We start from the raw sequence: 72089 nt of genomic DNA on the forward strand, positions 1-72089 counted from the left end.
CGACCATTGACATTCTGACTGAGAGAGTTTACTTGAACAAATCCCTCCCATCCAAGCTCTGAACACTCTGGCAGTCCCAGTCTAGATTTGGAAAGTTAAAATCCCTGACCATTACAACCCTATCCTTACAGATATCTGAGATCTCCCGACATATTTGCTGCTCAATTTCCTGCTGACTGTTGCGGGCCTGTAGTGCAGTCATATCAAACTGATGACCCATTCTCATATCTCAATTTCACTATTATAGCTTCACTGTTGTTTGCACAGCAATAGCCTCTCTAAATGGTGCAGTGATATTTCACTGCCCAAAAACTACACTCTCCCTCCTCTCTCACCTCCTGTTCTCTTCGTCCTCTAGAATATGTGCCCTGGAACATTGAGCTGCCAGTCCTGTACCTCCCTCAGGTGGTTCTGGCATACCTGTGGTGTCTCAGTCTCATGTTCCTGTCCATGCACCAAGCTCATCTGCCTTACCTGTTAGGTCTGTTGTGTTGAAATAAAGTAGTTTAATTGATGAGGTTTCGCTCACTGCCTACTGTGCTCTTGCCTGCCTTGTCTATTTAAATTACTCTCTTGAAATTCTGTCCCAGCCTCAACATTCAGACTGTAGCCTGAGACCATCCCCCTCACTGTGGACAACACTGTCACTTTTCATGTCATCTGCAAACCTAATAATGATACCTTCTGCTTTCACATTCAACTCATTAATGTACATAATAACTAGCGATGGTTCCTGCACAGATCCCTGTGGTACACCAGCTGGACGAAGGCTTCCAATCATGAAAGCAACCCTCCACCAATTTTGGATCCAATTTGCCAACTTGCCTTGGATCCCATGGGCTCTTCCCTTTTGGAACAGCTTCCATGTGGGCCCTTGTCAAAGGCCTTATTCGATTCCATGTAAACCACATTATCTGCACTGCCCTCATCAACATTTTCAGACACCATTTCAAAAAACTCAACTGAATTCGTAAGGCAGGATATTCGTCTACTAAATCGATGCTGACTATCCCCAATTTATCCCTGCGTTTTCAATTATTGATTCATTATGTCCCCCAGAATAGTTTCCAATAATTTCCCTATCTCTGCTATCAGACTATCTGCTCTGTAATTACCTGGACTATCCCTGCTGTCCTTCCTGAACAAAGGAACCACATTGGCGATCTTCCAGTCATTCGGCCCTTCACCTGCGGCCAGCAAAGTATTAAATATATCCAGCAGCGCCCCAGCATCTCCTCCCTTTCCTCCCATAGCAGCCTGGGATACATTTCATTGGGCACTTGAGATTTCTCGACCTTTATGCCTGTGAAAACATTAAATAGCTCCTCCTTATTGATCTTACCATGATCCAAAATCTCATCATTCCGACTGAAATCCCCGGCTACAATGCCTTGCTCCTGTGTGAATACAGATGGGAAGTATTCATGAAGACCTCACCTGCTTCCCCTGGTTCCATGCACAGATTGTCCCTTTGGTTGCTAACAGCCCCCATTCTTTTGCTGGGAATCATTTTTACTCTGAATATAGCCATCAAATAGCTTGTGACATTTCCTTAATAGTGTCTGCCAAGGAGGTTTCATGGCCATTGCTTGCTCCTCATTTTTAAGGACCCGCTTGCACTCTATATAATTGTGAAGGGCTTCACCTGATTTTATTGCACTGTATTTTCTTTATCAAACTCACGATATCACTTGATCAGCATTCGCTAGACTTGCTGTCTGTGTCATTTCCTCTTCATGAACACACTGGCCATGAATTCTCACTGTATCTTTAAAATACTCCACTTTCCAAATATAGCCTAACTGCAGGTAGTTCATGCCAGTCTCTGTTTGCCATATCCTGTCTAATTATCGGAGACTCAGTAGTGAGGGGGACAGACATGAGACTGTGTAGCTGCAGAAGTGACACCAGGATGGTGTGCTGCCTGCTGGGTACCAGGGTCAAGGGTTTCTCTGAGTCGTTACAGAACATTCTGAAGGTGGAGGGTGAATAGCCAGAGGTTATTGTGCACATCAATCCACAAGGCAGAGGTACACAATGGGATAGTATCCTGTGAAATGAGTATCGGGCGTTAGGGTAGTGATCTTCACATTACTCCCAGCGCCACATGCCAGTGAGGATTAAAATAGAAAGATAGGCCGGACTGATGTGTGGCTGAGGAACAGGCGTAGGGGGGCAGGGTTTTCAGTTCTTGGGTCATTGGGATCTCTTCTGGGGTAGAGGTGACCTGAACAAGCGGGAACGGGTTGGACTTGAACCAGAGGGGCACCAGTATCCCCAGTATCCCTTGGGGGGCTTGGGTGGGAGGGGTTGCGTAGTGGGCTGACTGACAATGCACGAGGCCTGACTGGTAAGGCAAATGAGCTCAGACCATGGATTCGCTCTGAAACATGGCTGAGATAAGGGCAGAGCTGAAAATGTGTTGCTGGAAAAGCGCAGCAGGTCAGGCAGCATCCAATGAGCAGGAGAATCGACGTTTCGCGCATGAGCCCTTCTTCAGGAATCTTTCTTCAGGATAAGGGCAGGACCGGCAGCTTAGTGTTCCAGGATACAGAAACTACAGGTGGGAGAGAAGGACAAGTAAGTGAGGGGGGTGGAGTTGTCCTTTTGATATGTGAGGACAAGACAACAGTGTTTAGTGAGGATACACTTAAAGGATAATCAAAAGCGGCCATATATTTAGACGTTAGAAACAAAAAGGGGGATGGTAAGTCTGCTGGAATGGAGTTTTTGCCCCCCAAATAGCCAGCAGATATGTGCAGAGCAGATATGTAGAGAGGTTGCAGTGACCGATAGGAATATTTAATAGAGTTGTATTGGTTTGAGTTTAATTTCCCCTGGATTTACTGGGCCACCCATAGTATAAAAAGGCCTGGATGGGGTGTAATTTGTCAAATGTGGCCAAGAACGTTTCCCAAATCAATATGTCGAGGGTTGATCTCAACTCAGGCGGGTCGAGGTCTTGCAAGTGACTGAAGTGTCAGTCAGAAAGCACTTTGGGTCCAGTGACCACAACTGTCTGCGTTTTAACATAGCTATGGAAAAATATCAGACAGGTCGATAGATTAAAGTGTTTAACTGGAGCAGGGCCAGTTTTGGGATAATTAGGCAGGATCGAGCAGTTGTTGATTGGGTGAATTAAAAATTACACAACACCAGGTTATAGTAAAACAGGTTTATTTCGAAGCACTAGCTTTCGAAGGGCAGGTGATCATTCTAAAAGATGAAAGGCTTAAACTAAATTTGTTGATATTACATTCCATTACATTGCTTTCCTGTTTCAATAAATTCTGTGTGTTATGATTGTGCTGCACAACCACCTGATGAAGGAGCAGCGCTCTGAAACCTAGTGCCTCCAAATGAACCTGCTGGACTGCAAGCTGGTGTTGTGTCTTTTAACTTTGTGCACCCCAGTTCAACACAGGCTCGTCTACATCATTACTGTCGTCGATTGGGTGAGTCTGTTTGAAGAAAAAGCAACAACTGGCAAAAGCGTGATCTCAAAGTTCTAGGGCCAATATGTCACTGTTAGAGTGAAGGGAAAAGCGGGCAGGTTTAGGGATGCCTCGCTGATGAGGGACATTGCGGCTTTGTCCGGAAAATGAAGAAGCATACAGTGGATCTAAGCTATCCGTATCTTCTTCCAGCCCAAAAGACACGATCAATATGTGGAGATCTTATAATCTCTCAGGTCCTTGCAGCACTCCTGATCTGCAGAACTCACTCCAATGCCTGTTACTCTCCTGCTCCAGTTCTGAAAAGACTCGCTATCTGTGTAACATCCTCCCGTGGCTATCTCCCGCCCTGTCAATGTAAACTCCTCCAGTTTCTCCATCTATCTCCTCATTTCAATAACATTCTCCAGCTCTTACACTCCATCTGTGTAAACGTCACACTCCCTACAACCCTTCCCACTTTGACCAAACTGGAGGAGGTTACAAATGCTCCCTTACCTGTGAAACCGTCTTCACCTAAATTGCTGTGCTTATATCCTGAAATATCTGCCCAATTCCACACCCACCATATGTAAATCATCTCCAGAACCTAAGCCTTTCTATATCTATAAACATCTTCAGTCACAACTGCTCTTCATATATCTATTTTTCTTCCAATCTATCTAACCGTCTTGATCGCCATAATCGGCTTCATTCACCTAGAACACGGCTGTCTGTGTAAACCGCTCCATCCTACCAACATCCCTATCTATGCAAACAACTCCATCCCTCCCAACCTCCCCATCTCCACAAACTCCTGAAGGCCCTACAGCTCTCTGCATTTCTGTAACACCCGGTGGCTCTCTGGTCCTCCCTTTCTGTGAAACCATCTCCAGTCCCCACATCCCACCCAATCTGGGTCCTCTGCTCCAGATCAGACCATTGCTGTCTCTGTTACCTCCGACAATCCTCGCAAACCCTTCCTATTTGTATATCTTCATTCGTATCCCATCCTCTCCAATTTTCTGTAACCCTTCCTATTTGGAACATAGAACAGTTCAACACAGTAAAGGCCCTTCGGCCCTCAAATTTGTGCTGACCTTTTATCATACTATAAGATCAAACTAACCAACATACCCTACATTTAACTATCATCCAGGTGCCTATCCAAGACTGACTGAAATGTCCCTAATGCATCTGACTGGATTACTACTGTTGACAGTGCATTCCACGCACCCACCACCCTCTGTGTACAGCACTACCTCTGACATTTCCATGAAACTTCCTCCAATCACCTTCAATTTATTCCCCGCATTATAGCCATTTTTCACAATGGGAAAAGTCTCTGTCTATCCACTCTATCTATGCCTCTCATCATCTCGTGCACCTCCAACAAGTCACCTCTCATCCTTTTTCATTCCAATGAGAAAAGCCTGATCTCGCACACTCTTTCTTCAAAAGACATGCCCTCCAGTACAGGCAGCATCCTGATAAATCTCCTCTGCAACCTCACTAAAGCTTCCACAACTTTCTGATAATGAGGCAACCAGAACTGAACACAGTATACCAAGTGTTGTCTAACTAGGACTCGATAGAGCTGCAGCATAACCTCATGGCTCTTAAACTCAATCACCCTGCTAATGAAAGCCAATACATCATATATATTCTGAACAAGGCTATCAAATTAAATGGCAACTTTGAGAGATCTATGGTCTTTGAACTCAATATTCTTCTGTTCCTCCACACTGTCAAGAATCCTGATGTTTTCCTGTAAAGTTTGCCTGTGGAATCCTTCAATCTTAAACCCTCCCTATCTTGGCAACATCCTCCAAACCCTACAGCACTCATAAACTGTGAAACCTTTTCAAGTCCTGACAATCCACCTCAGCTCTGAAATTTCTTATATTAGCATGCAACCCTCAGAATTACTGAAGTTTCTTTTTGCTATTGCAATATTCCTAATATCTACAAAATTCTTCTGTCCTGATATCCCTCACTATCTCTGTAACTGCCACCGTCCTTCAGTATCCTTCTGGGGAACATTGCAGAGGAAGGAAGGGTTCTAGAGTCCGGGTCATGTTACAGAGGTAGGAAGGGCTGTAGAACCTGTAGGATGGTACAAATGTAGGAATGGATGTCAATCCTACAGGAGGTTAGAGGGAACGGGATTCTTAGAGCCTGCAGGACTAACCGGGAATGGGTTGTTGAACCTGCAGGATGTTTAAATTTGGATGTCTTACTGTTTTTGATCGGACTATTGGGCTGATCTCGCTGTCCTATTTATACAAATATTGGCCAGAATGGCTAAGCACAGCTTTAGGTTCCCAGGCTGGGAGATGTGATCTCAGATGTGAATCTATTTGCTGTTCTGACTGTGTCCCTGACAGTGACCTAGTGCTGCTCTGGTACAAAGCACTCTCCGTGCATGTGGTAACCTCCAGGTCTATGTGACTGAGCAGAGTTCACCTCATCAAAGTCTTCATTTGGAATGTTCTTTTTCCCCCATTCTTTTCAAGTGGCAGTTTTGCGAGATGCAGGAATCGGGGATTTTCCATTTTGAGAGAATGAAAGCTTTATCATTGGGAATTGAGAAGCCTTCCGAAATAGGATAGCTGCAGTCCCAAGACAGGAGACGTATGCCTGTTAGGGAAAAAGGAAAGGTTGGTAGGTGTGGAGAACGCTGAATGATTAGAGGAACTGAGGTTTTAGTTAGTAAAAGGAGCATATGTCAGGTATAGACAGGAGAGATAGTGTGAATCCTTGGAGTGGAAAGGCAGTAGGAGTATAATAAAGAGGGAAATCAGGACGGCAAAAAAGGGACATAAAATAGCTTTGGCAAATAGAGTTAAGGAGAATCCAAAGGGTTTTTATAAATACATAAAGGAATAAATGGTAACTAGGGAGAGAATAGGGTCCTCGTCGTTCAGTAAGGCACGCAGAGCTGCAGGAGATGGGGAAATACTAAACAAGTATTTTACATCAATATTTACTGCAGAGAAGGACATGGAAGATATAGAATGTTGGGAAATAAATGGTGACATCTTGAAAAGTGTCCACATTACAGAGGAGTAGGTACTGGATGTCTTGAAGTGTAGAAAGGTTGATAAATCCCCAGGACCTTATCAGGTGTACCATAGAACTCTGTGGGAAGCGAGGGAAGTGATTGCTGGGCCTCTTGCTGAGATATTTGTGTCATCGATAATCACAGGTGAGATGCCAGAAGGCTGGAAGTTGGCTAACGTGGAGCGACTATTTAAGAAAGGTGGTAAGGAAAAGCCAGAGAACGGCAGGCCGGCTCGCCTAACGTCAGTGTTGGGCAAGTTGAAGGAGGGAATCCTGAGGGATAGGATTTGCATGTGTTTGGAAAGGCAGTGGAAAGGCAGTAGGAGTATAATAAAGAGGGAAATCAGGACGGCAAAAAAGGGACATAGCTTTGTGCGCGGGAAATCATGTCTCAAGAAATTGATTGTTTTTTTGAAGAAGTAACAAAAAGGATTGATGGGGGCAAAGCGGTGGATGTGACCGATATGGACTTCACGAAGGTGTTCGAAAAGCTTCCCCATGGGAGATTGGGGAGCAAGCTTACATCGCATGGAATAAAGGGAGAACTGGCTATTTGGATACAGAATGGCTCGAAGATGGTGGTGGAGGGTTGCTTTTCAGACTGGAGATCTGTGAAGTGGTGTGCCACAACGATCAATGCTGGAGCTACTATTTTCATTATATATACAAATTATTTGGATGTGAACATAGGAGGTATAGTTAGTAAGTTTACAGTTGCCACCAAAATTGAAGGTGTTGTGCACAGTGAAAAACGTTACCTCAGATTACATTGGGTTCGTGATCAGATGGGCCAATTGGCTGAGGAGTGGCAGATAGAGTTTACTTTAGATAAATGTGAGATGCTGCATTTTGGAAAAATACATCTTAATGGTAAGGTCCTCGGAACAAAGGGACCTTGGAGTGCAGGTTCATAGTTGCTTGAAAGGAGAACCGCAGGTAGATAGGATAGTGAGAAGGTGTTTGATATGCTTACATTTACTGATTAGAGCATTGAGTAGTGGAGTTGGGAGGTCATCTTGTGGCTGTCCAGGACATTGGATAAGCCACTTTTGGAATATTGCGTGCAATTCTTGGCTCCTCCCTATCGGAAGGATGTTGTGTAAATTGAAAGGGTTCAGAAAAGATCTACAAGGATTTTGCCAGGATTGGAAGATTTGAGCTACAGGGAGAGGTTGAATGGGCTGGGGCTATTTTCCCTCTGATGTCTGACGCTGAGGGGTGGCCATGTAAAGGTTTATAAAATCAAGCGAGGTAGATACAACAAGGGCTTTTCCCTGACGTACTAGAATCCAGAACTGGAGGGCCTAGGTTCAGGGTGAGAGGGGAAAGATATAAAAGGAACCTAAGGGACAACTTTTTCAGGCAGAAGGTGGTGCATGTATGGAATGAACTGCCAGAGAAAGTGGTGGAGGCTGGTACAATTACTGCATTTAAAAGGCATGTGGATGGGTATGCGAACAGGAAGGACTGAGAGGGATTTGGGCCAAGTGCTGACAAATGAGATGAGATTGTGTTAGGATATGTGAGTGGCACGGACAGTTGGATCGAAGGCTCTGTTTCTGTGCAGTCCATCTCTATTACTGTAAATGCTTTCCACTGTCCATTTCCAGCCATACACTTCCCTGTTTCCCCTCTTTACCTTGGTCAGTCGTCCTCTCAAACACGCGTAAATGCCTTTGGTTGTGATTGTAGGGTGTGCTTTATGGTCACTTTAAAAATCCATCATCTCACTGAATTCCACTACACTACAATTTCCCAGAGGATATCTCAGTGTGACATTACTCCTTCACTCAGCGTCATCACCCAATGGTCGATCTGAGATAGTCGCATCCCTGGCCATTTACACAATGTGTTCTACAAAGAAACACTGACACAAACATTCAAACAGGATTTTGGAGAACATCACTTTTGCCAATGTGACTGTCCCAGATTACACAAAGACTGAAGTCTCACAAAATTATTACAGTGCCTTTGCATTACAGAGGAAATCTGTCGACAACAGATTTCCTTTCTTAAAGGATATTGAGCAGTCAGATGAGTATATCGGACACTGACATTAAATTCTGGGTGAACAGTCTGGTGAGAATAACACGAGGCCATCACCTCTCCCACTCGTAGCTCAACCATCACTGAGTACTGATCCATTAATCAAAGCCCTTTCATCATGACCATTGATTGATTCTGAAACTTTCCAGCACTCTGATGATATCACTCAGTCTCTCTCCATGTGGTATCCCTCACTGTGTGGGTCTAATTGCTGCCTCTGTCAGCGCCTCTCGCTGTTGCAGCTACTCCAGATCCTGAGCCAACAGAATTCTCCACTGCAGAGAGACGAGGCAGCACAGGCCAGGCATGGAGACTGGGGTTTTCCAGATAACTGTGGGACTCCATGCCATTCTCCATGTGTATCCCTCACGGCATCAAACTAATTTCCCATTTTGTCTATTTCTCGGTCTCCTGTAGGCAATCAGGATGTTCTTGTCTTAGCCGAATTCCTAACTCCTGTCTCATTTATGACCACATCAAACATGGTTGGTCAGCCAGAGACAGATACAGAGGGAGACCTGGAGCCGTCAGTAAATCCTGCAGCCAGTAAGATCACTCACAGTAAACAGCACAGGGAGGAGTTAGTGGCCTACTGTATTTACAGCTGGTAGACAGGACATAGGTACAAAGCTGGGCAAGTTGCATCTACATTCTAGGTGTCATTTCCGCCATCTTGTGAGCATCCTACTCTCACCTCTGCTGTACTGGTCCTCCCTGAGACATCTCTCACTCACTCTCTCTCACTCTCTGTCACTTTGTCTCTGTCTCTCTCCGTCTCTCTATCTTTGTCTCTCTATCTCTGTCTCTCTATCTGTTTCTCTATCTCTTTCTCAGTCTCTCTCTGTCTCTCCGTCTCTCTCTCTCTCTGTCTCTCTCTCTCTACACCCCTTCTATTACACCCTCACTTTCATTTTCTTCCTCTCACCCCCTCACTCTCATTCACTATCTCTCCCACTCACTCTCATTCTCTCTCACACCCCACACTCTCTCTTTCCCTCACTCATTCTCTCACACCCCCCACTCACTCTCAACATCATCCCTTTATCTCACCGGACTCTCACTCTGTCTCGCTTACATCTTTCACAACTCTGTCTACGGCTCGCCCTCTATCTTTCCCTATCTTGCTCTCCCTCCTCTCTATCTATCTATTTTTCTCACTCTCACTCTCTCTTTCGTCCCTTTCTGGCACTCTCTCTTGCTCTCTCAGTCTCTCTCTCTCTCTCATTTCCATATCCTTTCCCTCACTCTCACTTGCACCTCTCTCTCTCTCTCACCCCCCTCTCGCTCTCTCATCCCTCTCTCTTGCTCGCAACTCTCTCCACTCTCTCTCATCCCCATTGTCTCTCATTCCCATTCTCTCTCTCCCCTCTCTCACTCTCACCCCCTCTCTCTCTCCCCTTTGTCTCTCTCACCCTTTCTCTCTCTCCCCCTTTCCCTCTCTCTCTCCACTTTCTCTTCCCTCTCCCTTCCCCAATCTCACCACCATCTCTCTACCCTCCCTCTCGCCCATATCACTACACCCACTTGCTCGCCCCACTCTGTCTGTCTCTCTCTCTCTAGACACCTCTCTCTCACGCGCCCCTGTCTCTCGACCCGCTCTCTCCCGCCTCTACCTCTCTCCCGCCTCTACCTCTCTCTCGTCCCGACTCTTTCGCCCTCTCTCTTGCCTCCTCTCTCTTACCCCCCTCTCTTGCCCCTTTTTTCTTGCCCCACTCTTGCCCCCTCACTCTTGCCTCCTCTCTCTCGCCTCCTCTCTCTCGCCCCCTCTCTCCTGCCCCCTCACTCGCATACCCGCACTCTTGCCCTCTCACTTTTGCCCCCTCACTCTCGCCCCCTCACTCTCACCCCCTGTCTCCCGCGACTCTCTCTCGCCCCATCTCTCTCGCCCCTATCTCTCTCACCCCTAACTCTCGCGTCTTTATCTCTTGCGTCCCGATCTCTCGCGGCCCTCTCTCTTGTGCCCCTGTTTCGCTTGCACCCCTCTCTCTCACGCCTCTCTCTCTCGCGCGCCCCTCTCTCTCACGCCGCTCTCTCTCACCCGACTCTCTCTCGCCCCCTCTCTCTCGCCCCTCTCTCTCTCGCCCCTCTCTCTCTCACCCTTCTCTCTCACCCATCTCTCTCTCGCCCGTCTCTCTCACCCGACTCTCCCCGTCTCACCCCCGTCTCTCCCCGTCTCTCCCCGTCTCTCCCCTCTGTCTCTCACCCTATCTCTCACCCCCGTCTCTCACCCCCGTTCCTCAGCCCCGTCTCTCACCCTCTCTCCCGTCTCTCCCCTCTCTCTCCCCCGTGTCACCCTGTCTCTCTCCCCCGTCTCTCCCCCGCCTCTCCCCCCGGCTATCCCCTCGTCTGTCCCCCTGTCTCTCCCCTTTCTTTCCCCCTCTCTCTAAGCCCCTCACTCTACCCCCTCTCTCTACCCCCTCTCTTTACCCCCTGTCTCTACACCCCTCTCTCAACCCCCTCTCTCTTCATCCATCTCTCTTCCTCCCTCTCTCTTCCTCTTCCCGCTTTCCACTCCTCCCGCTCTCCTCTCGCCCCTCTCCCCCTCTCCCCTTTCCCTGCTCTCCCCTCTCCCATCTCCCCCCTCTTCCCTCTCTCCGCCCTCCCCTCCCCCCGCTCTCCCCTCTCCCTCTCTCCCCCTCTCTCCCCCTCTCTCTCTCACCTCACTCTCCCCCATCTCTCCCCCCTCTCTCTCGCTCCCTCTCTCTCGCCCCCTCTCTCTCGTCACCCTCTCTCTCTGCCCCCTCTGTCTCTCGCCTCCTTCTCTCTCCCTCCCCTCTCTCTCACCCTCCCCTCTCTCTCACCCTCCTCTCTGTCTCACCGTCCCCTCTCTCTCACCCTCCCCTCTCTCTTTCCCTCCCCTCTCCCTCCCTTCCCCTCTCAATCCCCTCTCTCTTTCCTCTCTCTCACTCCCCTCTCTCTCTCCCTCCCCTCTCTCTCCCTCCTCTCTCCCTCTCTACCTCGCCTCTTTCTCTCCCTCACGCCTCGCTCTCCCTCCACATTATATCTCCCTCCCCTCTCTCTTCACCCTCTCTCTCCCACCTTTCTCTCTCGCCACCCTCTCTCTCCCTCCCCTCTCTCTCCCCGTTCCCTCTCCCTCTCCTCTCTCTCCCTCCCCTCTCTCTCCCTCCCCTCTCTCTCACCCTCCCCTCTCTCTCTCTCTCTCCCCTCTCTCTCCCTCCCCTCTCACTCCCTCCCCTCTCTCTCACCCTCCCCTCTCTCTCTCTCCCCCTCTCTCTCCCTCCTCTCTCCCTCTCTACCTCGCCTCTTTCTCTCCCTCACGCCTTGCTCTCCCTCCACATTATATCTCCCTCCCCTCTCTCTCCCCCCCTCTCTCCCACCTCTCTCTCTCGCCACCCTCTCTCTCCCTCCCCTCTCTCTCCCCGTTCCCTCTCCCTCTCCTCTCTCTCCCTCCCTTCTCTCTCCCTCCCCTCTCTCTCACCCTCCCTCTCTCTCTCTCTCTCCCCCCTCTCTCCCCCTCCCCTCTCTCTCCCTTCCCTCTCTCTTTCCACCCTCTCTCTCCCTCCCTCTCTCTCCCTCACCACTCTCACTCCCGAACCTCTCTCTCCCTCCACTCTCTCGCCATCCACTCTCTTCCCTTTACTTTCATCTCACCCTACCCTCCCTCGCCCTCCCCTCTCTCCCTCACCTCCATCGCCTTTCTTCGTCTCTCACCCTTCCCCTCTCACCGTCCCCTTTCTCTCGCCCTCATCACTCTCTCGCCCTCCCTTCTTTCCCCTGTTCTCTCCCTGCGCTCTCTCCCTGCTCTCTCCATCCGTCTCCCCCTGCTCTCCCCCTATCTCTCTCCCCGCGCTCTGTCCCCGCTCTCTCTAGCAGTTCTCTACCCCCGCGCTCCCCTCCGCTCTCTACCCCCACTGTCTCTTCCCCCACTGTCTCTTCACCCCGCTCTCTCTTCGTCCCGCTCTCTCTTCGTCCCGCTTTCTCTTCGCCCCGCTCTCTCTTCGTCCCGCTTTCTCTTCACTCCTCTCTTTCTTCCCTCGCTCCCTCTTCCCCCCGCTCTCTCTTTCTGCCGCTCCCTGCCCCGCTCTCCCTTCCCCGCTCTCTGTTCCCCATGCTCTCTCTTCACCCAGCCGTCTTCATCGCTCTTCCCCCCGCACTCTCTTACCCACGCTCTCTCTTCCCCCGCTCTCTCTCCCGCCCGCTCTCTCTTTCCCCCGCGCTCTCTTCTCCCCGCTTCTCTTCCCCCGATCTCTCTTCCCCCCGCGCTCTCTTCCCCCCGCTTCTCTTCCCCCAATCTCTCTTCCCCTGCGCTCTCTTCCCCCCGATCATTCTTCCCCAATCTATGTTCCCCCCGACCTATCTTCCCCGCTCTCTCTTCACTCCGCGCTCTCTTCCCCGATCTCTTCCCACCACACTCTTCCCCCGCTGTCTTACCCCCGCTGTCTTACCCCCGCTCTCTTCCCTCGCTCTCTCCCCCTCGCTCTGTTCCCCGCGCTCTCTTCCCCGCGCTCTTCCTCCCGCTCTCTCTTCCCCCGTTCTCTCTTCCCCGATCTCTCTTCCCCCACTCTCTCTTCCCACCTCTTTCTCTTCCCCTCGATCTCTCTTCTCCGATCTCTCTTCCCCCGCTCTCTCTTCCGCCGCTTTCTTCCCCCCGCTCCCCTGCTCTCTTCTCCCCATTGTTCCTTCCCCACCCTCTCTTCCCCCACTCTCTCTTCCCCATGTGAGAAACAAAGCCCACTCACATCAATAATTTCAGTCCGAGACCAAGTATCTGAAACAGCAGCGTCGTTTTATTTGTACATCTGCAGGTGGGTGTAATGTCTGACGCCTCGAAAGGCATTGACAAAATTCACACCAAACCCCAATCAACTCTGCAATTTATACATTTTAAATTCCCATATTTTTGTCTCATTTTTCTATTTGTCTCTGCTTCACTTACGTCACTCATTTCCTTAAGACTTATCCCACAACTTCTGTTTATCCTGTCTTGTCCGTGACAAACTCTTATCTCTGACTCCCATAAGGGTGTTTGACGTCAGTCTACCGTAGGTTATTGATTAGGCATATCTTTTCTTCTATCAGCATCTATTTCCTTCCAGAGGCCACTTTGACCTCTTTGATTAGGGTTTGTTCCTGTGTCTCCGTGTAAGTGGGGAAACAGATGTCTTCCTGTTTGCCCATACATCCACCATTGTTCTGTAATCACGTCTCATGTTAACATCTCCTTTCTTTTTGCTGAATATATATTTTTTCATTCCTGTTCTGTATCAGAATTTATAGTTGCAGAAATAACATTAGTTCATTTATATCCCACACCCACGTTCTCTCTTGCCCCCGCTCTCTCTTCACCCCGCTCTCTTTTGCCTCCGGCCTCTTTTCTCTCCACTCTCTCTTCCACGCGCTCTCTTCCCCACGCTCTCTCTTCCCCACGTTATCCCTTATCTCCGCTCTCCCTTCCCCCGCTCTCTCTTCCGCCCGCACTCTCTTCTCCCGCTCTCTCTTTCCCGCCCTCTCTTCCCCGCTCTCTGTTCACCCAGCTCTCTTCCCCCTCCTCTCTTCCCCCGCTCTATTCTCCCCGCTCTCTTTTCCTCGCTGTCTTACGCCGCTCTCTTCCCCACGCTCTCTTCTCCCACTCTCTTCCCCGCTTAATCTTCCCTCCACGCTCTCTTCTCCCCGTTCTCTCTTCTCCTCGCGCTCTCTTCTCCCTGCTCTCTCTTCCCCCGCTCTTTTCCCCGCGCTCTCTCCCCCCCCCTTTCCCCCGCTCTCTCTTCCTCCCGCTCGCTCTTCACCCCGCTCTCTCTTCCCCCTGCGCTCTCTCGTCCCCGCTCTCTACGCCCCCCGGTCTCTTCCCCCACTTTCCTCCCCCCGCTCTCCTGCCTCCACTCTTCCCCACCTGCTCTCACCCCAGGTCTCTCTCCCCGTCTCTCTCTCTCTCTCTCACCTCTCTTTCTCCCTTTCCTCTTGCCTCCCATCTTTCGTGTCCCTCTCTGTTGCTTCCTCTCATGCTCCCCTCTGTACTTTTCGTCCTTTCTCTCTCTCTTCTCTCTCACCATCTCTTCTCTCTCGCCCACGCGACCCCCAACCTCTCTCTGTCTCCCCTCTCTCTTGTGGGAAGTGAGAAATATAGTTTCTGCAGGCGATATAGAAGTGTAGTTGTTGTAGGTGGTAGTGGAATGTAGTTTCTATAGATGGGGGTGGGGTGTTGCGGGGGTGAGCGGGATTCTTGTAACATGTAACATACTTAAGGCTAAGACTTTAGTCTGATTTGTAAGTGAGTTCTGTTTCTCACAATTGGGAGCTCGTCCTGGATCCAAAACTCCGACCGCCCAACATTCATTGGACGACGGGAAAGGTACACCTCGCCGATTTCGGCCATCTCCAACTTCCTTGTTTGCCGTTCGCGTTTTGGGCGAGTATGATCCGGACTGGGAGACCCCGGGTTCGGTCGGGCAACTCTTGTGTGGTATTTGCTGCAGGAATTGCCGCGGGATGGGGCCCGCCGAAACGACCAGGTAACTCGGTGCACAGACCAAGGTAAGAAAAGAGACCTTTAAGTATCGCCTTAGTGGTCGGGACGTACAAAAGTACAGGGAATTGGCGATATTAAATTAAGCATATATCAATGTCAGAAGGGCTAGTAGCTGAAGGGCTACTGAGGGTGCACTTCGTAACTAACTTATGGCCAGACGTCCAGAAAAACATTCAAAAGCTAGAGGAGTCGTTGTGGGAAGCTCAAAGTGTCTGTGAGACACAGTGTCTGTGTGTGTGTGAGAGAGAGAGCGAGAGCGAAAAGAGCTGTGAAGCTAGTAGAAAGTTTAACCCTTTGTGATTTGGTTTGAATGCACATTTGTTTGTTGGTGATTGAATGTAAACAGTTTAAGTCTCAAAAAGCATATAATTGGCCAGATTAATTAAATTTGCAATAATGGGAGGCAAGAGGAGTTGCCTGTGTAATGATCGATCTACAAATAACGATAAATGGGGATATATCCCGCCCGACAGTCCTTTGGAGAAAATGTTGGGTAATTGGGAACTCAACTCCCAGACACGGGAGAAAGATAAGGCTACAATGATAAACTGTTGTTGTTTCGTTTGGACTCGAGAAAGTATTAAGGCGCCTGTTTTTTTTTTGGCCCAAATATGGGTCCGATTAGGATTGGCTGTGTCAAGATCTTAATATATGTATCAATCGAAAAGAACTGTACAGTCTTAAAAGAGTCCGATTATGCGGCTTGTTGGATAGGGAGCGCGGGAGTAAAATTATGTTCCATGAATACGGAGGAATCAGGGAAAGAACAGAAAAAGAATGAACAAGGGAAGCCACAATGGGATCCCTCAACGTTTTTGCCGCCCCCATACACTACACCCTGGAACGAGCCTACAGCTCCCGAAGTAGAACCGAGTCCAGACACAGAAAGGGGAACGAACTTTGAACTAAAAGATGCAGAATCTAGGGGGCTCAGAGTCACTCGAGCCACCACACGTAAAGGAGGGGCAGAGATATTGGAAAATGCAAAATTATGTCCCTTATGAGAGGTTCCGATTGGTGAAGGTACAATCGGATATGTAATTGCTCTCTTAACGAGCAGTGAAGTTAAGGTCTTTAAAAAGGAAATGAAAAGTTTAATAGAGGATCCAGTTGGACTAGCCGAACAATTAGATCAATTCCTAGGGCCTAATTTATATACCTGGGGAGAACTGATGGCAATTTTAGGAAGGTTATTTTCAGGGGAAGAACGAGGTATGATTAGGAGAGCGGCTTTAGAGGAATGGGAAAAGAAGCACCCAGTTGGGGAAGAAGGGGCCCCAGCAGAACAGAAATTCCCAAATGTTCACCCTCATTGCGAAAATAATGACAGAGAAGACAGGGAGTCAATGCGGGATCTATGAGAAATGGTAATATTAGGAATTAAAGAGGCGGCACCTCGATCACAAAACTTTGTTAAGGCCTTTGCAGTACGACAAGAGAAGAATGAAACCCCTTCTGCATTTCTTAAAAGGCTCAAGAAAGTATTCGGGAATGGACCGCAATAATCCGGTAGCACAAAGACTCTTAAATGTCCAGTTTGTAACTAACTCATGGTCGGACATATAAAAGAAATTACAGAAATTAGATGGATGGAGTAAAAGACAGATGGAAGAACTGTTACGTGAGGCACAGAAAGTGTATGTGAAAAGGGAAGACAAGAAGCAGAAACAGAAAGCCAAAATGATGGTAGCGGCAGTAGAAGAAATAACAAAGAGAATGGGATCAAGGGATAACAGGAATGGTAGGGGGGGACACAAAAGACAAGGGTCGGATACCTGGGAAAGGAGGCAACAGGCAGGGTTGTTACCATTGCGGCAAAGTGGGGCATTTTAAACGGGAATACCCGGAATTAGCACGAGAAAGGGAAGCTGTTTCCTTAATGACTTTAGAGAAGATTAGGGGAGTCAGGGGTTCCTTCCTCCTGAGACCCACCGGGAAACCTTGATAAATTTAAAGGGGAGGAGGCAGTATTTATGATGGACACGGGAACGGCACGGTCATCCCTAAGTTTTAGACCTACCGGTGTAAAGTTGACTAAGGAGTATCTTAAGGTTTCTGGAGTAAAAGGCGAAGAATTCTTGGTTTAAAAATTTGTTGCTGGAAAAGCGCAGCAGGTCAGGCAGCATCAAAGGAGAAGGAGAATCGACCTTTCGGGCATAAGCCCTTCTTCAGGAATGAGGAGGGTATGCCAAGCAGACTAAAATAAAAGGTAGGGAGGAGGGACTTGGGGGAGAGGCGTTGGGAATGCGATAGGTGGAAGGTTAAGGTGAGGGTGATAGGCCGGAGAGGGGGGGGGGGGGGCGGAGAGGTCGGGAAAAAGATTGCAGGTCAAGAAGGCGGTGCTTAGGCTGAGGGTTGGGACTGAGAAAAGGTGGAGGGAGGGGAAATTAGGAAATCAACACGGACGTATATTATAAACAGACTGACTCCCACAGCTACCTAGATTACAACTCTTCCTACCCTGCCCCCTTTAAAAACGCCATCCCATATTCCCAATTCCTTCGCCTTCGCGGCATCTGCTCCCAGGAGCACCAATTCCAATACCGAACAACCCAGATGGCCTCCTTCTTCAAAGACCGCAATTTTCTCTCAGACGTGGTTGACGATGCTCTCCATCTCATCTCCTCCACTTCCCGCTCCTCCGCCCTTGAACCCCGCCCCTCCAATCGCCACCAGAACAGAACCCGACTACTCCTCACCTACCACCCCACCAACCTCCAGATACATCAGATCATCCTTCGTCATTTCCGTCACTTCCAAACGGACCCCACCACCAAGGATATATTTCCCTTCCTATCCCTATCAGCGTTCCGGAAAGACCACTCCCTCCGCGACTCCCTTGTCAGATCCACATCCCCCAACAACCCAACCTCCACTCCCAGTACCTTTCCCTGCAACCGCAAAAAATGCAAAACTTGCGCCCACACCTCCCCACTCACTTCCCTCCAAGGCCTCAAGTGATCCTTCATATCGATCAGAAATTCACCTGCACCTCCACACACATCATTTACTGAATCCACTGGACTCGATGTGGCCTCCTATGCATTGGGGAGACAGGCCATCTACTTCCAGAACGTTTCAGAGAACACCTCTGGGACACCCGCACCAACCAACTTTACCGCCCCGTGGCTGAACACTTTAATTCCCCCTCCCACTCCCATGCAGGTCCTTGGCCTCCTCCATCGCCAGGCCATGGCAACATGACGCCAGGAGGAAGAGCGACTCATCTTCCGCCTAGGAACGCTCCAACCACAAGGGATGAATACAGATTTCTCCAACTTCCTAATTTCCCCTCCCTCCACCTGTTCTCAGTCCCAACCCTCAGCCTAAGCACCGCCTTCTTGACCTGCAATCTTCTTCCCGACCTCTCCGCCCCCACCCTCTCTCGGCCTATCACCCTCACCTTAACCTCCTTCCATCTATAGCATTCCCAACGCCCCGCCCCCAAGTCCCTCCTCCCTACCTTTTATCTTAGCCTGATTGGCATACCCTCCTCATTCCTGAAGAAGGGCTTATGCCCGAAAGGTCGATTCTCCTTCTCCTTTGATGCTGGCTAACCTTCTGCGCTTTTCCAGCAACACATTTTAAGCTCTGATCCCCAGCATCTGCAGTCCTCACTTTCTCCTAGAAGAATTCTTGGTGCCTATTTTTGAACCAACCGTAATCAAAAGAAATGATGAGGAAGTGACAGGACAATTCCCGAAATAGGAAGTATTCTATAAGGTAGGGATTTGATTATATCGTTAGAGAAAGATTTGAAATATTTCGGACACCTTATTAATGAGGGCTCTAGGTGCATTAACCCCGAGAAAATTAAAGGGATAGTATAACTGCCCCTTCCGATCACCAAACGAGAATTACGGAAGTTCTTGGCGCTGGTGGGCTATTGTAGATTATGGATAGAAGCATACGCCCAGAAAACGAAAGGGTTAAATTACAAATTGACAGAATCTGAACATGAAAGACTGTGCTGGACAGAAAAGGGAAAGGAAGGGTTATATGAGTTGAAGCGTAGTTTACTACAAGCTCCGGTGTTGGCCCTTCCCTCCCTAGATAAACCATTCCACCTTTTTGTGACAGTAAATGATGGAGCAGCCTTAGGAGTGTTAACCCTGAAAGGAGGGGGGAAGAGACAGCCATAGCCTTCCTGTCTCGAGAGGATGGCCTGAATGTATACAGGCAGTAGCAGCCACTTCCATACTGGTACAGGAAAGCTGTAAACTTACTTTTGGAGGGCCGCTAATCGTTGGTACCCCCCATCAAGTTAGAATTGTGTTAAACCAAAAGGCAGGGAGATGGTTGACATATTCACGAATCCTAAAATACAAAACCATCCTGATGGAGAGAGATGACCTTATGTGAGCAACAGACAGCTGTTTAAATCCAGCTACATTCCTATGAAAGGGAAAACCTCTGGACAAACGAGAATGAGCACATGACTGTCTGGATATCATGGAGTATCAAACCAAAGTTAGACAGGACCTAAAGGATATCCCCTTACATGGTGGGGTCAGACTGTTTATAGACGGGCCATCAAAAGTAGTAAATGGAAAAAGATAAATGAATATGGAGTGGTGGAAAGTATAGATTCAGACCACGGTAGCCAATTTTCATCTAAGATCCTACAAGAAGTAATGGCGGGATTAGAAATTCCTTGGGAATTCCACACTGCCTTCCTCTGGACGGGTGGAACGAATGAATCAAACCTTAAAGAATCAATTGTCTAAGCTAGTCCTACAGACTCGATTACCATGGACAAAATGTTTAACTATCGCGTTGCTACGCATTAGGACTGCGCCTAGACGTGATATAGGCCTCGCTCCTTATAAGGTGATGTTTGGATTACCTTTCTTGGGTGGAAGAGGGGAATTACCCACTGTAGAGTTCAATGATAAGTTTTTAAAGAACTATATTGTGGCGCTTGGCTCTTCGTTGTCTGTTCTTAGGAAGAAGGGTCTGTTGACCCAGACACCTCCACTTGAGATCGCCGTACATCGAATACAGCCGGGTGATTGGGTCCTGATCATTTCTTGGAAAGATACCAAACTGCACCCAAGCTGGTAATGCAGACTGCTCCTAACCGTCCTGACTAGTGAAACAACCGTCCGAACTGCTGAAAAATGGTGGAGTCATCACACTTGTGTTAAGGGCCCGGTGGACGCTCCTTCCCCTTCAGCAGAGTGGCAAGCTCATCCTACAGACAACCCTCTGAAAATCAAGCTGATGAAGAAGAATAGACTGAGATAAGAGACTATTGATATTGGTTAAAAAACCGTATCCCAATACAATTGTAAATGTTGCATGGACTCACTCCTCCCTGGTAGTTAAAGCATTAGGGAATAGACAGATAGGGGTTGTGAGCTAAAATGAGTGGTCAGCTTTATATTGTCACGATAAAACTGGCGTTAGCTGCAAAGTGGGGGGGGGGGGGGGCGGCGGGAAAAAATCATTTTACCGCTTTATGTCAGAATTATGCTAAATTAAAGGGACATGTCGACTGTTGGGTATATGCGGAGTTCCCACACCGTGGGAAATCCGGAATTCCTCTCACGGTAATATCACTTACCAAAGAAGAAGTGTACGATGCACAACAATTTGACTCAGGCTCAAATGATACAAAATGGGAATTTGAGAGGGGTAATTATAACTTTGAGGGATAGTTCCCTCGACCAGCCCCGAAAACTCCGGGTTCTATTGATGGACTTAAAGTCTCCCCACCGAAAGGAGCAGTAAATACCATTTGTTTCTGTATTCAGAATGATACCGCACCCTTCCGATTGGGAAAATCATCTTGTGTCTATACCAGTCAAGTCACTGCCACAACCATTCCCCGAATATTAAACAGAACATATTGGGAATGAGGCCTGGACGCCTATCTATTTATTCCCGGGGAAAAATACATTCGCGTGACTGAATGTACAGGAATGCATGCATGTTATGATGTTGATGAAACACTGCCTCAAAGCCAGAAAGGCTGGAATGGCTGTTGCTACCTCGCGTATATAATTCCCCACTTGAGGCTGTTAAAAGGAGCCCCAAAAATACCTCGGAATAAATAGGGAAGAAGGCGGGAAACCCGGGAAGTAACCAATGGGATCGGCTCCTCTGGGCTTTGATACCTTTGTATGGGACTGCTCGAGCAGGAGTAGAAATACAAAAGTTGGCAGCTTCCCTGGAAGAGTTAGCCAACAATACTGCTGATGCGTTAACCGAACCCCAATCACAAATAGCAGCCATAACGACTGAAATGATTGCCACCAGACTAACGACCCTTCAGAACAGGATGGCTCTTGATTATATTCGAGCAGAGAAGGGTGGTACCTGTGCAGTAATTGGAGAGGAATGTTGTACGTACATACCTGAGGTCTCCTCTAACATTACTTATATCTCCAAACATGTGCGAGACAAAATCGCCAAAATAAGGCAGGCTGGCAATTGGTACCAGAACGAAAAAGGATGGGAATGGGGCAATTGGGGATTGACTGGTTGGGGAAGGTGGTTAGTCAATCTCGCTATCTATGGAATATTGATATTAGTGGGTCTGGTAGTAGGGTTCAATGTCCTAAAATGGTGAATGAGCCGACTGATGACATCCCTTGGGGAAAGATCTCAAATAAATCATCAGATGCTTGTACAATCAGCAGGTGATATGCAACAAAGAGAAAGCCAAATAATGCTTCTAGAGTTCAAGGGACGAACAACACAAATGTAAAATGTAAGATTGTGAACCTCATAGCCAAAAGGCTACGAGGGCAGACCTTAAGAAATGAATTAAAGGAGACTTAATAAGCCCAGAAACAACAGATTTTAAAAAAGAAAAGGGGAAATTGTGGGAAGTGAGAAATTTAGTTTCTGCAGGCGATATAGAAATGTAGTTGCTGAGGCTGGTGATGGAATGTAGTTTCTATAGATGGGGGGTGTTGCGGGGGTGAGTGGAATTCTTACAACATGTAGCATACTTAAGGCTAAGACTTTAATAAATATAGAGGGTCTTTTAAAGAATTAATTTTAAAGAAATAGTTTGAAGCTAGGAAATAACTATGGAGTGTTGTAGCTGACAACAAAAGAAGCAGTAGGGGTATTTCACTTATCGTATGATAAGGAAACTGGACAAAAGTAACAAGGAACAGAGAATGCAGACATACAAGGACAGCCGGATAGCCAGATAAGACAAACTGAAGAAAAACAAGTGAGGTAACCGACTTATGATAGGATGAAGTTAGAAAAGGGAGTCGTGATTCAGAAACTTGCAAACTGAACAAAGAAAGTACACATGTTCTGTGACGTACGCATTTCTGCTGGACTGCAGAGGCGTCCGGTACTTGTAAGACCGTAATAAATTGTTCTTGTTTCCAAGGCTTTGTCTCAGGCTGATTTATGAGTGAGTTCTGTTTCTCACATTCTCTCCCTCCCTCTCTCTCTCCCTCCCTCTCTCTCTACCACCCTCTCTCTCCCCTTTATCTCTCTCCCCCCTCTCTTTCTCACACCTGTCTCTCTCCCCTCTCTCTCACCACGCGTTCTCACCCTGCGCTCTCACCCCGCCCTCTCTCCCTCCGTCTCTCTCCCTCTCTCTCACCCTCCCCTCTCTCGCCCTCCCCTCTCTCGTGCTCCCCTCTCTCTCGCCCTCCCTCTCTCCCACCCTCCCCTCTCTCCCGCCCTCCCTCTCTCGTCGTCTTCTCTCTCTCTCTCGCAGCCCTGTCTCTCTCTCGCCGCCCTCACTCTCTCTTGCCGCCCTTTCTCTCTCACCACCCTCTCTCTCTCTCGCCACCCTCACTATCGTTCCTCCTCTCTCTATCGTCCCTTCTCTCTCTGTTACTCTCTCGCACCCCACTCTTTATCTCTTGCTCCCTCACCCTCTCTTGCCCCCTCCCTCACTCACCACCTATTCTCTCTCTCTCTGTCCTCTCTCTCTTTCTGTCACTCTCTCCTCCCGATCTCTCTTGCCCCCTTCCTCTCTCTCTCTCTCTCCTCTCTCTCTCTCTCGAGGTCTTGCCCCCTTTCTCACTCTCACTTGCTCTGTCTCTGTCTCTCTCTCTCTCTCCGTCTCTTTCTCTCTCTTGCCCCCTCCCTCGCCCCTCTCTCAGTCTCACTCTTTCTCTTGCCCACTCTCTCCCGACCCTCCCTCTCATTATCTCCTCCCACGTCTTTCTCTCTCTCTCCCTTACCCTATCTGTCTCTTGTTCCCCCCCCCCACCCCACCCCCCGCTCCTTCACTCTCTCTCCACCTTCTCTCACTCTCAATCCCGCTCCCTCAGTATTTCTCTCTCTCTCTGCCCACTTCCGTCCATTTCTCTTTGGCTCAATCTCTCTCCCTCCCTCCCTCTCTATCTGACACACTCTGTCTCGCTGGTCCTTCCCTCTCCCTCTGAACGAGAGACTGGGTGTGTGTGTGTTGGTGGTGAAGCTGCGTGTGGGATGGTGGGGCTGGGATGTGGGAGATGGGAGGAATGGGAAAACGGAGTAGAGACAGAATTACGGGCGGGAGACAGAGCCGGCAGGAGAGTAAGTGAGGGGGAAAGGGAAAAGTGAAGAAAGTGGGGTTGAGGGTGTGTGTGAAAGAGAGAGGGGGACGAGGGAGATGTGGTGAGAAGGAGAGAGTGTGCAGAGATAGAGAGGGAGATCAATAAGGAGAAAGGGTGGGGGGAGGAAATGGGGAGGCCAGGATGGAGTGGTGGGGATAGAGGGAGTTGAACCCAGCTCCTGAGCTCAGGGCGCGATGCCCTCCCCTTCCCTGAGGACCAAGACGTGGGGCTGAGTCTGTCTCTCCCCAGCTAAGCTTCTCCAACACAAAAACACACAACAATGTTGGTCACTCTGCTGCTCGGCACGCTTTAATCAACATTTTTCTTTTTTACAAATGGAAGTGATGGATAGTGGGATGGTGTCTTTTCTCACTGGCCCATGAGTTGTGAGGAACATTGAAATGTGCCCCTGTAATCCCCTGTGGGATAAGGATGTACAAACCAGCGCTGCCCTCAGTCTGTTACCATAGCGACAGGCTGCTCCATCACTGAAACACTGAACTGAAATGAGAAAATCCCGGATGGATTGATTAATGCGGGAATTTGATGGATGGATGGATCTGGGTGAAGGGATATTTCAGCACATTCTTCAGCTGCTGCCTAAACTTAGTCTGAGTCACGGCATAAATCGCGGTGTTTGTGCAGCAACTGAGGAGCTGCAGCATGAAGCCCAATTCCTGCACAAACCAATCGAGATACACAGACTGATACCCAAAATCATACAACCGTCTCCATATCGAATACAGCATGAATGTTGACCATAACAGGATGAAATTGGCCGAGATCACAAACAGTAAAATGATGGATTTTTTTCGGTTTCTCATTTCAGTGTCAGACTGAGCGTCCCCATTGGTGGGAGCGCGGACTCTCCTGTGGGCTCTGCTGGTCACTACAATGTGTCTGACGGTGAGAACATTGAGCAGCAGAATCAGGAGAAATGGGACACACGGGGTTAGAATGTGGTGGAGGGACTCGATTGTGACCCAGACAATGGAGACTCGAACAGCGACTGTTACATCACAAAACCAGGGGGCGTTCCACATCTGATACCGAGCCGTGTACATAAAATACCAGAAAATGTTCTTTAAACAGCTCAGCACAGTCACTGCTCCCAGAACCACAGCCGCCGTTTTCTCACTGCAATATTTACTTTTCAGCTTCTGGCAACAAATGGCCACAAACCGATCAAAGGTGAAAGTGACGGTGAACCAGACAGAGCAGTCAGTGGCTGCATAAAGCAGGACGGCGTGGATATTACACACGGGGACGGAGTCCCTCAGGAAATAAAACTGTTCCTGATAAACAATGGGAATGTGTCTCAGGATCAGGTCGAGGATAATGACCAGGAGATCCGCCGCTGCCATGGCCCCCAGGTAACGTCTGACACATGGAGACAATCCACAATCTTTATAAAGCAGGACGTAGATGGTCACTACGTTAACTGTGAGGAAGGAAAACAAACCCATTATTCATCAGCCTGGAGGCAAAGGGACCCGTTTGATCGGGGACCCAGTGAGATTTTCAAACGTGTCCCTGTATTCAGGGATTTATTAAAATAATTGGAGCTGGAATAACAAATGGGAAGATCTGAATTACTGACAAAAATGTGACACAAACCACAAGAAACCCACCCTCCCCAAACACACAGAGACACATCCATAAGGACAGATGGTTTCTAGAACATTCCCACACACTCGATCACTCGAGAGCAGACACAGGTCACTCCTTCCCAGTTCCTAATACGGAGGGTGGGAACGTTGCTGTCCTGAAGGATTCTATCCCAGTTTCCTGAAGACACACGGAATTTGTGAATTCCTGTATTTTGAACTAAATTGTGGTCGATCCTGTGTCGGGAAGAAATGTAAACGCAGGGAAAACATATTCACCCATTTAACTGCCTGAGGGGCCTTCGGAACAGTGTCTCCTTCTCCCTGGAACGGGATCTCTTCCCTCGGGATCTTATCATTTGTTCAATTCACTGACGTCCGGCCATTCACAAACAACGTCAGGGACAGAACGTTCCGGGGAATGTCAGTTATAGAATGTTGGGACAGAACGTTCCGGGGAATGGCAGTTATAGAATGTCAGGGACAGAACGTTCCGGGGACTGGCAGTTATAGAATGTTGGGGACAGAGCGTTCCGGGGAATGTCAGTTATAGAATGTCAGGGACAGAACGTTCCGGGGAATGTCAGTTATAGAATGTCAGGGACAGAGCGTTCCGGGGAATGTCAGTTATAGAATGTCAGAGACAGAACGTTCCGGGGAATGTCAGTTATAGAATGTGAGGGACAGAACGTTCCGGGGAACGTCAATTATAGAATGTCGGGGACAGAACGTTCCGGGGAATGTCGGTTATAGAATGTCGGGGACAGAACGTTCCGGGGAATGTCAGTTATAGAATGTTGGGACAGAACGTTCCGGGGAATGGCAGTTATAGAATGTCAGAGACAGAACGTTCCGGGGAATGTCAGTTATAGAATGTGAGGGACAGAACATTCCGGGGAACGTCAATTATAGAATGTCGGGGACAGAACGTTCCGGGGAATGTCGGTTATAGAATGTCGGGGACAGAACGTTCCGGGGAATGTCAGTTATAGAATGTTGGGACAGAACGTTCCGGGGAATGGCAGTTATAGAATGTCAGGGACAGAACGTTCCGGGGAATGGCAGTTATAGAATGTCAGGGACAGAACGTTCCGGGGAATGGCAGTTATAGAATGTCAGGGACAGAACGTTCCGGGGACTGGCAGTTATATAATGTCGGGGACAGAGCGTTCCGGGGAATGTCAGTTATAGAATGTGAGGGACAGAACGTTCCGGGGAATGTCAGTTATAGAATGTGAGGGACAGAACGTTCCGGGGAATGTCAGTTATAGAATGTCGGGGACAGAACGTTCCGGGGAATGTCAGTTATAGAATGTCGGGGACAGAACGATCCGGGGAATGTCAGTTATAGAATGTCGGGGACAGAACGTTCCGGGGAATGTCAGTTATAGAATGTCGGGGACAGAACGTTCCGGGGAATGTCAGTTATAGAATGTTGGGGACAGAACGTTCCGGGGAATGTCGGTTATAGAATGTCGGGGACAGAACGTTCCGGGGAACCCCTTGACCTGTCCATCACCTTTCCCCCTACCCATCCCACCAACATGATGTACTGTCCCTGGGAACACTGTAACATTAATGGGATGAGAGACTGAGGGTCCAATCACAGGAATGGGAACTAAAGGCATTGCCAGATCAGCTGAAAGGGTTAGATATACCACATTCTCAACCCACCGCATAGAACCAGCCCAGACACCATACACCCAGAGGGGATATCTGTTCACCGTGGAACACTGTGCAGACCAGGCCAGTGTCCTGCTCAGTACAACCCAGCAATCTGTCCAGATTCATCCATTGCACTGGTCAATACAACGCAGCAATCTGTCCAGAGTGGAACACTGCGCAGATCAGATCAGGGCATTGGTCTATAAACCCAGACCACATATCTGTCCAGGGCAGTGAGCTGTGCAGATCACAGCAGTGCATTATCTATAAACCTCAACCAGATTCTCTGACCAGCACAGTGATCTGTGCAGTGGTCACCCGTGAATTAATCTGTAAAGCAGGAGCAGTTACCCTCCCAATATGTAGGACTGTGTGCACCACCCCAGTACATTGATCTGTAACCCAGGAGCAGTTACCCTCCCAGCATGTAAAGCTGTGTACATCACCCCAGTGCATTGCTCAGTAACACTGTGATAAATCACTGCCCAGCGTGGGGAAACTTGCAGCCCATGCTGGAAGTGATGGGATGGGTAGCTCCCATCCATTTCCAGCTCCATCTCTCCATCGTGCCCTGACAAGGGGGTGCTATGGGTGTGAACATCACTGCCAGAGAGAGATGGCGGGCGAATCACTTTAAATATCACCACATGGGAGGGGTTTGTGGTATAGACAGAGAGGGGGAGACTGAGAGAAAGTGTCATGGAAGGATGTGTTTCCAGGTTTCAGAATGCTGAAATTAGACACTTCGATAACATCCTGTAACATGAGCCTGTCTTCCCAGGAAAGATGGGAAAAAGGGATATTGGTGTGAGGTCAGATGAGCATTTGTTCTGCATCTTTGTAACTGGAATTAGTTTCAACCGAATCTATGACTCATTGGGCAGATTCTAACAATAATTGATCTTTGTTTGATTTTCCTTGAGTGTGACAGAGGGATTGTCCACATGAGGCTGAGCTATTTTCCTAGTGCTATCGTATCGTACTCACCTCAATAACTGCCCAGCCCACCCCATGGTGTACCTCTCATTCAATACCAGCCCGATTCTCCCACCCATTATGGCCGCAGTAACTCACCATCGCCCGGGTGCCCCTGGATATTCTCTGATCCCTGGCATTGGTGCCATCTTTAAAAGGCCAATGGGCACATATGACCTTTCTCCGTTTGGAGTTGCCCTGCACAGTTTACTCCGAGCATGGCAGGTATTGGGCAATTACACCACGGTTTGTCTACATGGACACGGAGTTCCTGGCGGAGGGCCTAGTACAGAGGGGGCCATTCTCTTCCTAGAGTGGGGGGCACACCACCAGACCCACCGAGCATGGTCTGAGCTCCCCACCCACCTGAGTGCACTATCTGCGGTCTGAGGAAATGTCCAGCAATACAGGACAAGCATCAATAACCTTCTCTGCTCTATCAGGAAAAGGGTGACCGTATTCTCTCTGCTCCCTCACACTCACTTTATACTTGTTATGCCACCAACCCTCGAACTAGGTTCCTGCTCCACCACTCTCACTGCTGCATGCAGCACCTTCTCTCTCTCTCTCTGTCTCCATCCACTTTACCCCCTGCATAGATAAAACACTGTGGACTGACTCCCTCCGGACACCCCACCATACCTCCCCCAACCCCAACCAACACCAGCACTAACAGCAGGGCCTCCCACTCCCTCCCTCCCTTCCTCCATTCGAAGAGAAACAGCCTGGAATAGCACAGGAAGGGCCAAGCCGGGCGGTGGAGTGCCCGATATCCATTCCCTCACCCCCCTCCCCCCGCCATGTGGGGAGGACCCTGGTACGAGCCGGAGAGCACTGGGATGCCTCACGTGGAGATTCTGAAACATCCACGTCCCACCGACCGAGTAAGGAGCAATGTTCAGTGAAGGGCAATTCTCACTTTAAACCCACTGGCAGCTCCGTTTCCCCCCGGCACAACTTAGAAGACGTGGCCCTGATGCCATCTCCCTTTTGTGTTGAGCTGGTACAAATGGAATCCCCATGGTCTCGGTGGGCAGGAGGGTGGGCTCACAACGCATCGTCACCACCACCTCCCAGGAAGGGAGCATGGAGACTCCCTCCTACACCTCCCCCTGTAAACAGCTCAGATACTGAAACTAATCTGTGATAGTTACTGCTCTCCCCACTTGTCCTGACATCTTCAACAATCTGTGCTCATATACACGCAGCGCTCTCTGCTCCTGCAGCTCCATTGTAATGGCACAGCCTGTTTTAAATTGTCTTTCGTTGTCGTTCCTACCGAAGTGTATCACCTCACACTGCTCTGCACTGATCCCCATCTGCCTTAAACCTGAACACTACACCAACGTGTCACTGTCCTGTTAGAGTTCCACACTCTCCTCCATAGACTTCAGAGTTCTTCCAGGTTCGGTGCCATCTACAAACATTGAGATTGTCATAGCGTCACAGTCCCCATGTAACAACTGAAATTCTGCCCCACACACACGAGTGTGAGCAAGTGAAATACTGATATATTCCTATGGACAGAGTCGACATGCTGTCAATGGAGCAACAAAAATCCTGCACACACCAGACGGAGCAAATGAAATATTGACAAACCACAGAGCAAAAGAAATCCGGATAGGTTCCGCTTACCGATATTCATCAGGGTATAATGTGATGAAGTTGAAAGCGTGTACTGTACCTTGAAGCGAGGGTGAATGCTGTTCTGAACTGACAGCTTACAAGCACCTGTGATATGAGAGGATGGCAGACCCAGAAACAGTATATTGCTATCGAGCTGGAGTCGGGTAATAAGTAGTTAAGAGAAAGAGGGTCCCAGAGTTGTGAATAGTTAATGTAAAATGTTCACTTTCAGAGTCAAAAAATAAATTGATGTTTTTATTTAAACAGTAGAATTTGGCAGACCTGTCCCTCATATTTTAACAGTTTACAAAGCAAATTGAGCATTTCTTTATGTTTAGTTTAAATTACCAGATGAGCTCAATGTTGTGTCCTAACAATTGCTGTGCGTGTATCTGTGTGTCTCTGGGTGGGGCAGGTCTGGCAGTCTCTGTGGTGCTTAAAGTGATGCAATGTCACCCTCTGCTGGCCTCGTCACGCCACTGCACAGGCATTGGCAGAGGGTGAAAACTAACAGGGATTCATTCAGAGATGGGGAGGGAGAGGGCAGCTGCTCACAGCACCATCCAAACTGACGTCTTATCCATGTACTGATCGAAATGTCCTTTAAACGTTGTAGCTGTCCCTGCTTTCACCACTTCCTCTGGAAGTTCATTCCACACACATGCCAGCTTCTGTCTAAAATATTTACCTCTCGTGACTTTTGTAAATCTTTTTCCTCGCACCTTAAAATATCCCTCAGTTTTGAATCCCCAACTCTAGGGAAAAGACATCAGCCCTTCAGCTTATCTGTACCCCTCATTATTTTATAAACCTCTGTAAAGTTACCCCTTAGTCTCATACTCTCCAGTGAAACGAGTCCCAGCCGACCCAGACTCTCCTTATAGCTCACTCCCTCCTTTCCCAGCAACATACAGATTAATCTGTTCTCAACCCTCTCCAGCTTAATAATATCAACGTCAGTAATATCAAAGTGAACAGTCAAGGTGTTTTCTAAGGGTACGGGAAGTCCAAAACTAGAGGGCATAGGCTTAAGGTGAGAGGGGAAACATTTAAGAGTGACCTAATGGGCAGCTTTTTCACCCAGAGGGTGGTGTGCCTTTGGAATGAGTGGGCAGGGTGACCAGACTGGACACAGTATTCCAGAAGAGGTCTCAACAATATCCTGTACAACCACAACATGACGTCCCAATTCTGATACTCAAAGGTCTGACCAATGAAGACAAGTGTGTTAAACACCTTCTTAACCACACTATCTATATGAGATGCAAATTTTAAAGAATTATACCTGACAGCTAGGTCTCTGTCCTACAACACTGCCAAAGGCTCTGCTTTTAATTGTATAGGTCCTGCTGTTGTTTGATTTACCAAATCCAATACCTCGCATTAATCCAAACTACACTCCATCTGCCACCCCTCAGCCCAGTGAGTGATATTACTGCCACCTCACCCTCCCTCTTCAATTTTAAAATGCCCATCCCTCTCCAGGATGCCTGCACACTCCGGCCTTGATTTTCACAAAGACCCTGAGCTTGGTTTGCCTTGTGTGGTTAGGGCGAGGAGAGAGAGATTGCTGGCACAGTCAGTGGGGAGGAGAGGCTGGACAGTAATAAGCGGCCTGGTGTCATTTCATTTTAGGAAGAGGGCAGTCGCACGTTAGAGGTGGGTAAGGGTGATCGGTGTGTTGTGACCAGAAGTAAAGCTCTTCCTTCGTCTCTGGTGTTCAGTAATAAATATCTATTTGAGACGCTTCATTGGGCAGATTGTGTCAGCAGGATTTCTTTTTCTCATATTGCAGACCACAGATAATAGCAATTAAAGATGTTTATCGTTAATTTCGATGGCACAGCACGTACACTCAATATCCTACAGTTGAGACAAATATCTTGCATTTGTTTAACAATACAAAGTGTTGTTTGTAATTCAGTAATGGTAACCTGATTATAATAAATCCACACCAAGCTGAAAGTGGCCACTAAAATATGAACCAAAATCTGGATATGGTAGTGTAGTGGGTAGTGTCCCTGTCTCTGAGCCAGAGCTCTGGATTTGATTCCAATTCCTGAAATTGTGTGGTAGTGTTCCTAGGTCTGGAATAGAAGGCCTGGATTCAAGTCCTGCCTGTTGCAGAGGTATGTCCCAGCATGTCTGAACAGACTGATGAACAAACCACAGAGGAGAATACTGTTACAGCTTTATGGGTATTGCAGAGTGATGCTAGTATCCCAACCTCATTGCACAAAGGTCTAGGTGTAAAGCTCACAGAAGTGCCTCAGGATACATCTGAACAAACTGAATAAAATGGACTTATAATTGTGACTTGATGGAGAAGGAAGAGGTGTCAGTATTGAATTTCAGAATTTAGGCCCAGGGTAACTGAAAGTACAGCCATTCGTGTTGATTGGGGCCATATTTCGCAGCAGTAACGGTTTATAAAATCAGAATGGTCATGGATAGGGTGAGTAGTCAGGGTTTTTCCCAGATTAGGGGCGTCTAAAACTAGAGGGCATTGGTTGACAGTGAAAGGGGAACGTTTTTGAAAAGGCCTAAGGGGCACCTTTTCACGCAGAGGTTGGTGTGTGTATGGAATGAACTGCCAGAGGAAGTGGTGGAGGCTGGTACAAATACAGCATGTAAAAGGCATCTGGATGCTGACAGACCTGCAAAGCTTTTCCAGCAATTTATGCATTTCTTAAAAAATGCATGCATTTTAACTTAGGGATTCTGAATAAATTAAACATTTCAGTTTTTTAATGACGCGGGGCTATGTAAACATATTTCAAATCGGCAAAGACCATTTTCTGCGAAGGGTATGGCTCTGTGTATGACAGCAGCAATGATGCAACAACATGGAATAGGGAATGTGATGGAGACATAGTTTGGACCATGTACAAGGAGACCTCACATGGTCCAGTTTGGGAGAGGATGACATTATTGTGTGACTCAGCTGAGAAAGGGAGAAAATGTAATCTGTCCGAGAAGGAACGGCCTATTGTACTCTCTCTCCTTCATTGTTCCTCATCACAGCAATGTGTGCGAGCTAAAAAGAACTCTACAGTCATCGTTACCATTCTTATTGGAACAGAATCCCTGCAGTGTTGAAACAAGCCCTTCGGCCCAACAAATCCATACCAACCTTCCCAACACATTCCCCTATAGTTATCCCAGAGTAATACACCTAACCTAGAAACCCTTGAAAACTACAGACAATTTGGCATGATCAATCCATCTAACCTACACAGTTTGAGCTGTGGTAGGAAACGGGATCACCCATTAGAAGCTCACACAGACAGGGGGAGAATGTGTAAACTTCACACAGACAGTCACCCAAGGTTGGAATCGAACCCAAGCCCCTGGTGCTGTGAGGCAGCAATGCTAACCACCATGCTACCCTTTGGGTGATCCCTGACCAGCATCCATTGGAATCTGCTCACTGTCTAAAGCAAATGTAATTCAGCCAAATCCAACTCTCCCAGGATGGAATCCCATTGCTAGCAGCTGTGTGAGAACAATATCTTCAGAAGCAGAATGATGTTTTGGAAAATCTTGCAATTTTTCCTTTTGTCATGAGTTACAATAATATCTGGACAAAGTTCTTTCAAGTTAAAGTTGCAGAGATTTTGTTTATTTGTGTGTGTGTGTATGTGTGTGTGTGTATGTGTGTGTGTGTGTGTGTGTGTGTGTGTGTGTGTCAGTGTTTTTAGAAAAGGAAATATTGATTATATATTTTCAACACCCAAACATCCATCTTTCCATCAGAGTTTGAGTAACATTGCTCTGGATCAAAAACGTGCTATTTGAGCAGATTACAGAAACTAGCCTGACTTGTTCCTAAAACTGACCCTGGCCCAGTCTGAGACCGATATGATCGGCATGACACCAACCTGGTTACATTTAACATCTGTTTTGAGCAGTGCAGGAGTGGGACGAGAAAAGCAAACAGTGACCCAAAAAGCCGGGGAACTACAGACCGGTGAGCCTGATGTCAGTGGTGGGTAAATTGTTGGAGGGGATTCTGAGGGATAGAATTTACATACATTTGGGAAGGCAAGGGCTGATCGGAGTAGACAACGTGGCTTTCTGCATGGGAAATCATGTCTCATTAATTTGGTTAAGAGTTAACAAAGAAGATTGATGAAGGCAGTTTGGGTGACATTGTCTATATAGACCTCAGCAAGTTGTTCATTTAAAGAACAAAAAGCAAAGAAAATTTACAGCCCAGAAACAGGCCCTTCGCCCTCCAAGCCTGAGCCGATCCAAATGTACTGTCTAAATCTGTTGGACAATTCCTAAGGATCTGATCCCTCTGCTCACTACTTACTCATGCATCTGTCCAGACGCATCTTAAATGAATCGTTCCAAATGCCCACCACCCTCTGTGTGAAGTGCTTACCGCGTGTATCCCCCTTAAACATTCCACCTCTCACTTTGAAAGCACGACCTCTCGTGACTGAATCCTTCAACCTGGGAAACAGTTTGTCTCTATCCACCCTGGCTATACACTTCATGATTTTGTAAACCTCAATCAGGTCCCCCCTCAATCTCCTTTTTCTCGTGAAAATAAGCCTAGCCTACTCAATCTGTCTTCATAGCTAGTATTTCATTCTGATTGGTAGACAAATGAGTAAGGTTCGGTCACTTGGGATACAGAAGAAGCTAGTTACAATTGGCTTGAAGGAAGAGGGATATTTTTCAGACTAGAGGCTTGTGAGCAGCAGTGTGCTGTAAGAATCCGTACTGAGTTCACTGCATTTCATCATTTATGTAAAGGATTTAGTTGTGAATATTGAGGACAGAGTAAGTTTGCAGATTATATCAGAATGGTGGTTTAGTAGATTATCTCAGAGTACAACAATATCATAAATAGATGGGAAAAAGGTGCAAGGAGTGACAGATGAAGTTTAATTTAGATAAATACGAGGTTTTGCATTTTTAGAAGGCAAATCAGGGCAGACATTATATACTTCATGGGCAGGTCCTGGTGCATGTTGTGAAACAAAGGGGCATAGGGCTGCAGGTGCATTGTTCCTTGAAAGTGGAGTCGCAGGTAGACAGTGTGGTGCTAAACACATTTGGCACATTTGCCTTAATCAGTCAGAGCATTGAGTATAGGGGTTGTGGTGGCATATTGTATCTGTACAGGATGTTGGTGAGGCCACTTTAAGAATATTGTGTACAACTCGGTTTTCTGCAGAAATGACTTACACATATGTTCCAGGACTGGAGGTTTGACTGCAGGGAGAGGCTGATTCCGTTGAGGTGTTTCCCCCCGGAGTGTCAGAGGTTGAGGGGTAACATTACAGATGTTTATAAAACCAGCAGGGGCATGGATATTCTGAACAGCCACGTTCTGCTCCCCAGGGTAGGGGAGTCCAGAACAAGAGGGCATAGGCTGAAGGCAAGGGGGATTGATTTAGAAGAGACCTGAAGATAAATGTTTCACACAGAGAGTGGTGTGTGTACAGAAAGTGCTGTTCGGGGAAGTGCTGAAGGCGGTTACAATCGCACATTTAAAAAGTATCTGAAAGAGGAGGGATATTGGCCAATTGCTGGCAAATGGGACTGGATCAGATTTGATATCTGATCGGAGTGAACAGTTTGGACTAACGGGTCTGTTTCCGTTCTGCCTGACTCTCTTATTCTATAAGAGGGATGGTGCAAATTTCTGAAAGGACCTTTCAAGTAGGAATTCTCTTCACTGGAAGTTTATCGTGCCTCTATGTTCACATTGATTGAAAGATGCGTTAGGTAAATATTTGGTAGAGAAGTGAATAACGGATAATGGGATATAGACAAAAAAGTAGGCACAATTTTAGTGCCTGGTGGAGAAGGGTCAAAATGTCTAATGACCCTCTCCTGCTCCTCAGTCCCATATTCTCGTGTTCCATCCAGCCCCTCATACCTGCTGGACAGGAACAGTTGGAGGCCACTTACTCCTATAACCTGGTGCACGGAAACAGAGGAGACCATTTGGCCCTTGAAGACTGCCCCACATGTTTCGAGGTGATTTGGGAAATATAATTGGAAAACCCAGGCACGGGTATGAAAGAGGCCCCTCATCTCTCTTTACAGAGCTTCCCCTCTCTGCAACTTGTGCTTCATTTGTTGGTCATGTTGTAGACCCAGATTCACTGTGAATACAGCCCCCATACCTCACTCAGCTCTGGCTCACAAAATCCTCTGGTCTCCCTGTCTGCAATATTCAAAACCATAACATTCAGGAAAATAACACCCACTAACTTTCCAATAACAGAATGGGCGAAGATCAGATACAGGGGCAGGTCGTTCACTCCCCAAGCCTGCCTTGTCCTTCACTAAGATCATGACTGATCTGCTCTTGGTCTCAAATCCTCTTCCATACCCAATACTTCATAGCCCTCACCTCTCTGACAGGTCAATATCCAGTACCTCCTCTTCAAATATTTTCAGTCATCTAACTCCCTGAACACTCTTGAGACGAGAAATCCTGGCATTCAATCCCATCTGTTTGAAGAAAACACTTGCTGCGCCTATACCATGGCCTATTGATATGAACAAAAGAGGTTGAGACAAGGGTTCAGGTACAAATGACTGGCCCTGATATCAAGGCAGTGGTTGGCTTCTGTTGACATCAAGGAGCTTAACAAAACTGGACTTAATGGGAATCAGAGTAAACTCTCCAGTGTTTGGAGTCAAACATGGCACAAAGGAAGATGTTCATCATCTCCGTCCTGTGTCAGCTCTGCGGGAGATCCTCAGGGTAGCTTCCTCTTCACAAACAGCTTCAGCTGCTTCATCAGTGTCTACCCAGCCCCACCCTCCCCACCATAAGATCAGAAGTGGGGATGGTCACTGAAGATTCCACAATGTTCAGAACATTTTGTTGCCCGTCAGCTCCTGAACTGGTCTGTGTCCATGAGCAGCAAGACCTAGACTCCATTGAGACTTGTGCTGTTAACGTGTCTGTAACATTCGTGTAACAGCACTGCCTGACACTGCACATTGCTACAGTGAAATAGAGTTCATTCAGCAACACACGCTGGTTTCACAGGAATATGAGGAAGCCATTCAGCCCATTGACATTATTGGAGAAGAACAGGGACAGCCTGTTCAGTACCTCCAACCTATTACTCAGGAAGAGAAGGAGTCTAGTGTGATGGACCACACAAGAGCCCCTCGACAATATTTGAAAGCGGTAGCGTAGATTCTAATGTTTTCTTAATTTAAAGGGAATGTAAAGGGTCTGTTCCAGATGCAATGTGACAGGTCAAACTACTCGGTGTGAAGCTAAACACTATTTATTGAAACACGAAAGATAAAATGAAAGCAAAGAAAGAGGAAATTAGAATAACTTAATTCTATTGGACAAGTTAACAGAATAATTGATCGTGGAGCTATTACTAATGAACTGGCCCGATACACGAAAATCCCATAAACACAGCCCTTGGCAAAACTGAGTATTCAGTCACAGATTGCCACAGACTCAAAGATCCTAATCTGTGAGAGCTGGCCACATCCATTCAGGCTGCACTAAAATAAACCCAAGGCCTCCCTCGCTGTTTACTCAGTGGTCTTAACTAACCAGCTTGTTAATGATCATTCAATCTCTCTCTTCAAAGAAACCAGAACAAAATAATTCTTAAAGCTGCAGCATCATCACACTTGTCAGTACATCGACCTATTAAACAGGAACCAGGGGGAACCAGTCAGGCCCTTGGCCCTGTCCAATTGAACAAGGAATAAGTCATTCAGTCCCTTGAGTCAATTACACAGAAACAGAACGAGGCCATTCAGCCCCTTGAGTTACTTACACATGAACAAGAGGAGGCCATTCAGCCCGTTGAGCCACTTATACAGGAACAGTAGGAGGCCATTCCCACCTCAATGCACTTACACGGGGGCAGAATGAGTTAATTGATGCTGATTCTGATGAATGGCTTATGCCCAAAACGTCGTTTGCCCTGCTGTGCTTTTCCAGCAATTGATGCTCCACTCTGATCTCCAGCATGTGTAGTCCTCACTGTCTCCTAATAGATGCTCTAACATGATGAACAACTGGAGCTGAGGTTGCACAGACAGGCTGCTCCATGTTGTTCCTCCTGGCTCCATTGCTCATGACACACACGTGGGACTTTAACATGGTTTTCTCGCAGTGAGGAGGGAAGCCATATGTCTTGTGTGAAGTCTTAAGAAGGCACCTTTCATTTCCGAGAAGACAGCCTGCTGTTCATTATGCAGGACGGAAGCTGTTGGGAATGGCTACCTGTTTCAGATGGAAGGTATTGTGGCTGCTGTTGGGGATTGTGAGCAACCTGACTTTCAGTACGGGCTCACCCGCCGACTGCACAATAACATGGGGAGAGTTAGTAAAAGCATATAGGCTATTAGGAAAGTCACATTAGACTGATGAATGGACTCACTAAGTTCAAATAATGCTGATATTACTCATGTTGATCTTGTCTAGTGCACGTCAGTTCCGTGTAACTTGTGTGCCTTACTCTGTCCAAGTCTATGTCCACCCTATGATCTGTCTGGCCATGCTTACGATGACCTGTATCCACTGCTCATAAATAAAGTGTTTCCCTGTACTGAGGTACACGTGGCAATAAATCAAACCAATCAATCCTGGGTAAAGCATGGAATTTCTCACCCTATCAATGTCTCTTTTGCAAATAAGTGATCGCTGCCACTCCTCGTGTTTCAGCGTCACTATTTCTTCATCCCTTACATCTCTACAGGTTAAACACTTAGCTTCTTCACTCTATCCTCATGTTACCATCACCCGTGTCTGTGGTAAGGAGATCATTCCTTACAAAGGAGATCAAATCTGTAGAGATTGCCCCAAATGCTCTCTCAGCAAGGCTCTAAAACTGCAGGAAGATGGCTTTACTTATGTTCTCGAATCATCATAAAATGAAGGACAGCATACCATTGACTGTACCCATTACCTTCACAGGGTTTGATTCGGAGCAGTCAGCATAGATTTGTGAGTGGGAGAGCATGCTTCCCAAATTTGTTCGAGTTCTTTGATGAAGTGACCAGGAAGGTTGATCAGGACAGAGGGGTAGATATAGTCTCTATGGATTTCAGTAAGGTCTTTGATAAGGTCCCACACGACAGGCTGCTCTGGAAGTTTCCATCACGTGGAATGCTGGGGGAAGTGGCCAATTGGGTACACAGTTGGTTTGATGGTAGAAAGCAGAGGGTTTAGTGGAAGGATGCTTGTCAGACTGGAGGCTGGGTCCATTGTTGTTTGTTATCTGTGAATTGGTTGTGAATGTACAAGTTATGATTAGAAAGTTTGCAGATGACACTAAAGTAAGTGGGAGCATGGTCAGTGAGGAAGTTTATCAGAAATTGCAGCAGGACCGTAATCAGGTGGGGAAGTGGGCCGAGAAATGGCAAATGGAATTTAATATAGATGCGTGAGGTCTTACATTTTGCGAACTCAACGCAAGGTAAGAGTTTCATGGTGAATGGGAGGATCTTCAAGGGTGTAGTGGGCAGAGAGACCTTGGGGTTCAGGTGCACGGTTCTCTGAGAGTGGAGCCATAGGTAGACAGGGCAGTGAAGAAGGCATTTGGCACATTGGCCTTCATCAGGCAGGACATGGAGTACAGAAGTTGGGAATTTATGTTGCTGTTACACAGGACTTTGGTAAGGCCGCACTTGGAGTATCGTGTTCAGTTTTGTCACCTTGTTATAGGGAGGACACTATTAAATTAGAAAGAGTGCAGAAGAAATTTTCAAGGATGTTGCCAGGACCCAATGGTCTGAGTTATAGGGAGAGGTTGGACAAGCTCGGACCTTTTCTTTAGCATGTAGGAGACTGAGAGAGTCCTTATAGAGCTGTATAAGATCACGATGGTAGGGTTAATGCTCTCAGTCTTTTTCCAAGGTTTAGAGAATCGAGAACGAGAGACGATCAGTTTAAGGTTAAAGGGGAAGGATTAAAAGGGAAGCTGAGGGACCACATATTTACATAAATGGCTGGTGTACGGATGAGCTGCCAGCAGATGTGGTTGGGGGGTACATTAACAACATTTCAAACGCATTTGGATAAATATGTGAATAGGAATGGACTGGAAGGATATGGGCCAACTGCAGGGAATTGGGGTTAGCGTGGATGGACATTTACATGGTGGAGTCGAACCCTTCTGTTAATTAAAAACAAACACCCAGAATAGCTCGCCTCACCTCGTAATCTGTTAAAATATGATCGACACAGATCTCCTACATTCCACGTTTTATACAAAAATTAACAAGTTAGTTTCTTAACTTTAAAAGTGAACACTAAACGATAACTATTCACAAATACAAAGCCCCTCCTTTCTTAGCTACTTACTATCTGACTCCGACTCTGTAAAAATATTCTGTTCCAAAAGCCCACATATTAAACATTACAATCTCAAGACCACACCGTCTCTATCTTCCCCGCTGTGTTCACTCTTCCAGCTGCTGATCTCCCTGGGTCATTTTTTATTGCAAGTAGGTTTGACATGAACATGTATCTTTGAAAGAGAGTGTTTGAGATGGCCAGTTAGCACTCCTGCTCTACAGCAGTTACTCTGTTGTTGGATGGCAGTGGCTCTCCCTCTAGTGTTCAAATGCTGGGTTTATATACTCCCCATGATACAACAATTCTCATAATTTGATTGCTTTCCAGGTGTCTAAACAATAATATTCAAATTTCGTTGGCTTCTGGTATCCTGACCATTATTTAAACACTTTGGTTTTATTTGAATTGTTGTCAAACCAGCAACCAAAACTCAGGTATCCATTTCACAGCTAACTGTGACATATGGAACAATCTGACATTTAGCTGTCATCTGTGCTGTACTTTCTATTCAACAAAACCCGTTCTGTCTTAAAGTGAGCTGACATGCTTTCTGCTTCATAAGACATCCCTCCTTCAGAAAAAAAACATCAGAATGAAAAGATGGCTTCGTTTCTTTTCTTCTAATTCTTAATCCCATTATTATGAAATACAAAAGTATTAATCTCAGTTATATCAATCATATTAATCTTACACACCTATATAAACTGGAATAAGTCAAATCTTATCTAAACTTTTTCCTTTAAATCCACGATAACACATCTGCTATCACATTTTAGGACCCACAGCATGTACATTTTGTAAGTTTAAAGTCGGTGTGATAAGACTCCAATGAAATGCTCTCATATTCTGGTCTTTAAATATTCCAAAAAACGCGAGAGGTTTGTCGTTGTCCACAACCATCTCCGACAATTTATTTGTCACGTAAACATTAAAATATTGTCAGGTCAGTTCGAAACTTAATCATCCTTTTTCAATAATGGAGAATGGTGTATTTTTTCTTTCTGGTGGATATCGTTTTTTTTCGACAAGTAGCCAATTAGCCATTCAATTCTATCATCATCTTACTGTATCAATACAACTCCAACCCCTATATCCCTAGAAGCAAATAGAATTTTGAAAGGGTTTCAAAATATTTGTTGGAGCTAAAACTGGTGCGGTGATTAATCCTGCTTTAAAATTCTCAAATGCCTCCTGGCATTGTTCTGTCCACCACAATTATGTTTCCTTCTTTACTAAGTCCATCAGTGGTGCCAATACGCTGCTGAAGTTTGGAACAAACTTCCGATCGAATCCACTCAGTTCCAAAAATGCTCTTTCATCGAGGATGGTCGTGGAAATTCCTCAAAGCCCTTTGTCTTTGTGTTCCATGGGGGTCAACCTTCCATGTCCAATGTAATGTCCCACGAACGTCACCTCTGCCTTCGCGAATTCAGTTTTCTTTAAGTTTATTACAAAGTTTGCTTCTTGTAAACATTCAACATGCTCTGGCAGCTGCAACACGTGAGCTTTCAATCACTTGCTAAAAATCACTACATCATACAGATAAACTACACAATTTGTCCATCTGACCATAACTCTGTTCCTGAGTCCCTAAACCTGGCATTGAACGGGATTCCTATCACTGGTGACAATACTAATACGTCATCCCCACAGGAAATCGTCAAAATTTCAGAGTTTTTATCTGCCACGTGCTTCATTCTATACTGTGCCCTTCAGGTGTTGTTTAGCTAACTCACCTACTCCATCAAATCTCTCCCTCACCTCACATATATAATCCGAGTCTCTGACTTCGGTCCTGTCAATTTATATTCAATTAATTCCAAAGGAACTCTGACTTCAAATATTAACTCAAAGGAAGTAAACTGAGTAGATTTATTTGGGGCAAATAATTTTTGTCTAATGGCAAACAATTTAATGAGACACCTTCATTCCAATCATTCCGGTAATCCTGACAGTACGCTGTTAGTATGGTCTTCAGCGCCTGATGCTAACTTTCCAAGGGTGCCTGGGATTCAGGATGGGACACCCTTGATTTGAAGTGCTGAATGACTAAGCTATCCATGACTTCCTTAAACTATCCATGACTTCCTTGAACAGCTGAGCGGTAAAATGAGACCTTGGTCTGATTGAATCTCTCAGCGGAGCCCACAGTGAGTAAAGAAAGCTACCAACTCCTCCACCTCCCTTTTTACCTTAACACTCCATAATAGTTAAAAATCACACAACACCAGGTTATAGCGCAACAGTTTTAATTGGAAGCATACAAGCTTTTGGAGCGTCGCTCCGAAAGCTATCTCTGAAAGCTAGCGCAACCCACCCATACCCATACATTTACCCCTTACCTAACACTAGGGGCAATTTAGCATGACCAATTCACCTGACCTGCACATCTTTGGACTGTGGGAGGAAACCGAAGCACCCGGAGGAAACCCACGCAGACACGGGGAGAATGTGCAAACTCCACACAGTCAGTCGCCTGAGGCGGGAATTGAACCCGGGTCTCTGGCACTATGAGTGCAGCAGTGCTAACCACTGTGCCACCGTGCCGCCCACAATCTTGTTACTATACAGTCTGGAAAAATCCTGGGTATTTTTCTTTTAACTCCCCAATTCCCTAGTTTTTCTTTTGCCTTCTCCAACACAAGGGGTGCCACGCCCAACTTGGATCCTGTTAAATCGTTCACAAGAACAAACTGTATTCCTGGAAATGACACTCTGTTACTCACTGTCACTGTTACTTCCCCAACCTTGATTTGGCATTCCAACCTGATGTTACACAAGGGAATGCTTAATTTCTAACCCCATTCCACAAATTGTCACGATCTTGATTAATACGTCAGAAAGAGTGAAAATACTTTCATCTCTCACGATTAGAGGCCGAGAGAAAGTGAGGGCTGCAGATGCTGGAGATGAGAGTTGAAAAGTGTGGGGTTGGAAAAGCATAGCCAACCAGGCAGCATCCGAGGGGCAGAAGAGTTGACTTTAAATCCTTCTCAGGAAAGTGGGGGATGGGGTAACGGAGGGGGAAGGGGGCCGAGAAATAAATAGTAGGATGGGTGTGGAGCTGGGTGTAAGATAGCTTGGAAGGCGATAGGTAGACGCAGGTGGGGTGTCATGGTGATAGGTCGGAGAGGAGGGTGTTGTGGATAGGTGATAGGACAACTAGAACCCTCAAACTAGAACCATCATCAACGTTGACTTCACCAAATTTCAAATCTCCCCTCCACCAACCTCTCCCAGATCCAACCGTTCAACCTAGCACTGCCATCTTGAACGGCCCTAACTGGCCAGCTTGCTTCCCACCTACCGACTCCATCCTCCCAACCGACATATCATTATTACTCCCACCTACATCTTCTTATCGCCTTCCCAGTGACCCTCCCACCAGCCCAGCTACTACCCTCGTATTTATCTTTCAGCCCCTTTGTCCCCCCACCATGTTCCTGACGATGGGTTTCCGCCTGATTTTCGATTGTCCTGCTGTTCAGATGCTGCCTGATCTGTTGTGCTTTTCCGGCGGCTCACTTCTCAACTATTAGAGACTGAGCAGATCCCGTATCTCACAAAATTATAACTTCTTGTCCAACTCCCCCTGATCTTTCTGAGTAAACTTTATCTACAGAGGTGAATTCTTTAGAGAGATTAGGCACTGCCTCCATACCCAGCCCTTGCAGAGGCTGTGCAATTTCCCGCAGCTCCTCGCCTCCACTTGGGGTCTCCTTTACCAGTTTAACTAATGCCACTGGCCTAGCCTCTTCTACCACATCTTTCCCCAAAATGCCTTCCTTCAACGACCATCACAGTGTGTCCCAGCTTACTGCAGTGAAAACACCTTTTCCCAGTGCCCTTCTTAAACCATCGGCACTGTCATTTTATGTATTACACTGCCTTATACTGAGAACACCTGAGGCCTTTCACCTCCTTTCAACCCCTTTGGGCTTCTTTTTTCACTTGTGGTAAACTATTGTGCGCTACTGTTCGCTTTGTAATGTGTGAACTTTCCTTCTCCCAATTTTTATCCTTCATAGTATGAAAATTCTCCCGGTAGCTAAATTTCATCTCATGCACCAATGCATATTTACTTGCCATTTCTGCCGCGCTTCTCACTTCTTGAACTTTCTGTTCGTGCACATAAAATCTTACCATCTCTGGAAGTGAGTCTTTAAACTTCTCCAGCAGAATAATCTCCCTTCGAGCCTCACAGGTCTTATCCATTTTTAAGTCCAACACCCAACTATCAAAATGACTGTAGTTAATTCTTTCAAACTTAACATAAGTCTGACCAAGTTCCGTTTCAATTTTTATGAACCTCTGTCTATGTGCTTCTGGTACCATTTCATAACCAATCAAAATAGCCAATTCGACATCTGCATAATCTCTTGACCCCCCATCTGACAGTGCTGCACATATCTCACCAGCTGTGCCCACCAGCTTAGTCTGAACTAGCATTACCCGCAAGTTCACTGGACACATAATCTGCCGAGTCATTTTTTTTCAAATGAAATAAAAAAGGTTTTGAAATTTTTCTCACCGAAATATGACAAAGTACTAACATAGTTGTATACATCCCGATGTTCTCCCTTCAACTCCATTAATTTAACTTATAGTCTAATTCACAACTTCTGAATCTCAAATTCTCTCTCTCTTTCTTTTCCCTCTCCTCTTTTTTCTAACTCTGTTTCCGTCTCTTTCTTTATCTTCTAACTTCAGTTGCTATATTTGCAATGTAAGTTTTTTCTAACTCGATTGCACTTGTCTGTTTCTCTGATACATCAATGTGCTTGACCAACTACATTATAATTTCAGCTTTCCTTCTGTCCGTGGTTAAACCCAATTCCAACCTATTTGCTAATTCTAATAAATGTCCTACTTCTGTCTTTCTCAACTTTCTTGGCAAATTTGGGAACCTCTTTCGTAATGTTAAGAGCCATTTCCCTCAGTTTTAATTTAAACAACCACCAGTAAACAAAATTAAACAGATTTTCCGTCCGGTTTTATTTGAAGAACTAGGTCACTAATTGCAACGTGTTGGAATTTGCTGGGACATTTTGTACCCGAAATCTGTTCAAATCTACCCAAGTCCCTTATGGCAGGGCCCCGAACTGTGAAGACATCTATGTCGAGCACTTCTGTTAATTAAAACCACAAACCCAAAAAAGCTCACCTCACCTCGAAATCTGTTAATACATAAGTGACAAGAACTCCCAAATTCCACTAATAAAAGAAAAATAACAGTTTGCATGTATGCAAGTTAGCTCGCTGTGCTTGAAGGTTTGTTTCCTGACGATTCGACACGATGACTAATTAACATCATCAGTGAGAGGCTCTGCTGAAGCGCTGGTGGTATGTCGCGCCTCTCTATTTATAGGTCTTGGGTTCTTAAGATGGGTGATGTCATTTCCAGTTCGTTTGTTTTACAAGAGAAGGTAGATAGGATCTAAATTGCTGTGTTTATTGACGGACTTCTGGTCAGAATGCCATTTCTCTAAGAACGTCCTTGCATGTCTTAGTATGTGTGTGCGTTGTCCCAATCAAAGTGGTGCCCTTCTTTGTGTGTATGTATGGAACATAGTGATAATGGGTCATGTCTTTTGGTGGCCAGTTGGTATTCATGTATCCTGGTATCACGACAACAGGACAGTTTCAATGGCGGAAGAATGATTTTATATACACTGTTTAATTAATGTATGTGTGCAGATATGTAACATTTTTCATATGTGCACAACACATATAGAGTTATAGGGTAGCCAGGAAGGACCTGAAGAGAGAGCTAAGAGCAGCAAGGAGGGGACATGAAAGGTCCTTAGTCGGTAGGATTAGGGAAAACCCTAAGGCTTTCTATAGGTATGTTAGGAGTAAAAGAATGACTAGGGTTGGAATAGGTCCAGTCAAGGATAGTAGTGGGAAGTTGCGTGTGGAGGCGGAAGAGATTGGGGAGACACTGAATGAATACTTTTCTTCAGTATTTACTCAGGAACAGGGCATTGTCGTCGATGTGAATACTGAGTCACAAATAAGTAGAATGGATGGCTTTGAGGTATGTAGAGAAGAGGTGTTGTAAATCCTGGAAAAGGTGAAAATAGATAAGTCCCCTGGGCCTGATGGCATTATCCTAGGATTCTCTGGGAAGCAAGGGAGGAGATTGCAGAGCCATTGGCCTTGATTTTTATGTCCTCTTTGTCTACAGGAGTAGTGCCAGAAGACTGGAGGATAGCAAATGTGGTTCCCTTGTTCAAAAAGGGGAGTAGGGATAACCCTAGTAACTATAGGCCGGTGAGTCTCACTTCTGTTGTGGGCAAAGTCTTAGAGAGAATTGTAAGGGATAGGATTTATGCACATCAGGATAGGAATAATGTGATCAAGAATAGTCAGCATGGTTTTGTGAAGGGCAGGTCGTGCCTCACAAACCTTATTGAATTCTTTGAAAAGGTGACGAAGAAGGTTGATGAGGGGAAAGCGGTAGATGTGGTATATATGGATTTTAGAAAGGCGTTTGATAAGGTTCCCCATGGTAGGCTACTGCAGAAAATACGGAGATATGGCATTGAGGGTGAGTTGGAGGTTTGGATTAGGAATTGGCTGGATGGAAGAAGACAGAGGTAGTAGTTGATGGCAAAGTTTCTTCATGGAGTGCCGTCACTAGCGGTGTTCCGCAAGGATCTGTTTTGGGACCATTGCTGTTTGTCATTTTTATAAATGACCTGGAAGAGGGGTTAGAAGGTTGGGTGAGCAAGTTTGCGGATGATACGAAAGTCGGAGGAGTTGTTGACAGTGAGGAAGGATGTGGCAGGTTACAGCAGGATATAGAGAAGCTGCAGAGCTGGGCAGAAAGGTGGCAAATGGAATTCAATGTAGCTAAGTGTGAGGTGATTCACTTTGGGAAGAATAACAAAAAGATGGGGTACTGGGCTAATGGTCGGATACTTGGTAGTGTGGATGAGCAGAGGGATCTTGGTGTCCATGTACACAGATCTCTGAAAGTTGCCACCCAGGTAAATAGTGCGGTGAGGAAGGCATATGGCGTACTTGCTTTTATTGGTAGAGGAATTGAGTTCCGGAGTCCTGAGGTCATGATGCAGTTGTATAAGACTCTGGTGCGGCCGCATCTGGAATATTGTGTGCAGTTTTGGTCGCCATACTATAGGAAGGATGTGGAGGCACTAGAACGGGTGCAGAGGAGGTTTACCAGGATGTTGCCTGGTATGGAAGGAAGATCGTATGAGGAAAGACTGAGACACTTGGGGCTGTTTTCATTAGAGAAAAGAAGGTTTAGGGGTGACTTGATTGAGGTGTACAAGATGATTAGGGGGTTAGATAGGGTTGACAGTGTGAACCTTTTCCCGCGTATGGAGTCGGGTATTAAAAGGGGGCATAGCTTTAAATTAAGGGGGGGGGTAGATATAGGACTGAAGTTAGGGGTAGGTTCTTCACTCAGCGAGTCGTGAGTTCATGGAATGCCCTGCCAGTAGCAGTGGTGGACTCTCCCTCTTTATGGGCCTTTTATCGGGCATTGGATAGGTATATGGAGGATCGTGGGTTAGTATAGGTTAGGTGGGCTTGGATCGGTGCAACATCGAGGGCCAAAGGGCCTGTACTGCGCTGTATTCTTCTATGTTCTATGTTCTATGTTCTATTCTTAATGAACAACGGAGACACAGTTAACTGAAAGTGATGCATATGATGTCTAAAATTTATAAAACATTAAAACATCATTTGATTCTCATCTAAAATGATATGTTCCCCTTCTCTCAACGTTCCCTCCTTTTCTGGAAATCTCCACTCCAATCTCTCATTCTTATCAGGATGTGTATTATAAATTCTTGCTTCTGGTGTCCCAGCTTATTTCAGTTAATCCCCTTTCTACCAGAATTCAATATATTGGCCTGTTGGGTACTTTCCAAAGCTAGTGTCTGTCACATTATTGGAGATAAAATTTCTGGCATCAGACCCAGCATTTGAACATATTGCTCCGTTGTACATGCACTGTACATAGGACCACAGCACACAGAAGTGTCCAAAACATTGGGGGATGTTCTACTACTTCTTTCAATAATCTAGATTTCTCATATTTCACATTTCATCATCTATATCCTCTCTCTCTCTTTCTCTCCTTGTAGCGAGTTAAGAAATTTACCAATTATTCTTTGCGTCCCTTCTCTCAAAGCTCCTTCTTTAGGTTTATATCTATTGCTCTCTTCTTGATGTAATGTGATTATAATTGAGCAATGTAACTACAAAGAAATTTGGAAGGAGCTGGTCACAGTCAATTGGAAGGGGAACTGAGCAGGGCAGACCATGTAACAGCAAAAGCTGGAATTTCTGGGGATTTTTTTTTTTAGATTAGATTACAATGTGGAAACAGGCCCTTCGGCCCAACAAGTCCACACCGACCCGCCGAAGCGAAACCCACCCATACCCCTATATTTACCCCTTACCTAACACTACGGGCAATTTAGTATGGCCAATTCACCTGACCCTGCGCATCTTTGGTCTGTGGGAGGAAACCGGAGCACCCGGAGAAAACCCACGCAGACACGGGGAGAACATGCAAACTCCACACAGTCAGTCGCCTGAGGCGGGAATTGAACCCGGGTCTCTGGCGCTGTGAGGCAGCAGTGCTAACCACTGTGCCACCGTGCCGCCCCATATTTCGGAGGATATCAGAAATTCTCCCAAAGGAGATGAAACATACTCATGGCAGGACAAGGCAACCATGAGTAATAAGGCATCAAACCAAAAGAGGAAACATACAATGTGGTGAAGATGATTGGGAATCCAGAGAATTCAGTGGTTCTGAAACGACAGAAGGCTGACATCACTGACACTGCAGAGCTCTTAATCATGGTCAGGGAGAGAAACAGAGGGAAATGCATTCACTTTAAACACAGAAGATGGTATTACTAAGGAAAAAGATTCAGATGAATTAAACAATTGAATTAAAATCAGTTAATTGGTTTTGCAGAATGTGTCAGATTGAAGGCATGATCCGGGGAGAGACCCTCAGCAGAATGAAAGTATGAAAATGGAAGTGTTACCACATCAGAAACCAGAGTAGGTCACTGAGTACATGACTGATGGGTGAATGGGTCTCGTTGTGAACTAAGGGACAGAGAGTAGAATTGCATTGCAGATATTGCATCTCAAAACTGCGTAGCTATGTAGTGCTGTAGACTACAGCAGCAGGAGAAGCAGAACAGCATTCAACCACAACCTGTAACTTTTAGCCTCGAATAATTTCCTCAGTCTGCCATTGCCATCAATACGATCTATGTTTCAGTAATGACTGTGGGTGAACATGACTGGATCAGAACCACGTGAACCTAAACCTGACGCGAACCCATTAAAGCTACCACACTTGACTAACAGATCTGATCGAAGCTCCGCAATCCTGTCACGTTCTGTCATAAATGGTGATGAATTATTAAACAAATGACTGGAGCAAAGGGATCCACAAATATCCCCATCCTCAGTAATCAAACAGCTCTGCACATCAGTGTAAAAGACCAGGATGTGGTAGCTGCACCAACCTCAGCCAGAAGTGTTGAGTTGATGAACCACCTCACCCTCGCCATGATACCCGCAGAATCACAGATGCCAGTCTTCAACCAAGTCAACTTGCTGTACGTGACATGAAGAAACAGCTGAACACAATACGTACGAAAAAGACAATGGTCCCTGACCCCATTCCTGCAATAGGACTGAAGACTTGTGCTGCACAACAAGCCGTGTCCCTGGGGAAGCTGTTTCATTCCAGCTCCAACTCTGACATCGCCCTGGTAATGTGGAAAATTACTCAACTATGTCCAGTTCCTATGAGGATTATAATTACAATCTGAGCAGTTACCTCCCCCTCAGTCCCACCATGACACTCAAATTGGTGTGAGTTCTTTTTGACAGAGTTATTAAATAGCACAGAAATAACCTGCTCAGTTTGATTTCAGATAGGTCCCCGTGTAGAGATGGTGCTGCTGTGGAAAGGTCACTGGATTACTAATCCAGTGCTCTGGCAGCTGGTGTAAGTTAAACACAATTGACAAAATATTAAGATGCAAAATCTGGTGTCCGTAAATAATGACCTTCAAGCCAATGTCGATTGTACACACCAATTTGCTTCACAAATGTACTTTCAGAAAGTGAATCTCCCGTGCTTTCCTGGTCTGGCCTAAACGTGACTACAGACACACAGACATGTGGTAAACTTTTCAATGGTCTCTGATTCCGCCAACCAGGACATTCTATTGCATCAAACTGTTCCGGGGTCTAAAGGATAAAACCAGACAGAACACCCGGGCCCAGCCTCAGTATCGGAAAAGGCAATGCGAAACACAGTCCTGTTGACCCTGCAGAGACCTCCTTCCTAACATTTGAGAGCTTGTGACAACATTTACAGACTACATAGAAACATCGGGAATGGAGTAGGCCATACAACACATTGAGCCTTCCCCATTCCAGTTCATGTTCAAACATCTCCTCAATGCACTTTTCCCACACACTGTACACATCCCTTAATGTGTTTAACCGTGGGAAGCGATAAAGTAGGAAGTGCAGTAGTCCATTTGGTCTGTCGAGTTTTCTACCCAATTCAATATAATGATACGTGGCCCTTTATTTCCATATCGTTCTCCTTCTCTCCCACCATTCCTTTACTGTCTCTACGTCCGTATTTATATTCAGTGTCTTGGCTTCCAGATTCGAGTGCATTCCCCAGGTTCACCAGACGCTGAGAGCAGACATTTATTGTCATCTCATTGCAGAATGGTCTGTCTGTACCTAATACTGTGGAGCCTTGTTTTAGACACCAGAGCCTGGGGAATTATTATCCCTGCTTCCAATCCGTCTCACCCTGTCAGAGCTTTATATATCTCACTGAGATCTCCACCCATTTTCCTAAACCCCATGGAATACAGGCCCAGTCGCCCCAAACTCTGCTCCCACAACAAGCCTGTCTGGGAGACAGAGATCTGGTCATCCTTCACTGCTCTCCCTCAATGTCAGGTTTGTCCTTTATTAGGTACTGAGACCAAACCTGCACACAATACTGCACAGTGTTTGAGACGGGGTCTCAACAACACTCTGTACAGCTGCAGTTAGACACCCTTACTCCTGGATTCAAATCCCCCTGAAATGAAGGTCAGCACATCATTGATCTTCCTGCCTGCTTTCTGCTCGTGCAATATTGCTTTCAGTGACTGGTGTACAGGGAGATCCAGATCCTTTGCAATGTTGCAGCTCCCCACTTGGTGGTAAAAACAATGACTGCAGATGCTGGAAACCAGATTCTGGATTAGTGGTGCTGGAAGAGCACAGCAATTCAGGCAGCATCCGAGGACAGGCAAAATCGACGTTTCGGGCAAAAGCCCTTCATAAGGGCTTTTGCCCGAAACGTCGATTTTGCCTGTCCTCGGATGCTGCCTGAATTGCTGTGCTCTTCCAGCACCACTAATCCCCACTTGGTGGGTCTATAGAGTTCATTCAGCACCTCACGCTGGTTTCACAGGAATATGAGGAAGCCATTCAGCCAATTGACATTATTGGAGAATAACAGAGACAGCCCATTCAGAGCCTCCAGCCTATTACTCAGGAAGAGAAGGAGTCTAGTGTGATGGACCACACAAGAGCCCCTCGACAATATTTGAAGGCGGTAGCGTAGATTCTAATGTTTTTTTATTTTAAAGGGAATGTAAAGGGTCTGTTCCAGATGCAATGTGAATGGTCAAACTACTCGCTGTGAAGCTAAACACTATTTATTTAAACATGAAAGATAAAATGAAAGCAAAGAAAGAGGAAATTAGAATAGCTTAATTCTATTGGACAAGTTAACAGAATAATTGATCGTGGAGCTATTACTAATGAACTGGCCCGAACAGTGTGGAAACAACTCCACACCGACCCGCCGAAGCACAATCCACACAGACCCATTCCCCGACATTTACCCCTTCACCTACCACTACGGGCAACTTAACTTGGCCAATTCACCTAACCTGCACATTTTTGGACTGTGGGAGGAAAACAGAGCACCCGGAGGAAACACACGCAGACACGGGGAGAATGTGCCAACTCCACACTGAGAGTCACCTGAGGCAGGAATTGAACCCGGGTCTTTGGTGCTGTGAGGCAGCAGTGCTAACCATTGTGCCACCGTGCCGACTTTGCATTCATGTGGGGGCGAGTTAATTAAGGCATATAAACTATTAGAAAAGTCACGTTAGACTGATGAATGGACTCTCTAAGTTCAAATAATGCTGATCTTATTCATGTTAATATGGTCTAGTGCTTGTCCTGTTCAGTGTATCCTGTATGCCTTACTCTGTCGAAGTCTATTTCCACCCTATGACCTGTCTGGCCATACTTACTATGATCTGCCTCCACTGCTCATAAATAAAGTGTTTCCCTGTACTGAGGTACATGTGGCAATACATCAAACCAATCAATCCTGAGTAAAGTATGGAATTTCTCACCCTATCGATGTCTCTTTTGGAAATAAGTGATTGCTGCCACTCCTCGTGTTTCAGCATCGCCATTTCTTTGTCTCTCACAGCTCTACCGATTAAGCACTCAGCCAATGTGCCAAAAGCCTTTTTCACTGCCCTGTCTACCTGTGACTCCACTCTTAGAGAACCGTGCACTGAACCCCAAAGTCTCTCTGCCCACTACACCCCTTAAGACCCTCCCATTCACCATCAAACTCCTACCTTGATTTGAGTTTCCAAAATGCAAGACCTCACACATCTATATTAAACTCCATTTGCCATTTCTCAACCCACAACCCCACCTGATAAAGGTCAAGCGGCAATTTCTGATAAACGACCTTCAGCAGGCATCTGTGGCTGTACTTTCTATTCAACAAAACCCGTTCTGTCTTAAAGTGACCGGACATGATTTCGGCTTCATAACACCTCCCCACTTCAGGAAAAAAAAAACATGAAACAGCAGGATGAAAAGATGGATTCATTTATTTTCCTCTAATTCTTAATCCCATTATTAAGAATTACAAAAGTATTAATCTCAGCTATACCATACATATTAATTCTGCACACATAACTAACATTGCAATAAGTCAAATCTTATCAAAACTTTTTCCTTTAAACCTGCGATAACATTTTAGGACCCACGGCATGTACATTTTGTAAGTTTAAAGTCGGTAAAATAAGACTCCAATGAAATACTTTCATATTCTGTTCTTTAAATATTCAAAAAAATCGAGAGGTTTGTCGTTGTCCACGATCATCTCTGACAATTTGTTTATCATTTAAACATTAAAATATTGTCAGTCCAGTGCGAACGTTAATCATTCTTTTTCAATAATGGAGATGTTGCATTTTTTTTCTGGTGGATATTGAGTTTTTTCGGCAAGTAGCTACTTGGCCATTCAATTCCATCATCATTTTACTGTATCAATACATCTCTGAGCCCTATATCCCGAGCATCAAATGCAATTTTCAAAGGGTTTCAAAATATTTGGTTCAGCTAAAACTGGTGCGGTGATTAATCCTGCTTTAAAATTCTCAAATGCCTCCTGTCCACCACAATTCTGTGTTCTTCTTTAATAAATCCAGCAGTGGTGCCAATACGCTGCTGAACAAGTTCCGATAGAATCCACGCAGTCCCAAAAACCAAAGCACCTCTTTCTTCAAGGATGGTCGTGGAAATTCCTCAAAGCCCTTCATCTTTGTGTTCCATGGGATCAACCTTCTATGTCCAATGTCATGTCCCAAGAACGTCACCTCTGCTATCGAGAATTCTGTTTCCTTTAAGTTTATGACCAAGTTTGCTTCTTGTAATCGTTCAACATGGTCTGCCAGCTGTAACATGTGAGTTTTCAATCACTTGCTAAAGAACACTCCATCATACAAATAACCTGCACAATTTGTACATCTGGCCACAACTCTGTTCCTGAGTCTGAAATGTGTCTGGAGCATTATTCATTCACATGACGTACTCGAACTATTTTTGTCACCTCCGGTATCTTTACCAGATAGTTGAACTGACACAACACTTTTTTAATTTGAAAGGGACCACGAAACCTGGCTTTGAAGGGATTTCCTACCACTGGTGGCGATACTAACACATCATCCCCACGGGAAATCGTTAAAGTTTCAGAGTTTTTATCTGCAACCTGCTTCATTCCATGCTGTGTCCTCTTCAGGAGCTGTTTAGCTAACTCACCTACTCCATCTAATTTCTCCCTCCCCTTTGCGTACAATTCTGGTCCCCTTCCTATCGTAAAGATGTTATGAAACTTGAAAGGGTTCAGAAAAGATTTACAAGGAGGTTGCCAGGGTTAGGGGACTTGAGCTACAGGGAGAGGCTGAATAGGCTGGGGCTGCTTTCGCTGGAACATCAGAGGCTGAGGGGTGACTTTATCAAGGTTAATAAAATCATGACGGGCATCGATAGGATAAATAGACAAAGTCTATTCCTTGGGGTGGGGGAGTCCAGAACTAGAGGGCACAGGTTTAGTGTGAGAGGGGAAAGATATGAAAGAGACCAAAGGGGCAACTTGTTCACTCAGAGGGTGGTACATGAATGGAATGAACTGTCAGAGGAAGTGGTGGAGGCTGGTACAATTGCAACATTTAAAATGCAGCTCGATGGCTATATGAATGGGAAGGTTTGGAGGGATTTGAGCCAAGTGATTGAAAAAGAGTCTAGAGTAGGTTAGGATATCTGGTCGGCATAGACGGGTTGGACCGAAGGGTCTGTTTCCATGCTGTAGATCTCTACGAATGTATGACTCCGCGATTTTGTGACTCACTCCTTGTTATCTGTTATTCTGTATGTAAACCACCCCGAACCCCTCGATTAGATTCCAGTCTCTCCCTCACTCCTGGGTATCTCATATGCTGTATATAAACCACCCTGAACCCCTCGGTTAGATTCCAGTCTGTCCCTCACTCTTGGATATCTCATATGCTGTATATAAACCACCCTGAACCCCTCGATTAGATTCCAGTCTGTCCCTCACTCTTGGGTATCTTTTATGCTGTATATAAACCACCCTGAACCCCTCGATTAGATTCCAGTCTGTCCCTCACTCCTGGGTGTCTCATATGCTGTATGTAAACCCTAAACCCCTCAATTCGATTCCAGTCTGGAACTCACTCCTGGGGATGTGTTATTGGATCAGTGAAGTGATCCTTGTTGGATATTAGACCGAAGACAAGATAAACTAAATGGTCAAATGTTACATTGGGAGCAGGAACACAGAAAGCTGTTGTTTCATTTCAGTTCTGTGACATATCTCCAAGTTTCAGATTGGGGCTGAATTTCTGTCACAATGGGGAAAATCTCAAAAGCTGTTTACTGTCCTGCTTGAATGCATCATCATAACATGAATTCCCTTGCAAGATAGGAAATGGAGACAGCTTCTGGAAGGTGTCTGTATCTGTGTGTGTGTGATTCTGTCTGTCTGTGTATGTCTGTTTGTGTGTGATTCTGTGTGCGTGTTCAATGTTTTATATATTTTCAAACTGCCTTGATGTTGCCAGTCTCTCTTTCTTTTCCTTATTTATAAACTTAATGCCATTGTTTTGCTGATATAAAATGGTGGCTGTGGACAAATCTAAAATGTCTGCCTGACTGATTTGTGTCAGGAATACTTTCAGCAAGGGAGAGGGGGCAATGTGTCAAAAGCCATTTCCATTCATTGATGCTAGCAGAGATAGGGAATGGAGACAGCTCTTTGAAGGGGATTAAAATGCATATCCCAGAACCTGTTTGCAGTGAATGCGGAGAGACAATGTGACATTCCAGCAAAGTCTGCCTTACTTTCCAAGCTCCTAATATATGAGAGAAACATAATATACAAAACCTGAAAGAGCTCAGCCACTGAATTGCAGATTTGCAGCGTTTGATCAGGCTAGGCTAGGCTAGGCCTTATCCCAAATTGAAGGGTTTCTCAAATCCAACACTGACCTTCTGTGGGTTTAAATTGGGAACCCATTGACTAGATTCAAGGCTGTAAATCACTCCGGGCTATCTTTTTATTCTGTACATAACCACACTGAACCCCTCGATTAAATTCAAGGCTGTAACTCACCCGGGGCTATCTGTTAGTCTGTATATAAACCAGCCTGAACCCCTTGATTAGATTCCAGACTATAACTCACCCTGGGCTATCTGTTACTCTGTATATAAACCACTCTGAACCCCTCAATTAGATTCCATGCCTTAACTCACTCCGGGCTACCTGTTATTTTGTATATTAACCACCCATTGATTTGATTCCACTTCATGTCATGTTAAGCTCATGTTGCCAACACAATCTCATCTCAATAATGATCAATGTATCACGGGTCCTCCGATTTGCTGGCACTACCATCACGTTAACTTCCTGATGTTTACGTCTCCCCCTCACTCCTGGGAACCTCATATGCTGTATGTAAACCACCCCGAACCCCTCGATTAGATTTCAGTCTCTCCCTCACTCTTGGGCATCTCATATGCTGTATGTAAACCACCCTGAACCCCTCAGTTAGATTACAGTCTCTCCCTCACTCCTGGGAACCTCATATGCTGTATGTAAACCACCGCGAACCCCTCGATTAGATTTCAGTCTCTCCCTCGCTCCTGGGTATCTCATATGCGGTATGTAAACAACCCTGAACCCCTCGATTAGACTCCAGTCTGTCCCTCACTCTTGGGCATCTCATATGCTGTATATAAACCACCCCCAACCCCTCGATTAGATTACAGTCTCTCCCTCACTCCTGGGTGTCTCATATGCTGTATATCAACCACCCTGAACCCCTCGATTAGATTCCAGTCTGCCCCTCACTCTTGGGCATCTCATATGCTGCATGTAAACCACCCCGAACCCCTCGATTAGATTCCAGTCTCTCCCTCGCTCCTGGTTATCTCACATGCTGTATGTAAACCACCCTGAACCCCTCGATTAGATTTCAGTCTCTCCCTCGCTCCTGGTTATCTCACATGCTGTATGTAAACCACCCTGAACCCCTCGATTAGATTTCAGTCTCTCCCTCACTGCTGGGTATCTCATATGCTGTATTTAATCCACCCTGAACCCCTCGATTAGACTTCAGTCTCTCCCTCGCTCCTGGTTATCTCAAATGCTGTATGTAAACCTCCCCTAACCCCTCGATTAGATTTCAGTCTCTCCCTCACTCTTGGGTATCACATATGCTTTATGTAAACCACCCTGAACCCCTCGATTAGATTCCAGTCTGTCCCTCACTCTTGGGTATCTCAAATGCTGTATGTAAACCACCCATAACCCCTCGATTAGATTCCAGTCTGTCCCTCAATCTTGGGCATCTCATATGCTGTATATAAACCACTCCGAACCCCTCGATTAGATTTCAGTCTCTCCCTCACTCCTGGGTATCTCATATGCTCTAAATAAACCACCCTGAACCCCTCGATTAGATTCCAGTCTGTCCCTCACTCTTGGGTATCTGATATGCTGTATGTAAACCACCCCGAACCACTCGATTAGATTTCAGTCTCTCCTTCACTCCTGGGTATCTCATATGCTGTATTGAAACCACCCTGAACCCCTCTATTAGATTCCAGTCTGTTCCTCACTCTTGGGTATCTCATATGCTGTATATTAACCACACCGAAACCCTCGATTAGATTACAGTCTCTCCCTCACTCCTGAGTATCTCATATGCTGTATGTGAACCACCCTGAAACCCACGATTTGATTCCAGTCAGTCCGTCACTCTTGGGTATCTCATATGCTGTATATTAACCACCCCGAACCACTCGGTTAGATTACAGTCTCTCCCTCGCTCCTGGTTATCTCATATGCTGTACATAAACCACCCTGAACCCCTCGATTAGATTCCAGTCTGTCCCTCAGTCTTGGGCATCTCATACGCTGTATCTAAACCACCCCTAACCCCTCGATTAGACTCCAGTCTGTCCCTCACTCTTGGGCATCTCATATGCTGTATATAAACCACCCCCAACCCCTCGATTAGATTACCTTCTCTCCCTCACCCCTGGGTGTCTCATATGCTGTATATCAACCACCCTGAACCCCTCGATTAGATTCCAGTCTGCCCCTCACTCTTGGGCATCTCATATGCTGTATATAAACCACCCCGAACCCCTCGATTAGATTTCAGTCTCTCCCTCACTCCTGGGTATCTCATAGGCTGCATGTAAACCACCCCGAACCCCTCGATTAGATTCCAGTCTCTCCCTCGCTCCTGGTTATCTCACATGCTGTATGTAAACCACCCTGAACCCCTCGATTAGATTTCAGTCTCTCCCTCGCTCCTGGTTATCTCACATGCTGTATGTAAACCACCCTGAACCCCTCGATTAGATTTCAGTCTCTCCCTCACTGCTGGGTATCTCATATGCTGTATTTAATCCACCCTGAACCCCTCGATTAGACTTCAGTCTCTCCCTCGCTCCTGGTTATCTCAAATGCTGTATGTAAACCACCCCTAACCCCTCGATTAGATTTCAGTCTCTCCCTCACTCTTGGGTATCACATATGCTTTATGTAAACCACCCTGAACCCCTCGATTAGATTCCAGTCTGTCCCTCACTCTTGGGTATCTCAAATGCTGTATGTAAACCACCCATAACCCCTCGATTAGATTCCAGTCTGTCCCTCAATCTTGGGCATCTCATATGCTGTATATAAACCACTCCGAACCCCTCGATTAGATTTCAGTCTCTCCCTCACTCCTGGGTATCTCATATGCTCTAAATAAACCACCCTGAACCCCTGGATTAGATTCCAGTCTGTCCCTCACTCTTGGGTATCTCATATGCTGTATGTAAACCACCCCTAACCACTCGATTAGATTTCAGTCTCTCCTTCACTCCTGGGTATCTCATATGCTGTATGTAAACCACCCTGAACCCCTCTATTAGATTCCAGTCTGTCCCTCACTCTTGGGTATCTCATATGCTGTATATTAACCACACCGAAACCCTCGATTAGATTACAGTCTCTCCCTCACTCCTGAGTATCTCATATGCTGTATGTGAACCACCCTGAACCCCACGATTTGATTCCAGTCAGTCCCTCACTCTTGGGTATCTCATATGCTGTATGTAAACCACCCCGAACCACTCGGTTAGATTACAGTCTCTCCCTCGCTCCTGGTTATCTCATATGCTGTACATAAACCACCCTGAACCCCTCGATTAGATTCCAGTCTGTCCCTCAGTCTTGGGCATCTCATACGCTGTATCTAAACCACCCCTAACCCCTCGATTAGATTTCAGACTCTCCCTCACTCTTGGGTATCACATATGCTTTATGTAAACCACCCTGAACCCCTCGATTAGATTCCAGTCTATCCCTCACTCTTGGGCATCTCATATGCTGTATATAAACCACCCCCAACCCCTCGATTAGATTTCAGGATCTCCCTCACTCCTGGGTATCTCATATGCTATATATAAACCACCCTGAAACCCTCAGTTAGATTACAGTCTGTCCCTCACTCTTGGGTATCTCTTATGCTATATATAAACCACCCCGAACCCCTCGATTAGATTTCAGTATCTCCCTCACTTCTGGGTATCACATATGTTGTATGTAAACCACCCTGACCCCTCGATTAAATTCCAGTCTCTCCCTCCCTCCAGGTTATCTCATATGCTGTATGTAAACCACCCCGAACCCCTCGATTAGATTCCAGTCTCTCCCTCGCTCCTGGTTATCTCATATGCTGTATGTAAACCACCCCCAACCCCTCGATTAGATTCCAGTCTCTCCCTCGCCTCTGGTTATCTCACATGCTGTATGTAAACCACCCTGCACCCCTCGATTAGATTTCAGTCCCTCCCTCACTCCTGGGTATCTCACATGCTGTATGTAAACCACCCTGAACCCCTCGATTAGACTTCGGTCTCTCCCTCGCTCCTGGTTATCTCAAATGCTGTATGTAAACCACCCCGAACGCCTCGATTAGATTCCAGTCTGTCCCTCACTCTTGGGTATCTCTTATGCTGTATGTAAACCACCCATAACTCCTCGATTAGATTCCAGTCTGTCTCTCACTCTTGGGTATCTCATATGCTGTATATTAACCGCCCCGAACTCCTCGGTTAGATTACAGTCTCTCCTTCGCTCCTGGTTATCTCATATGCTGTATATAAACCACCCTGAACCCTTCGATTTGATTGCAGTCTGTCCCTCACTCTTGGGTATCTGATATGCTGTATGTAAACCCAAACCCCTCAATTAGATTCCAGTCTGGAACTCACTCCTGGGGATGTGTTATTGGATCAGTGAAGTGATCCTTGTTGGATGTTAGACCGAAGACAAGATAAACTAAATGGTCAAATGTTACATTGGGAGCAGGAACACAGAAAGCTGCTGTTTCATTTCAGTTCTGTTACATATCTCCAACTTTCAGATTGGGGCTGAATTTCTGTCACAGTGGGGAAAATCTCAAAAGCTGTTTACTGTCCTGCTTGAATGCATCATCATAACATGAATTCCCTTGCAAGATAGGAAATGGAGACAGCTTCTGGAAGGTGTCTGTATCTGTGTGTGTGAGATTCTGTCTGTCTGTGTATGTCTGTTTGTGTGTGATTCTGTGTGCGTGTTCAATGTTTAAAATATTTTCAAACTGCATTGATGTTGCCAGTCTCTCTTGCTTTTCCTTATTTATAAGCTCAATGTCATCGTTTTGCTGATATAAAATGGTGGCTGTGGGCAAATCAAAAATGTCTGCCTGACTGATTTGTGTCAGGAATACTTTCAGCAAGGGAGAGGGGGCAATGTGTCAAAAGCCATTTCCATTCATTGATGCTAGCATAGATAGGAAATGGAGACAGCTCTTTGAAGGGGATTAAAATGCATATCCCAGAACCTGTTTGCAGTGAATGCGGAGAGACAATGTGATATGCCAGTAAAGTCTGCCTTACTTTCCATCTCCTAATATATGAGAGAAACATAATATACACAACCTGAAAGAGCTCAGCCACTGAATTGTAGATTTGCAGCGTTTGATCAGGCTCGGCTAGGCTAGGCCTTATCCCAAATTGAAGGGTTTCTCAAATCCAACACTGACCTTCTGTGGGTTTAAATTGGAACCCATTGACTAGATTCAAGGCTGTAAATCACTCCGGGCTATCTTTTTATTCTGTACATAACCACACTGAACCCCTCGACTAAATTCCAAGCTGTAACTCACCCGGGGCTATCTGTTCGTCTGTATATAAACCAGCCTGAACCCCTTGATTAGATTCCAGACTATAACTCACCCAGGGCTATCTGTTACTCTGTATATAAACAACTCTGAACCCCTCAATTAGATTCCATGCCTTAACTCACCTTGGGCTATCTGTTACTCTGTATATAAACCACTCTGAACCCCTCAATTAGATTCCATGCCTTAACTCACCTTGGGCTATCTGTTACTCTGTATATAAACCACTCTGAACCCCTCAATTAGATTCCATGCCTTAACTCATTAAAATAACTACATGTTATTTTGTATATTAACCACCCATTGATTTGATTTCACTTCATGTCATGTTAAGCTCATGTTGCCAACACAATCTCATCTCAATAATGATCAATGTATCACGGGTCCTCCTATCTGCTGGCACTACCATATGTTAACTTACTGATGTTTTCGTCTCTCCCTCACTCCTGGGAACCTCATATGCTGTATGTAAACCACCCCGAACCCCTCGATTAGATTTCAGTCTCTCCCTCGCTCCTGGGTATCTCATATGCTGTATGTAAACCACCCTGAACCCCTCGATTAGATTCCAGTCTGTCCCTCACTCTTGGGCATCTCTTATGCTGTATATAAACCACCCCCAACCCCTCGATAAGATTTCAGTATCTCCCTCACTCCTGGGTATCTCATATGCTGTATATAAACCACCCTGAACCCCTCGATTAGATTCCAGTCTGTCCTTCACTCTTGGGCATCTCATATGCTGTTTGTAAACCACCCTGAACCCCTCGGTTAGATTACAGGCTCTCCCTTAATCCTGGGTGCCTCATATGCTGTATATAACCCACCCTGAACCCCTCGATTAGATTCCAGTCTGTCCCTCACTCTTGGGTATCTCATATGCTGTATATAAACCACCCCCAACCCCTCGATTAGATTTCAGTATCTCCCTCACTCCTGGGTATCTCATATGCTGTATATAAACCACCCTGAACCCCTCGATTAGATTCCAGTCTCTCCCTCACTCTTGGGTATCTCATATGCTGTACATAAACCACCCCGAACCCCTCGGTTAGATTACAATCTCTCCCTCACATCTGTGTATCTCATGTGCAGTATGTAAACCACCCTGAACCCCTCAATTAGATTCCAGTCTCTCCCTCACTCCTGGGTATCTCAGATGCTGCATGCAAACCGCCCTGAACACCTCGATTAGATTCCAGTCTGTCCCTCAGTCTTGGGCATCTCATATGCTGTATATAAACCATCCCGAACCCCTCGATTATTTTTCAGTCTCTCCCTCACTCCTGGGTATCTCATATGCTCGAAAGAAACCACCCAAACCCCTCGATTAGATTTCAGTCTGTCCCTCACTCCAGGGTATCTCATATGCTGTATGTAAACCACCCATAACCCCTCGATTAGATTCCAGTCTGTCCCTTACTCTTGGGTATCTCATATGCTGTATATAAACCACTCCGAACCCCTCGATTAGACTTCAGTCACTCCCTCACTCCTGGGTATCTCATATGCTCTAAATAAACCACCCTGAACCCCTCGATTTGATTCCAGTCTCTCCCTCGCTCCTGGTTATCTCATATGCTGTATATAAACCACCCTGAAACCCTTTGTTTAATTCCAGTCTGTCCTTCACTCTTGGGTATCTGATATGCTGTATGTAAACCACCCCGAACCCCTTGATTAGATTTCAGTCTCTCCCTCACTCCTGGGTATCTCATATGCTGTATGTAAACCACCCTGAACCCCTCGATTAGATTCCAGTCTGTCCCTCACTCTTGGGCATCTCATATGCTATATATAAACCACCCCCAACCCCTTGATTAGATTTCAGTATCTCCCTCACTCCTGGGTATCTCATATGCTGTATGTAAACCACCCTGAACCCCTCGATTAGATTCCAGTCTGTCCCTCACTCTTGGGCATCTCATATGCTGTACGTAAACCACCCTGAACCCCTCGGTCAGATTACAGGCTCTCCCTCGCTCCTAGTTATCTCACATGCTGTATGTAAACCAACCTGAAACCCTCGATTAGGTTCCAGTCTCTCCCTCGCTCCTGGTTATCTCATATGCTGTATATAAACCACACCGAACCCCTCGATTAGATTTCAGTCTCTCCCTCACTCCTGGGTATCTCATATGCTGTATATAAACCATCCCGAAACCCTCGATTAGATTTCAGCCTCTCCCTCACTCCTGGGTATCTCAAATGCTGTATGTAAACCACCGTGAACCCCTCGATTAGATTCCAGTCTCTCCCTCCCTCCAGGTTATCTCATATGCAGTATGTAAACCACCCTGAACCCCTCGATGAGATTCAAGTCTCTCCCTCGCTCCTGGTTATCTCATATGCTGTATGTAAACCACCCCGAACCCCTCGATTAGATTCCAGTCTCTCCCTCGCTCCTGGATATCTCATATGCTGTATATAAACCACCCCGAACCCCTCGATTACATTTCAGACTCTCCCTCACTCCTGGGCATCTCATATGCTGTATGTAAACCACCCTGAACCCCTCGATTAGATTCCAGTCTCTCCCTCACTCTTGGGTATCTCATATGCTGTACATAAACCACCCCGAACCCCTCGGTTAGATTACAATCTCTCCCTCACATCTGTGTATCTCATGTGCAGTATGTAAACCACCCTGAACCCCTCAATTAGATTCCAGTCTCTCCCTCACTCCTGGGTATCTCAGATGCTGCATGCAAACCGCCCTGAACACCTCGATTAGATTCCAGTCTGTCCCTCAGTCTTGGGCATCTCATATGCTGTATATAAACCATCCCGAACCCCTCGATTATTTTTCAGTCTCTCCCTCACTCCTGGGTATCTCATATGCTCGAAAGAAACCACCCAAACCCCTCGATTAGATTTCAGTCTGTCCCTCACTCCAGGGTATCTCATATGCTGTATGTAAACCACCCATAACCCCTCGATTAGATTCCAGTCTGTCCCTTACTCTTGGGTATCTCATATGCTGTATATAAACCACTCCGAACCCCTCGATTAGACTTCAGTCACTCCCTCACTCCTGGGTATCTCATATGCTCTAAATAAACCACCCTGAACCCCTCGATTTGATTCCAGTCTCTCCCTCGCTCCTGGTTATCTCATATGCTGTATATAAACCACCCTGAAACCCTTTGTTTAATTCCAGTCTGTCCTTCACTCTTGGGTATCTGATATGCTGTATGTAAACCACCCCGAACCCCTCGATTAGATTTCAGTCTCTCCCTCACTCCTGGGTATCTCATATGCTGTATGTAAACCACCCTGAACCCCTCGATTAGATTCCAGTCTGTCCCTCACTCTTGGGCATCTCATATGCTATATATAAACCACCCCCAACCCCTTGATTAGATTTCAGTATCTCCCTCACTCCTGGGTATCTCATATGCTGTATGTAAACCACCCTGAACCCCTCGATTAGATTCCAGTCTGTCCCTCACTCTTGGGCATCTCATATGCTGTACGTAAACCACCCTGAACCCCTCGGTCAGATTACAGGCTCTCCCTCGCTCCTAGTTATCTCACATGCTGTATGTAAACCAACCTGAAACCCTCGATTAGGTTCCAGTCTCTCCCTCGCTCCTGGTTATCTCATATGCTGTATATAAACCACACCGAACCCCTCGATTAGATTTCAGTCTCTCCCTCACTCCTGGGTATCTCATATGCTGTATATAAACCATCCCGAAACCCTCGATTAGATTTCAGCCTCTCCCTCACTCCTGGGTATCTCAAATGCTGTATGTAAACCACCGTGAACCCCTCGATTAGATTCCAGTCTCTCCCTCCCTCCAGGTTATCTCATATGCAGTATGTAAACCACCCTGAACCCCTCGATGAGATTCAAGTCTCTCCCTCGCTCCTGGTTATCTCATATGCTGTATGTAAACCACCCCGAACCCCTCGATTAGATTCCAGTCTCTCCCTCGCTCCTGGATATCTCATATGCTGTATATAAACCACCCCGAACCCCTCGATTACATTTCAGACTCTCCCTCACTCCTGGGCATCTCATATGCTGTATGTAAACCACCCTGAACCCCTCGATTAGATTCCAGTCTCTCCCTCACTCTTGGGTATCTCATATGCTGTACATAAACCACCCCGAACCCCTCGGTTAGATTACAATCTCTCCCTCACATCTGTGTATCTCATGTGCAGTATGTAAACCACCCTGAACCCCTCAATTAGATTCCAGTCTCTCCCTCACTCCTGGGTATCTCAGATGCTGCATGCAAACCGCCCTGAACACCTCGATTAGATTCCAGTCTGTCCCTCAGTCTTGGGCATCTCATATGCTGTATATAAACCATCCCGAACCCCTCGATTATTTTTCAGTCTCTCCCTCACTCCTGGGTATCTCATATGCTCGAAAGAAACCACCCAAACCCCTCGATTAGATTTCAGTCTGTCCCTCACTCCAGGGTATCTCATATGCTGTATGTAAACCACCCATAACCCCTCGATTAGATTCCAGTCTGTCCCTTACTCTTGGGTATCTCATATGCTGTATATAAACCACTCCGAACCCCTCGGTTAGACTTCAGTCACTCCCTCACTCCTGGGTATCTCATATGCTCTAAATAAACCACCCTGAACCCCTCGATTTGATTCCAGTCTCTCCCTCGCTCCTGGTTATCTCATATGCTGTATATAAACCACCCTGAAACCCTTTGTTTAATTCCAGTCTGTCCTTCACTCTTGGGTATCTGATATGCTGTATGTAAACCACCCCGAACCCCTCGATTAGATTTCAGTCTCTCCCTCACTCCTGGGTATCTCATATGCTGTATGTAAACCACCCTGAACCCCTCGATTAGATTCCAGTCTGTCCCTCACTCTTGGGCATCTCATATGCTATATATAAACCACCCCCAACCCCTTGATTAGATTTCAGTATCTCCCTCACTCCTGGGTATCTCATATGCTGTATGTAAACCACCCTGAACCCCTCGATTAGATTCCAGTCTGTCCCTCACTCTTGGGCATCTCATATGCTGTACGTAAACCACCCTGAACCCCTCGGTCCGATTACAGGCTCTCCCTCGCTCCTAGTTATCTCACATGCTGTATGTAAACCAACCTGAAACCCTCGATTAGGTTCCAGTCTCTCCCTCGCTCCTGGTTATCTCATATGCTGTATATAAACCACACCGAACCCCTCGATTAGATTTCAGTCTCTCCCTCACTCCTGGGTATCTCATATGCTGTGTATAAACCATCCCGAAACCCTCGATTAGATTTCAGCCTCTCCCTCACTCCTGGGTATCTCAAATGCTGTATGTAAACCACCGTGAACCCCTCGATTAGATTCCAGTCTCTCCCTCCCTCCAGGTTATCTCATATGCAGTATGTAAACCACCCTGAACCCCTCGATGAGATTCAAGTCTCTCCCTCGCTCCTGGTTATCTCATATGCTGTATGTAAACCACCCCGAACCCCTCGATTAGATTCCAGTCTCTCCCTCGCTCCTGGATATCTCATATGCTGTATATAAACCACCCCGAACCCCTCGATTACATTTCAGACTCTCCCTCACTCCTGGGCATCTCATATGCTGTATGTAAACCACCCTGAACCCCTCGATTAGATTTTAGTCTCTCCCTCACTCCTGGGTATCACATATGCTGTATGTAAACCACCCTGAACCCCTCGATTAGATTCCAGTCTGCCCCTCGCTCCTGGTTATCTCAAATGCTGTATGTAAACCACTCCCACCCCCTCGATTAGATTCCAGACTGTCCCTCACTCTTGGGCATTTCATACGCTGTATCTAAACCACTCCTAACCCCTCGATTAGATTTCAGTCTCTCCCTCACTCTTGGGTATCACATATGCATTATGTAACCCACCCTGAACCCCTCGATTAGATTCCAGTCTCTCCCTCGCTCCAGGTTATCTGATATGCTGTATCTAAACCACCCTGAACCCCTCGATTTAATTCCAGTCTGTCCCTCACTCTTGGGTATCTCATATGCTGTTTGTAAACCACCCATAACCCCTCGATTAGATTCCAGTCTGTCCCTCACTCTTGGGTATCTCATATGCTGTATATAAACCACTTCGAACCCCTCAATTAGATTTCAGTCTCTCCCTCACTCCTGCGTATCTCATATGCTCTAAATAAACCACGCTGAACCGCTCGATTAGATTCCAGTCTGTCCCTCACTCTTGGGTATCTGATATGCTGTATGTAAACCACCCCGAACCCCTCGGTTAGATTTCAGTCTCTCCCTCACTCCTGGGTATCTCATATGCTGTATGTAAACCACCCCGAACCCCTCGATTAGATTTCAGTCTCTCCCTCACTCCTGGGTATCTCATATGCTGTATGTAAACCACCCTGGACCCCTCGATTAGATTCCAGTCTGTCCCTCACTCTTGGGCATCTGATATGCTGTATGTAAACCACCCCCAACCCCTTGATTAGATTTCAGAATCTCCCACACTCCTTGGTATCTCATATGCTGTATATAAACCACCCTGAACCCCTCAATTAGGTTCCAGTCTCTCCCTCGCTCCTGGTTATCGCATATGCTGTATATAAAGCACCCTGAACCCCTCGATTTAATTCCAGTCTGTCCCTCACTCTTGGGTATCTCATATGCTGTATGTAAACCACCCATAATCCCTCGATTAGATTCCAGTCTGTCCCTCACATTTGGGTATCTCATATGCTGTATATAAACCACTCCGAACCCCTCGATTAGATTTCAGTCTCTCCCTCACTCCTGGGTATCTCATATGCTCTAAATAAACCACCGTGCCCTCGATTAGATTCCAGTCTGTCCCTCACTCTTGGGTATCTGATATGCTGTACGTAAACCACCCCGAACCCCTCGATTAGATTTCAGTCTCTCCCTCACTCCTGGGTATCACATATGCTGTATGTAAACCACCCTGAACCCCTCGATTAGATTCCAGTCTGTCCCTCACTCTTGGGCATCTCATATGCTGTATATAAACCACCCTGAACCCCTCGGTTAGATTACAGTCTCTCCCTCACTCCTGGGTGTCTCATATGCTGTATATAAACCACCCTGAACCCCTCGATTAGATTCTAGTCTGTCCCTCACTCTTGGGTATCTCATATGCTGTATATCAACCACCCCGAACCCCTCGGTTAGATTACAGTCTCTCCCTCGCTCCTGGGTATCTCATATGCTGTATATAAACCACCCTGAACCCCTCGATTAGATTTCAGTCTCTCCCTCACTCCTGGGTATCTCCTATGCTGTATATAAACCACCCTGAAACCCTCGATTTGATTCCAGTCTCTCCCTCGCTGCTGGGTATCTCATATGCTGTATGTACACCCTGAACCCCTCGATTAGATTCCAGTCTGTCCCTCACTCTTGGGTATCTGATATGCTGTGTGTAAACCCTAAACCCCTCAATGAGATTCCAGTCTGGAACGCACTCCTGGGGATGTGTTATTGGATCAGTGAAGTGATCCTTGTTGGATGTTAGACCGAAGACAAGATAAACTAAATCGTCAAATGTTACATTGGGAGCAGGAACACAGAAAGCTGCTGTTTCACTTCTGTTCTGTTCCATATCTCCAAGTTTCAGATTGGGGCTGAATTTCTGTCACAATGGGGAAAATCTCAAAAGCTGTTTACTGTCCTGCTTGAATGCATCATCATAACTTGAATTCCTTTGCAAGATAGGAAATGGAGACAGCTTCTGGAAGGTGTCTGTATCTGTGTGTGTGTGATTCTATCTGTCTGTGTATGTCTGTTTGTGTGTGATTCTGTGTGCGTGTTCAATGTTTTATATATTTTCAAACTGCATTGATGTTGCCAGTCTCTCTTGCTTTTCCTTATTTATAAGCTCAATGTCATCGTTTTGCTGATATAAAATAGTGGCTGTGGACAAATTTAAAATGTCTGCCTGATTGATTTGTGTCAGGAATACTTTCAGCAAGGGAGAGGGGGCAATGTGTCAAAAGCCATTTCCATTCATTGATGCTCGCAGAGATAGGAAATGGAGACAGCTCTTTGAAGGGGATTAAAATGCATATCCCAGATCCTGTTTGCAGTGAATGCGGAGAGACAATGTGACATTCCAGTAAAGTCTGCCTTACTTTCCAAGCTCCTAATAGATGAGAGAAACATAATATACAAAACCTGAAAGAGCTCAGCCACTGAATTGTAGATTTGCAGCGTTTGATCAGGCTAGGCTAGGCTAGGCCTTATCCCAAATTGAAGGGTTTCTCAAATCCAACACTGACCTTCTGTGGGTTTAAATTGGGAACCCATTGACTAGATTCAAGACTGTAAATCAATCCGGGCTATCTTTTTATTCTGTACATAACCACACTGAACCCCTCGATTAAATTCCAAGCTGTAACTCACCCGGGGCTACCTGTTAGTCTGTATATAAACCAGCCTGAACCCCTTGATTAGATTCGAGACTATAACTCACCCTGGGCTATCTGTTACTCTGTATATAAACCACTCTGAACCCCTCAATTAGATTCCATGCCTTAACTCACCTTGGGCTATCTGTTACTCTGTATATAAACCACTCTGAACCCCTCAATTAGATTCCATGCCTTAACTCACTAATATAACTACATGATATTTTGTATATTAACCACCCATTGATTTGATTCCACTTCATGTCATGTTAAGCTCATGTTGCCAACACAATCTCATCTCAATAATGATCAATGTATCGCGGGTCCTCCTATCTGCTGGCACTACCATATGTTAACTTACTGATGTTTACGTCTCTCCCTCACTCCTGGGAACCTCATATGCTGTATGTAAACCACCCCGAAACCCTCGATTAGATTTCAGTCTCTCCCTCGCACTTGGGCATCTCATATGCTGTATGTAAACCACCCTGAACCCCTCGATTAGATTCCAGTCTCTCCCTCGCTCCTGGGTATCTCATATGCTGTCTGTAAACAACCCTGAATCCCTCGATTAGATTCCAGTCTGTCCCTCACTCTTGGGCATCTCATATGCTGTATATAAACCATCCCAACCCTTCGATTAGATTTCAGTATCTCCCTCACTCCTGGGTATCTCATATGCTGTATATAAACCACCCTGAACCCCTCGATTAGATTCCAGTCTGTCCCTCACTCTTGGGTATCTCAAATGCTGTATATAAACCACCCTGAAACCCTCGATTAGATTTCAGTCTCTCCCTCCCTCCAGGTTATCTCATATGCAGTATATAAACCACCCTGAACCCCTCAATTAGATTCCAGTCTCTCCCTCACTCCTGGGTATCTCATATGCTGCATGTAAACCACCCATAACCCCTCGATTAGATTCCAGTCTGTCCCTCAGTCTTGGGCATCTCATATGCTGTATATAAACCACCCCTAAAACCTCGATTAGATTTCAGTCTCTCCCTCACTCTTGGGTATCACATATGCTTTATGTAACCCACCCTGAACCCCTCGATTAGATTCCAGTCTCTCCCTCGCTCCTGGTTTTCTCATATGCTGTATATAAACCACCCTGAACCCCTCGATTTAATTCCAGTCTGTCCCTCACTCTTGGGTATCTAATATGCTGTATGTAAACCACCCATAACCCTTCGATTAGATTCCAGTCTGTCCCTCACTCTTGGGTATCTCATATGCTGTATATAAACCACTCCGAACCCCTCGATTAGATTTCAGTCTCTCCCTCACTCCTGGGTATCTCATATGCTCTAAATAAACATCCCTGAAACCCTCGATTAGATTCCAGTCAGTCCCTCACTCTTGGGTATCTGATATGCTGTATGTAAACCACCCTGAACCCCTCGCTTAGATTTCAGTCTCTCCCTCACTCCTGGGTATCTCATATGCTGTATGTAAACCACCCCGAACCCCTCAATTAGATTTCAGTCTCTCCCTCACTCCTGGGTATCTCATATGCTGTATGTAAACCACCCTGAACCCTTCGATTAGATTCCAGTCTGTCCCTCACTCTTGGGCATCTGATATGCTGTATATAAACCACCCCCAACCCCTCGATTAGATTTCAGAATCTCCCTCACTCCTGGGTATCTCATATGCTGTATATGAACCACCCTGAACCCCTCGATTAGATTCCAGTCTGTCCCTCACGCTTGGGCATCTCATATGCTGTATATAAACCACCCCCAACCCTTCGATTAGATTTCAGTATCTCCCTCACTCCTGGGTATCTCATATGCTGTATATGAATCACCCTGAACCCCTCGATTAGATTGCAGTCTGTCCCTCACTCTTGGGTATCTCATATGCTGTACATAAACCACCCCGAACCCCTCGGTTAGATTACAATCTCTCCCTCACATCTGGGTATCTCATATGCTGTATATAAATTGCCCTGAACCCCTCAATTAGATTCCAGTCTCTCCCTCGCTCCTGGGTATCTCATATGCTGTATGTAAACCACCCATCACCCCTCGATTAGATTCCAGTCTGTCCCTCACTCTTGGGTATCTCACATGCTGTGTATAAACCACCCCTAACACCTCGATTAGATTTCAGTCTCTCCCTCACTCTTGGGTATCACATATGCTTTATGTAACCCACCCTGAAGCCCTCGATTAGATTCCAGTCTCTCCCTCGCTCCTGGGTATCTCATATGCTGTATCTAAACCACCATTCACCCCTCGATTTAATTCCAGTCTGTCCCTCACTCTTGGGTATCTCATATGCTGTATGTAAACCACCCATCACCCCTCGATTAGATTCCAGTCTGTCCCTCACTCTTGGGTATCTCATATGCTGTATATAATCCACTCCGAACCCCTCGATTAGATTTCAGTCTCTCCCTCACTCCTGGGTATCTCATATGCTCTAAATAAACCACCCTGAACCCCTCGATTAGATTCCAGTCTGTCCCTCACTCTTGGGTATCTGATATGCTTTATGTAAACCACCCCGAACTCATCGGTTAGATTTCAGTATCTCCCTCACTCCTGGGTATCTCATATGCTGTATGTAAACCACCCTGAACCCCTCGGTTAGATTCCAGTCTCTCCCTCACTCCTGGGTATCTCATATGCTGTATGTAAACCACCCTGAACCCCTCGATTAGATTCCAGTCTGTCCCTCACTCTTGGGTATCTCATAGGCTGTGAGAGAGAGAGAATGCGTGTGTGCAAGAGAGAGAAAATGCGTGTTAGAGAGAGAGAGAATGCGTGTGAGAGAGGGAGAGAATGCGTGTGTGAGAGAGAATGCGTGTGT

The sequence above is a fragment of the Chiloscyllium plagiosum genome, unplaced genomic scaffold, assembly GCF_037043375.1.
Source record: "Chiloscyllium plagiosum isolate Xiang-an unplaced genomic scaffold, Cpla_swu_hap1 HiC_scaffold_40, whole genome shotgun sequence".
Taxonomy (NCBI): Eukaryota; Metazoa; Chordata; class Chondrichthyes; order Orectolobiformes; family Hemiscylliidae; genus Chiloscyllium; species Chiloscyllium plagiosum.